Consider the following 72089-nt stretch of genomic DNA (forward strand, 5'->3'; position numbering starts at 1 on the left):
CCTATATTTTCTTTTACCAGTTTTAGAATTTCAAGTGTTATGTTTGATTTTTTAAATCATTTTTTTTTTTGGTCTTTTTGCCTTTTCTAGCACTGCTTCCATGGCATATGGAGATTCCCAGGCTAGGGGTTGAATTGGAGCCGTAGCCACAGGCCTACGCCAGAGCCACAGCAATGCAGGATCCGAGCCACGTCTGCAACCTATACCACAGCTCACAGCAACGCCAGATCCTTAACCCATTGAGCAAGGCCAGGGATCGAACCCTCAACCTCATGGTTGCTAGTCAGATTCGTTAACCACTGTGACACGATGGGATCTCCTAAATCAATTTTGAGTTAATTTCTGTGCATGGTGTAAAATAGTGATTTGCTTTCACTCTTTTGCACTTGGCTTTCCAGTTTTCCCAAGACCATTTTTTGGGAAAGACTATCCTTTCCCCATTATTTATTTTTGGATAAATCTGTTGTAAATTAATTGATGATATATGCATGGGTTTGTTTCTGGACCCTCTTTTCTATTCCACTGATCTTTGTATTTGCTTTTATACCATTTCCGTAGTCTTTTATTATTTTGGCTTTTTCACATAACTTGTAATTAAAAGCACAATGGATTCACTTCTGTTTTTTCTTGATATTGCCTTGGGAGTTCCTGCCATGGTTCAGTGGGTTAAGAATTTTGAATGCTGTGACTTAGGTCACTGTGGAGGTGTGGGTTTGATCCCTGGCCTGGAAGAATGGATTAAAGGATCTGGCATTTCTGCAGCTGTGGAATAGCTTCCACCTGTGGAGTAGCCCAGACCCGTGGCTCAGATTCATGCCCTAGCCCAGGAACTTCCATATGTCATGAGTGCAGCCATAAAATAAAATTAAAGGAAAAGATTGCCTTGGATGTTTGGGATCATTTGTAGTGTCACACATATTTTAGGATTGTGTGTATACTTCTGTGAGAAATGCCATTGGTATTTTTATAGGTGTTGCTTTGAATCTGTAGATTGCTTTGAGAAGCATGGCCTTTATAATGGTTATAAGAATAATTCCAATTCATGAGCCCAGAGCATCTTTCCATTTATTTATGTTTTCTTTAGCCTTTTTCATCAACCTCTTATAGTTTTCCATTTACAGATCATTGACCACTTTCTTTAATTTATTCCAAGGTATTTTACTTTGTGTTTTGCAGTTATATGTGATATATACATTTTTTTTGTAATCAGATTTCTCTTTCTGGTAATACTTTTTATTAGTTGCTAGAAACAAAGCTGATTTTTGTTTATTGATTTTGTATCCTACAACTTTTCTCAGTTAGCTTATTAGTTCTAACTGTTTTTAGGTGGGATTTCTTAATTTTCCTGTCTATAATTTCATTTCATCTGCAAATGTTGTTTTTACTACTTCCTGTTAGATTTCGAGGTCTGTGTTTCTTTTTCTCGTTTAATTACTGTGGTTAGGAATACTGTGTTTATTGAAAGTTAGCAAGGGTGCACATCCTTATCTTGGTCCTGAAGTCAGAGGCAGAGGTTTAATAGTTTTACTGTTCTGTATCCCTTAACTATAGGTCTGTCATATTTGACTTTCATCATGTTGAGGGGCAGCCCCTATTTGCCACCTTTGTTTAGATATTTTATTACAAATGGATATTGGATTTTTCTTTTTTCTGCATTTATTGAGATGATTATTATTGTTAATGTTGTGTATCACATTGATTAATTTGTGGGTGTTGAATCATATTTGCATCTGTAGAATAAATCCCATTCTTATATGATATACTATCTTTTTATTGTATTGTTGAATACAGTTTGCTAATATTTTGTTGCTGATTTTGCATCCGTGTTTATCAGACATACTGGCTTGTTACTATCATTTCTTGTGCTGTCCTTATCTAGTTTAAGTTTCAGAGTAATGACACCAAAAGTGTTCTTGGAAAATGAGTTTGGAAGTATTCCCTTGTCTTCTGTTTTTGTGAGAGTTTAAGAAAAGTTGATATTAACTATTTTTTAAAAGTTTGGAAGAATTTACCAGTGTATCCATGCTGTGCTGGATTTTGTTTTTTTGGGGGGTTTTGATTACTGATTTAATCTCTTTTCTAGTAATCAATCATCCTATTAAGGTTTTCTATTTCTTCATGATTCAATATGGGTAGGTTATATATTTCTAGAAATTTTGCAATTTCTTTTAGATTGTCCAGTGTGTATAGAAATTTCTCATTATAGTCTCTTATAATAATTTGTTTCTCTGTGGTATCACCTGTAATATCTTTTCATTCATTTCTTTTTTTTTAATGTGGTTTTCTTTTTTGTTTATTTTCCCACTGTACAGAAAGGGGATCAAGTTATCCTTACATGTATACATTACAATTACATTTTTTCCCCACCCTTTGTTCTGTTGCAACATGAGTATCTAGACAAAGTTCTCAATGCTACTCAGCAGGATCTCCTTGTAAGTCTATTCTAAATTGTGTCTGATAAACCCAATCTCCTGATCCCTCCCACTCCCTCCCCCTCCCATCAGGCAGCCACAAGTCTTTTCTCCAAGTCCATGATTTTCTTTTCTGAGGAGATGTTCATTTGTGCTGGATATTAGATTCCAGTTATAAGTGATATCATATGGTATTTGTCTTTGTCTTTCTGGCTGATTTCACTCAGTATGAGATTCTCTAGTTCCATCCATGTTGCTGCAATAGCATTATGTCATTCTTTTTATGGCTGAGTAGTATTCCATTGTGTATTTGGTTCCTGTCTCTTTTTCTCTTGTTCAGTCTAGCTAAAAGATTGTCTGTTTTATTTATCTTTATTTTTAAATCACCTCTTAGCCACATTGATAGTTTCTATTACCTTTCATTTATTTAAAGTATAGCTGACTTACAGTGTTGTGGAAATTTCTGCTATAAAGAATAATGACCTAGTTGTACATATATATATATACATATATATATATATACATACATACATACATATATATATATATATACACATACATACATACATATATATATGTATATATATATTTCCTTTCTTATGTTATCTTCCATCTTGGTCTATCACAAAGGCTGGATATTGTTCTCTGTAGGACCTCATTGATTATCCAATCTAAATGTAATAGTTTGCATAGTTTGCAATAGTCATACCTATATAGGATATATAATTCATATTATATGTATCAAATTCCTTTTCACATGTTATCTTCCATCAAGGTCTATCCCAAAATAATGCATATAGTTCCTTGTGCTATACAGTATTATCTATTCTAAATGTAATAGTTGGCATCTACCAGCCCCCAAATTCCCATCAATGCCATTTTTCCCCTCTCCCCTTGCCAAGCATAAATCTGTTCTCTATGTCCATGAGTCTATTTTTGTTTTGTATATAGCCTCATTTGTGCCATATTTTGGATTCCACATATAAGTGATATTGTATAGTATCTGTCTTTCTCATTCTGAGTTACTTCCCTTAGTATGAGAAGCTCTAGTTCCATCCATGTTACTACAAATGACATTGTTTTGTTATTTTTTAATGGATGATTAGTATTCCACTATATGTATGTACCATATCTTCTTAATCCATTCATCTGTTGATGGACATTTAGTTTTCTTCCATGTCCATCAACAGATGAAGATCCTGTGGCTGTCATGAATAGTGCTGCTATGAACATATTGGTATGTGTATCTTTTTGAATTGTAATTTTTCCCAGCTACATGCCCAAGAGTGGTATTGTTGGATCATATGATAGTTCTATTTTCAGTTTTCTGAGGAACCCTCATAGTGTTTTCCATAGTGGTTATACCAATTTACATATCCCCAAACAGTGTATTAGGGTTCTCTTTTCTCCACTCCCTTTTTAGCATTTGTTGTTTGTAGACTTATTAATGATGTCCATTCTGACTGATGTGTGTGGTACCTCACTGTAGTTTTGGTTTACATTTCTCTAATAATTAGTGATGTTGAGCATTTTCTCATGTGCCTATTGGCCCTCTGTGTGTCCTCTTTGGAGAAATGTCGATTTAGCTCTTCTGACCACTTTTTCATGAGACTGTGGTTTGTTTGTTTGTTTGTTTTTTGTCATTGAGTTGTATGTGTTGTTTGTATATTTGGGCCCTTATTTGTTGTCTCATTTGAAACCTTTTTCTCTCATTACTCATTTTCTCTCATTTCTCTCATTCATAGGTTGTATTTTAATTTTTTAAAATGGTTTCCTTTGCTGTGCAAAATGTTGTATGCTTAAGTCCCACTTGTTTATGTTTGTTTTTATTTCTATTGACTTGGGAGACTGACCCAAGAGAACATTTGTATGACTTAATGTCAGAGAATGTTTTGATGATATTCTCTTGTGGGAGTTTATTGTGTGATGTCTTATGTTTAATATTTAAGCCATTTTGGATTTATTTTTGTGCATGGTATGTGGTTGTGTTCTAGTTTCATTGATTTACATGCATCTGTCCAGTTTTGCCTGCACCTCTGGCCGAGGAAACTGTCTATACAATTTGATTTATTTTTCTTTTCTATTTAAGACCACATGTGTAGCTTATGGAAGTTCTCAGGGCATTATTATTTATGGTTTAATTCAGGACTGGATATAGTTCCCTGCACTATACAGTAGGACCTTGTGGTTTATCTATTCTAAATGTAGTAATTTGTATCTACTTACCCCAAATTCCTCATCCATCTCACTCTTTTCACTCCCCCTTGGCAAAAACAATTCTGTTCTCTATGTCTGTGAGTATGTTTCTTTTTTACAAATATGTTCATTGGTGCCATATTTTAGATTCCACATCTAAATGATATCATATGGTAATTGTCATTCTCTTTTTGACTTATTTAATTTAGTATAATTTCTAGTTGCATTCATGTTGCTGAAAATAGCACTAAATGGTTCTTATATTTAAAATTCCTTTAGATACTCTACATCATATAAAAACATTTATTGGTATACAGTTGATTGACAGTGTTGTATTAGCTTCAGGTTTACAGTAAAGTGAATCCACTTAAGCATGTATCCATTATTTTTCCAAATAGTTTATTACAGAACATTCTCCCTGTGCTGTACAGTAGGTCCAAGTTAGTTTTCTAGTATATATATAGTAGTGTGTTTGTGTTAATCCTGTTGTCCCTATATTTCACCCCCTCATGTTTTTGCCTTTGGTAACCCCAACTTTTATTTTGAAACCTTTGAGTTTGTCCTGTTTTATAAATAAGTTCTTTTGTATCATTCTATTAATGCCACATATAAGTGGTATCATATTTTTGTCTTTGTCTGACTTACTTCAGTTAAATAAGGTCCTTCCACACTGCTGCAAATGGCATCATTTCATTCTTTCTTATGGCTGAGTATATTCCATTGCATATATGTACCTCATCTTTATCCATTCCTCTGTTGATAGTCACCCAATAAAACTGCAGGATACAAAATTAATAAACAGAATTTTTTTGCATTCCTATATACTAACAATGAAGGATAAGAGAGAAATTAAGGAGATAATCACATTTACCATCATGCCAAAAAAAAAACAAAACTTAGGAATAAGCCTTCCTAAAGAGGCAAAAGACCTGTACCCTGAAAACTACTAGACTCTGATGAAAGAAAATAAAGATGACATAACAGATGGAAGAATACACCATGATCTTGGATTGGAAGAATCAGTATTACCAAAATGACTGTACTACACAATGCAATCAAATTATAAATGGCATTTTTCCCAGACCTGTAATAAATATTTTTTTAAATTTGTATAGAAACACAAGAGACCTCAAATAGCTAAAGTAATATTGAGAAAGAAAACCAGGACTGAAAGAATCAGGCTCCCAGACTTCAGACTATACTAGAAAGCTATAGTAATCAAAACATTCTTTGCCTAGCACAGAAAAAGATATATAGATCAGTGGAACACGATAGAAAACTCTGAGATTAACCCAAGCACCTACGGCCAACTAATCTTGACATTGGAATCAAGAATAGGCAATGGAGAAAAGAAAGTTTTTTCAATAATTGGTGCTGGGAAAACTAGACAGCTACCTGAAAAAATTATTCTCTAACATCATACATGAAAATAAACTCAGAATGGATTAAAGACCTAAACCGAAGGCCAGATACTATAAAACTCCTATAGGAAAACCTAAGCATAACACGCCCTGATAGAAATAGCAGTCAATATCTTTTTTGATCCACCTCCAAGAGTAATGGAAATAAAAACAAAAACTCTACAATTTTTTGTTTAGACAATTTCATCTATTTACATTAAAGTAATTATTGAAAGCTAAAGACTTAAAAATATAGTCATATTTTTCCTGAATGTTGTATTTCCTTTGTTCCTTGTTCTTCTATTGCTCTCTTCATTTGCGATTGATGATTTTCTGTAGTGACATGCTTTGATTCCTGTGCCTGTATTATTTCTAGATTTTTGTTTTTTGTTTGCCTTGAAACTTTATGCATCATTTTAAACTCCCTTCTTTTTTGATGAATATTTTGCTTAATACCATTTTTAAAAATCATGGACAAACTACTAAATATTACCTATTTAAAGATATTCTTGATCTCTGGTCCATTACAAAAGGGCAATAGGGATCAAGGTGCAGGAGAATTAGGAAGGGTTTTAATTTATTTTGTTAAATTGTCCTCCTCAAAGATTACAGCAATCTTGAATTTCTCTGTGCTCCATTATTCTCCCAACAAAGTGGCTATCATCTTTTTAATATTTGCCAAATGAATAGCTCTTCTTTCCTATCACCCACTAAAAGTAAAATAAATAAAACTGCAATGTTTTAATTTTCTTAATTTAAACTGAAATAAGTACAGATTTTTAAATTTATTGGACATTGAATTGTTTGAATGTCTGCTGGTCCTTCTTCTATCAGATGTTTGCTTTATGAGAACTCCTTATGCAGTTAAGATGGTAAGGTGTTTCTTTCCACAATAAGTATCTTAATATCTCATATTTTTAATTTGGGTGTTAACTCTGCTGTTTTGTTTGTTTCATTATTATGTAAAAGTATTAACCTTTTACATAGTAATTGTAAGAGGATCAACTCAGGACAACAGGCTTTGTATGCTAGTTAAAAAGAAAGTTTAGTTTAGTGAACTGTTCCAAGGGGTTGTAAAAGCAAAAAGTAAAAATAGGACTTATTCATGATGGAGTTTCTGACAGGTATCAGTTTTGATTTGCATTTCTCTAATAATCAGGGATGTTGAGCATTTTTTCATGTGCTTGTTGGCCATCTGTGTATCTTCTTTGGAGAAATGCCTATTCAGGTCTTTTGTCCATTTTTCCATTGGGTTGGTGGCTTTTTTGCTGTTGAGTTGTATAAATTGTTTGTATATTCTACAGATTAAGCTCTTGACAGTTGCATCATTTGAAATTGTTTCCTCCCATTCTGTAAGTTGTCTTTTTGGTTTCATTTTGGTTTCCTTTGCTGTACAAAAGCATGCCAGTTTGATTAGATCCCATTGGTTTATTTTTGCTCTTATTTCTGTTGCTTTGGCACACTGACCTGAGAAAACATTTATGAGGTTGATGTCAGAGAATGTTCTCTTCCAGGAGTTTGATGGTGTTTTGTCTTATACTTAAGTCTGTAAAGCCATTTTGAGTTTATTTTGGGTATGGCATGAGGGTGTTTTCTAGTTTCATTGATTTGTATGCAGCTGTCCAGGATTCCCAGCCATACTTGCTTATAAGATTATCTTTTTCCCATTTTATGTTCTTGCCTCCTTTGTCAAAGATTAATTGACTATAGGTTTCTGGTTTATTTCTGGGTTCCCTATTCTGTTCCATTGGTCTGTCTGTCTGTTTTGGTACCAGTACCACACTGTCCTGATGACTGTGGCTTTGTAATATTTCTTGAAGTCTGGGAGAGTTATGCCCCCTGCTTGGTTTTTGTTTCTCAGGATTGGTTTGGCAATTCTGGCTCTTTTGTGGTTCCATATAAATTTTGGGATGATTTGTTCTATTTCTGTGAAAAATATCATGGGTAATTTGATAGGGATTGCATAGAATCTGTGGATTGCTTTGGGTAGTATGGCCATTTTTACAATATTGATTTTCCCAATCCAGGAACATGGAATATCTTTCCATTTATTTACATATTCTTTAATTTCCTTCATTAATGTTTTATAATTTCTCAGCATATAGTTTTTTCACCTTCTCGTTAGGTGTATTCCCCAGTATTTGATTTTTGGGGGTACAATTTTAAAAGGTATTGTATTTTTGTATTCCTTTTCTCATATTTCATTGTTAGTATACAGAAATGTGATTAATTTCTGAATGTTAATACTATATGATTTTACTTTCCTGAATTTGTTGATCAGTTCAAGTAGTTTTTGTGTTGAGTCCTTAGGGTTTTCTATATATAGTATCATGTCATCTGCATATAGTGAGTGTTTACCTCTTCTCTTCCTATTTGGATGCCTTTTATTTCATTTGTTTGTCTGATTGCTGTGGCTAGGACTTGCAATACTATGTTGCATAACAGTGGTGAGAGTGGGCATCCTTGACTTGTTCCAGATTTTAGTGGGAAGGCTTTCAGCTTTTCTCCATTGAGTGTTATATTTGCTGTGTGTTTGTCATAAATGGCTTTGATTATGTTAAGAAATGTTCTCTCTATACCCACTTTGGTAAGAGTTTTTATTGTGAATGGATGTTAGACTTTCTCAAAGGATTTCTCTGCATCTATTGAGGTGACCACGTGGTTTTTGTCTTTTCTTTGTTAATGTGGTGTATGATGTTGATTGATTTGCATATGTTGACCCTCCTTGTGAACCTGGGATGAATCTCACCTGGTCACAGTGTACGATCTTTTTGATATGTTGTTGGATTATGGTGGCTAACATTTTGTTGAGAATTTTTGTGTCTGTATTCATTGAAGATATTGGCCTATAATTTTCTTTTTTGGTGGTATCTTTGTCTGATTTTGGAATTAAGGTGATTGTGGCATCATAGAATGTCTTTGGGAGTGTTCCATATTCTTTAACTTTTTGAAACATTTTAAGGAGGATGGGTATAATTTCCTTTTGAATGTTTGGTAGAATTCACTTGTGAAGCCATCTGGTCCTGGACTTGAATTTGTAGGGACTGTTTTTATGACATATCAATTTCATTTCTAGTGATCAGTCTGTTCAGTTGATCTATTTCTTCTTGATTCAGCTTTGGCAGGCTGTAAGTCTCTAGAAAATTGTCCATATCTTCTAGGTTGTCAAATTTGTTAGCATACAATTTTTCGTAGTATTTCTCATGTTTTTTTTTTTTTGTATTTCTGTAATATCTGTTGTGACTTCTCCTTTTTAATTTCTTATTTTTTTTTGTTGGGTTTTTTTCTCTCCTCTTCATGTTGATTCTAGCCAGATGTTTGTTGACTATGTTTACTTTTCTAAGAACAAGCTCTTGGTTTTATTGATTTTTTTTCTATTTCTTTTTGAATTTCTATTTTTTTGATTTCCTCTCTTATCTTTTTATTTCCTTCCTTCTGCTGATTTTATTTTTTTTGTTCATCTTTTTATAATTCATTTAGGTGCTAGGTTAAGTTGTCAATTTGAGATTTTTTCCTCTTTTTTGAGGAAGGCCTATATTGCTATGAATTTCCTTCTGAGCACAGCTTTTGCAGCATCCCATAAATTTTGAGGGGTTATATCTTCATTATCATTTGTCTTGAGGTATTTTTTAATTTCATTTGGAACCATTGGTTTTTTAGTGGCATGTTGTTTAGTCTCCATGAGAATGGCCATAATTAATAAGTTCACAAATAACAAATGCTGGAGGGGGTGTTGAGAAAAGGGAACCATGCTGCACTGTTGATGGGAATGCAAGCTTGTACAACTACTGTGAAGAACCGTACAGAGGTATCTTAGAAAGCTATACACAGAACTACAATATGACCCAGCAATCTTGGGCATATATCCAGCAAAACATTCCTTGAAAAAGACACATTCACCCTCATGTTCATTGCAGCACTATTCACAATAGCCAAGACATGGAAACAACCCAAATGTCCACTGACAGAGGATTGGATTAGGAAGATGTGGTATATATACACAATGGAATGATACTCAGCCATAAAAAAGAACAAAATAGTGCCATTTGTAGCAACATGGATGGAAATAGAGACTCTCATACTATGTGAAGTAAGTCCGAAAGAGAAAGGCGAATACCATATGATATCACATATATCTGGAATCTAATATATGGCACAAATGAACCTTTCTACAGAAAATAAATTCATGGATTTAGAGAAAAGTTTTGTGGTTGCCAAGGGGGAGTGAGAGAGAGTGGAATGGGTGGGGTGCTTGGGGTTAATAGGTGCAGACTGTTGCCTTTGGAATAGATTAGAAATGTGATCCTGCTGTGTAGCACTGGGAACTATGTCTGGTCACTTATGATGGAGCATGATAATGTGAGAAAAAAGAATGTGTACATGTATCTGTAATTGGGTCACCATGCTGTACAGTCAAATATTGACAGTATACTGTAAACCAGCTATAATTGAAGAAAAAAATCATTATTAAAAAAGTCAAATAGGGAATCATCTGCAACCAAGAGATTACTCAGGGTAGGAAGCTTCTACAGACATATGTGGTGTTCACAGAACCACATGAACAACCATATTAACAGTTTTCCTGCAGAAGCTGGGAGATGCAGCCTATACTGGAGATACCACCTATACCAGAGAAAGAGGGGAGAAATATTGTGGTTTATTTACCACTCACTCTCAAGTTAAATATAAATGCCCCATATTGTGAAAATATTGCCAGAAGCCATTTGAATAGGATTCTGGTAAATAGAGTTTACATTGTTCACTAATTGTAAAACAAAAGTGAGGAAGTTGGGAAATGAGTTGAGGTCAAATGGGTGATGGTCAGGAGAAGTGAGGGAGTTGGGAAATGAGTTGAGGTCAAACAAGTGATGGTCAGGAAAATCATATATATCAGTTATTATGTTTATGATATTGAGACTTGGTGTTTTGATAATAAATTTTTCTTTTCTCAAGAGTATTTATTCTACTATTTGTATTTAATATTGATTATTACATTTTTAGGTCACATTAAATATATTCTGAGATTACATGGGAATTAGGATCATTTTTTCTCAATAAAAGGATACTTGTCCGAACATCATCATATGCATATTGACTTGAAACTACATATTTATTACATTCTGAAATTTTAAGCAGTTTGGGTTTATTCCTATCTATTTATTTAGTTTCTTAAATCTCCTTGCATATTTTGACCACCTATTATTTTGCTTGGGTTTCACTCATTCTACAATATTTTTAAAAGTTCAGAGAGAATTCATTGTTCTAGATGATTCTTAGAATTTTTTTTCAACCATGAAAATATGAGAAATAAAAGAATTGGAAATTCTTGAAGTGTATGTTTAATAGATATACCTAACTGAAACTCTACCCTTTCTACTTACTCTATTTGAATTGACTACAGAGAGGCAAAAATACACTTCACAAATATAGGATAAAGAAGCCACCTTTGATTATATCAAATGATCATAGAAAATCATAGCATTTCAAGAGTTCCAACATCCATTTGTAATAGAAACTATTCAAAAATCAGAGAAGCTCGTAAATATGTGGAGATTACAGAGTGTACTCCTAAATAATCAATGGTTCTTAGAAGAAATCATAGGAAATGTAGAAAATACTCTGAGATACTGGAAATAAACACAGAATAAACCTAAATTTATTGAATGGAACTAAAGCAAAGCTTAGAAGGAAATTTATAGTGTAATTGTCTCTGTTATGAAGAGAGTACAAAATTTGAAATTAATTATGTACTCTTCCCATTAAAGGAATATAGGAGCAAACTAAGACCAAAGCAAAAATGAGGAAGAAATAGAGATACTATAGAATAAGTTAATGGAACAGAGAATAGAAAAGCCATAGGGAATAATGATGTATCCAAGTTGGTTCTTTGAAAAGATTAACAAAATTGGCAAGCCCTTATTTAGCTAACTGATGAAAGACAGAACTTAAATTACCAAATTCAGAAATGAAAGAGAGGTCATTTATTATGTCAAGTTTATAGAAATGAAATGGTTTATGAGAAATACTATGGATAATTCTATACAACGAAGTAGAAAACTATGATAAAATGTACAGATTCCTTGAAAGACAGGAATTACCAAAATTGATTCAAGAAGAAAAATAAAATTGTAATATTCTCATACCAAGATATTTAATTCATATTTTATAAATATACCCAAATATAACTGCCCAGGCCTAAAGGGCTTTGCTGTTGAATTCTATAAACCTTTAAGACTTGTTAGCATCAATACTTCACAAAATCTTGAAATACTAAGTAGAAGAAACATTGCCCACTTAATTCATTGAGGCCAAAATTATTCTGATACCCAAACTGGACATATATCATAAGAAAAATATTGATCAATCTGTGTTCCAAATACTTTTACAAAATGCTTAATAAAATACTAGTAAACCAGAAACATAAAAACAGATATATGTTATAATCAGGTGAGATTTATTCTAGGGATAAAATTTGAATTTACTTTCCAAAAGCTATTAATATAACACACCAAATCAGTAGATTAAAGACAAAAAATAGTGCACCATTGCAAAAGAGGTAGAAAAAGTGTTCAACAAAAGTCAACACCTTTTTTTTATTAAAAAAAAAAAAACACTGAAGAAGATAGAAATAGAAGGGAACTCCCTCAATGTGACAAATGGACGTTAGGCAAAATTCACAGCTAACATAATATTCAATAGTGGAAAACAAATCTTTCTCCTAAGATTAGGAACAAGATGAGGAAATCTGTTCCTGCCACTTCAGCTCAGTATTAAACTGAAGCCAGGGCAACTAGGCAAAATATGGCATAAAAGCCATCCAATTTGAAAGGAAGAAGTGAAAATTTACCTCTTTTTTTTTTCAGATGACATAATCCTGTTTATTGAAAATCCTAAGGAGGCAACTAAAAAACTGTTAGAACTAGGAAGCCGGTAAGCTTATAGGGAAACAGGATTGATACATTCATATTTATTGTGTTTTATACTTTTACAAAGGCAAGCCCCAAAAAGAAATTTTGAAGTTTCAATCCCATTTTCAGTAGCATTGAAAAGAAGAAAATATTTAGGAACAAATCTAACCAAAGAAGCATAAAAATTATACTGAAATTATAACACATTGTTGAAAGAAATTAATTTATAAAGATGGTATAAATAAATGGTAGCAAATCTTAGGTCCGTGGATCAAAGACTTCATACTGTTAAAATGGCAGAATACCCCACATTGATCTACAAATTCAAGGGTAATACCTATTAAAATCTCAGCTTGTTTTTTTCGCAGAAACTGAAAACCTGATCTTAAAATTCATATGGGCTCAAAATATCCATAACAATCTTGAATAAGAAGAATAAAGAGAAAAAAAAAAGGAATCTTGTTGTAGCATAGTGGTAATGAAATTGACTAGATCCAAGAGGACATGGGTTTGATACCTGGCCTTACTCAGTGGGTTAATGATCTGGCATATTCGAGAGCTGTGCTGTATGTCACAGACACAGCTTGGATCTGGTAGTGGTGTGGCTGTTGTGCAGACCAGCACCTGCAGCTCCAATTTGACCCCTAATCTGGGAACTTCCATGTGTTGTGGGTACATCCCTAAAAATAAAAAACAGATAAATAAATATAAAAGTAAAGGAGAGGAACTCACACATTCTGTTTTTAAAACCTACTAAAAAACTACAGTAATTAGAAGAGATTTATACTGGCATAAGGATCAACTTCATAAAATAGGTATGAGTCCTAAAATGAACTTTCCAACTATGGTCTGTTGATTTTTCGACAAGGAAGCTAAGGTTTTAAGTACAGAAAAAATATCTCTCCAACACATGCTGCTGGGCAGTGAAATATCCACAGGTAAAGGAATAAAGTTGGCTCTATTTCCAAACCTAAATGCAAATTCATGGAATTTGATAAATATCAAAATAGTAAAAGCTAAAAGTATAAAACTCTTAGGAAACACATAGATGTAAATGTTTGTGACATTGTTTTAACAGTTCCTTAAATATGATCGCAAAAGCATAGAAATATATTTATCAAATTAGATTTCATCAAAATTGAACTTTTTTGCCTTGGAGGACACCATCAAAAAAGTGAAAGAGGACCAGTAAAATGAGAGAAAAATATATGGACATCATAAATTTGAAAGTGAATTTGTATATGTAAAATATAAAGAACTGTTACTAATCAATAATAATAAAATCACAACACCATTATAAAAATGGCAAAGGATTCTTAATAGTCATTTCTCCAAAGAAGTTACCACTAGTATGTGACAATATGCTCAACATTATTCCCATCAAGGGAATCAATCAGGACCACAGTGAGATATCACTTTACCCAAAATGTAAAGCTGTAATAAGACAAAGAGCCATGAACAAGTGCAGCTGCAAATGTGCAAAATTTTGAAACTTCATGACTTGATGTTTTGAATATGAAATTGTAGAGCTCCTTTGGAAAATAGTATAGCAGTTCCTCAAAAGGATAAATGTAGATGACACAGCACTTTGACTCCAAGTTATATACAGAAGAAAAATGAAAACATATATCCACACACAAACTTACATGAATCTTCTAAGCACTATTATTCAGAATTACAAAATTGACTGTAAAGTTTGTATGGAAAGGCAAAGGATAGAAATTTCCCACACAACACTGAAGAAAAAGTTGGAGGGCTCACACTACCCAAGTGCAAGACTTACTATAGAAACTATGAGTTACTGTGCCACTTGTGAGGCTTAGAAGCAATGACATTGCAGAAACAGTCAACATATATATTGCCCTAATCATGGTTTCTAATACTGTGACCCAATAGGAGGAACTAGAGATTTTTAGAGGAATTACTGATTTTGAGACTATGACACAAAAAATGTTAACATAAGCCTGGAGCATCTTGTAATACAAGAAAGTTAAAAAAAAAAAACAGCAAAAAACATGAAACAGAAAACCAGGAGTTTCCATTGTGGCTCAGAGGGTTAAGAGCCCAATTAGTATCCATGAGGATTCATGTTCTATCCCTGGTCTCACTCAATGGGTCAAGGATCTGTCATTGCCATGAGCTGTCTCATAGTCCATAGATGTGGCTTGGTCCTGGCACTGCTGTGGCTGTAGCATATAGGGTGGCACTTACATCTCTGATTCAAATCCAAGCCTGGGAACTTCCATATGTGACAGGTGGGGCCCTACAAAAACAAAACAGAAACAAAAACTAAAACAACAAAAAAAGGAAAAAAAAAAGGAAAAAAAAAAAAAGGGAAAAGAACCTCCCAAAATGAAATAGAAAAAAAGGATGCTACACAAACAAAAAAAACTATGCCATATAGAGAATGATAGGTGTACAACAAAGGGATACAGAAACTAAAAGAACCATCTCACAATGGGCAAATCTGAAATGATATGAGCAAGAAAATTAATAAAGTAGTGCTTGGTTATATGTCAAAGTAAGAAATAAGTATCTGTGAATCCCTACTAACATAAGTAAATGATTAAATGTTTAAATATATATAAATATGTATTTATGAATAAATAAAAATATCAAGTGTCTAGACAAATCTCCTATGCATAATTCTATATACCTTAAGTACATGTTTATCTTTCCCTGATTTCATTTATTATTTGAAGATTTTTATTTTAATTTATTTTATTTTATTCTCTTCTATTTTATTTTATTTTTTGTCTTTTTAGGGCTGCACCTGCAGCACATGGAGGTTCATAGGCTAGGGGTCAAATTGGAGCTGGAGCTGCTGGCCTACACCATAGCCACAGCAACAAGGGATCCAAGCTGCATCTGTGACCTGTATCAAAGCTCACAGCAAGTGAGGCCAAGGATCGAACCTGAGTCTTCATGGAGGCTAGTCAGATTCAGTACCATTGAGTCACTACAGGGACTCCTATTTTTTTATTTTTTATTTTTTAGAGTTTATTGAATTGTAGTTGATCTACAATGTTATGAAAATTTCTGCTGTACAAGAAAGTGTTTCATTTCTACTTGTACACATATTCATATAGGTTATCATAGAATATTTGGTGGAGTTCCAGGTTCTATACAGTAGGTCCGCATTGGCCAGTCATTCCATCTACCACAGTGTGTATATGCCAATTCCAAACCCCCAGTCCATCCCTCCTCCCATCCCACCTATTCTCTTTGGTAACCATAAGTTTATTTTCAAAGGGTATGTGTCTGTTTCTCTTCTGCAAGTAAGTTTGTTTTTTATCCTTTTTTAACATTCTACATGTAAGTGATAGCATGTGTTGTTTTCCTTCACCTTCTGACTAACTTCACTTTGTATGATAATCTCCAGGTCTATCCATGTTGAAGCAAATGGCATTATTTCATTATTTTTTATGGCAGAGTAATATCCCATTGTGTATGTATATCACATCCTCTTTATCCATTGCTCCGTCACTGGACATTTAATCTGCTTTCATGTCCTGGCTATTGTAAATAGTGCTGTAGTGAACATTGGGGTGCTTGTATCTTTTCAAATTTTGGTTTTGCCTGGATATACGCCTAGGAGTGGGATTGCTGGATCTAATGGTAGTTCTATTTTTAATCGTTTGAGGAACCTGCATACTGTTTTTCATAGTGGTTGTACCTATATACATTTCCAACAACAGTATAAGAGGGTTCCTTTTTATCCTCACCCCTCTGGCATTTATTATTTGCAGACTTCCTGATAATGGCCATTTTGGCTGGTGTAAGGTAGTACCTAAGAGTAGTTTTGATTTGCATTTCTTTAACAATTACCAAAGTTGATCATCTTTTCATGTGCCTTTTGGCCATCTGTATGTCTTTTTTTTTTTTTTGGAGAGATGTCTATTTAGAACTTTTGCCCATTTTTTGATTGTTTCTATTTCTGATATTGAGCTCTATGAGCTGTCTGTATGTTTTGGAGATTAACCTCATTTAGTCACATAATTTACAAATATTTTCTTGCATTCTGTTGGTTGTCTTTTCATTTTGTTTATGGTTTTCTTTGCTGTGTAAAATGTTTTAAGTTTACTTAGGTCCCATTTGTTTATTTTTATTTCCATTACTCTAGGAGACAGATCTAAAAATGTTGCTGTGATTTATGTCAAAGAGTGTTCTGCCTGTTTTTTCCTCTAGGTGTTTTATAGTATCTGGTCTTAACATTTAGGTCTTTAATCCACTTTGCACTTATTTTTGCATGTGGTGTTAGAGAATCTTGAAGATTATCCTCTCATACTACTTTTACTTCTTTATGCCACGTATAGTATGACTTAGTGGTTAAGAACATGGATTATGGCGCCAGATAGCCTGGATTTGATTATTGAACTCTACCTTAGTTTTCTGTGGGTAAATTACGGAATAATTCTGCCGCTCATATTTTTAAAGTGTAGTTATATAAAATTAAATTGTGTACTGGATGTGAAACCAAATAATTGTCTGAATAGTTGAACAAATATCTGTATAGTTGTATAGGTGAAAAGTTATTTGTAAACAAAGGAATGTCTAGGGATTAAATTAAAACAGAGTATAAAAATAAGAGATAAAGCAAGAGCCATGAATATTTCTCTTAATATTTATTCATTTGCAAATAAAACATCCTTTCCACACAGGCTTAAACAGTAAGAATATCTGTGGATGATAAAATCATAAGAATGTTTTATTGCCAATTTATCTGAATCTGTTTCTCTGTGATTCATTCCACTATGCCCTCTATTGTTTATCGAGTTCATCTCCCTGGTTTTTCTCTTGATGGCTAAATGGACATAGACTGTGGCAAATTTAATATTTACTCACCATGACAGTCAGAGGGACAAACACTAACTTTTTCAGGGATCTCTTTTAAAAGATACAGTTTTTCCCAGAAACTTCCAGAAAAATCTCACGTTTTTTCTCATTGGCCCCAACTAAGTCACATACTCTTCCCTTAACAGACCCCTGGAATTCTCTGTTGCTAAAGGTTGGGGTTGGTGCTGCAGAAATACAGAACAAAAATCAGGATTCCTTTACTAATGGGAAACAAATCAATTGATTTGTTTTACCCTCTATTTGTCTGGTAAAATAGAGGGTGATACAGGAGGTACAGTATCCATCAAATTCAGTGCTCCCCCAAATTTTTGGTATCTAGATTCCCTTTGGTTTGCCAAATGTCTTAGGATGTAAAGAACTTTGTTTATGTGGATTACATCTATCAATATCTACCATATTGAAAATGTAAACAAGTTGAAATGTATTTATTAAACATTGAAAAGTAAAAATAATAAGATTATGATCTATTACCTTACACAATTAAATTAAAAATATCTTGAAGGAAATAATTTATTGAATGACTAAATGTGTCAGGCACTTTATTGAGCATTCATGGCATGAAATCAGTTATGTGATGTTTGATATTCAGGAAGAAGATAGGCCTTACTTTTGTTATCTAACAGTTACAATTTACCATTTTTTTTCTTTAAAGTTTTGCCCATATATGTGCACTCCTCTCCTTTTAGGGTATCTCCAGCCTCAGGTCTCCTCATCTAATACATGGTTTGTTGAAGTTAGTCTCCTTGTTTCAGAGCTGTAAGTCAATTGCAAGTTCAGGTTTCTGAAAGGTACCATTACATTAGTCTGTTCCCTGAAGACTTTAGTGACTGATGGTTGTAAGATAAATTCAGATTCTTAGAGTGGCATTTAAGATACTCAGTAACCTGACCTGCTTCCCAGCTTTTCCCCTACATTCACAGACAGTTCTCACCAATATTCTGTCAGCTTTCTAATTCAATTCCATGGTTCACCTCCCTCATCCCCTTTCCCAGTGCCACACTCCTTTCCATAGACATGGACTCTAGTCATACTCATTCCTTTTTTTCCCCCAAATATATTTTTTTTCTATTTTTAAGGCACATTTTCCTTCTAATACTACTTATGAGCTAAATATTCCAGGCTAAAAAAATCTTCCTTCCTTCCTTCCTTCCTTCCTTCCTTTCTTAAATTTTTCTTTATTTCTTTTGTCTTTTTTAGGGCTGCACCCAAGGAATATGTAATTCACTCTAGTGGTCGAATCAGAGCTGTAGGTGTCTGGCTACATTACAGCCACAGCAATGCAGGATAGGAGCTATGTCTGCAACCTACACCACAGCTCACTGCAATGCTGGATCCTTAATTCACTGAGTGAAGCCAGGGATTGTACCTGCATCCTCATGGATACTAGTTGGGTTTGTTACCAGTGAACTATACTGGCGACTCCAAGAATTTCCATTTTCTCAACTGCAAGGATGTGGGGGGGAAGGCAGCATTAACTCAAATTCCAGCTCATTTCCATGATATAGATGAAATTGGACAGGCTTCTTAGTATTTCAAATTATGAGATATTAACTGAGGAAAACATGAAAATTCATATCTGATACATTGGTAGGCAATGTAGTGAAATGTCTAGCTTTGCACTTAATAGTATATTCACAATACATTTTCCTTTATTTTTTGCACATCAAATTATTGTTTAGATATTTTAAATTTTAATGTTTCCTGCATCATTTGTGTTTGAGCAGCACCTCTGGATTTTTATTAATGCTATGCATATATTAATCCTTACCTTGGAATCAGTCCAGTTTCATGGTATCCCTAACAACAAGCAAAGCAAGTAATAATATTCCTACCATTCTTTGGGTTGTCTTTTTGTTTTTTTTAATGGTTTCCTTTCCTGTGCAAAAGTTTTTACCATGACTGAACCAGGAATATATTCAAAATGTGAACAGACCAATCGCCAGTACTGAAATTGAAAATGTGATTTAAAAACTTCCAAAAACCAAAAGTCTGAGACCTGATGGCTATGCAGGCAAATTCTACCAAACATTCAGAGAAGAGATAACACCTATACTTCTGAGATTCTTCTAAAAATCAGCAGAAGGAAAACTGCCAAGCTTCTTCTATAGGGCCACCATCACCCAGACGTTTTAGTAATTTAATATTTTATATACAGTGGCCATTTTCCACTTTTCCAGTATTCCTTGATGTTGAAAGTAAAGTTTCATCAAACTAAAATCAATTATTCATAGGGGATGCTATTCATTTCAGAATATTATGACATCTTTACAATTTTTTTCATAGCATTTATTACTTCCCTATTTCTTAGAGTGTAAATGAAAGGATTTAACAAGGGAATGACTAGAGTATAAAAAATAGCAAGGGGTATATCTTTATCTCCTTTCTTAACTGAATTTGGTCGAATATACGTGAAGAAAAGAGAACCATAGAATATTGAGACAGAAAGAAAGTGGGATGCACAGGTAGATAAGGCTTTGCCTCTTCCCTTGTTGGATTTCATTGTGAAAATTGTGAAGAGGATGAAAAGGTAAGAGATTATTACTATAGTAATAGAGAGGATTGAAATTGACCCTGCAAAGATAAATAACATCAACTCATTGGTATAAGGGTCAACACAGGAGAGTCTGAACAATGGAAGAACATCACAAAAGAAGTGGTTGATTTGATGAGACCTACAGAAAGTTAGCCTAAACAGAAAACCTATATGAATTATAGGATGCAGGTTTCCAGCTATGTAGACACCCATAGTCATCTGAATGCAGAGTTCCTTTGACATTAAGGTGTGGTACTGCAGTGGGTTGCAGATGGCCACGTAGCGATCATAAGCCATTGCTGCCAGGAGGAAGCAGTCTGCAGTTTCAGCTAGGCAGAGGAAATACCATTGTGCCATGCACTCATAGAGGGAAATTATTCCTTCCTTAGAAAAGAAATTCTGTAGCATCTTTGGGGTAATGGCACAGGAACAACAGGAATCCATCAGAGCGAGGTTGCCCAGAAAGATGTACATTGGGGTGTGAAGACGAGGCTCTGTAAATATCACTGCCACCAATCCAAGGTTTCCCACCATGGTGATCAGATAGATGGTAAGGAACACGAGAAACAGAATGGTCCTCAGCTCTGGGAGATCTTTAAATCCTGTGAGGATAAACTCAGTTGTCAGGGATTGATTATCCTCTGTCATCTCTGTGTTGTCTGTTGAGACAGAAATTATGGAGATATAAGATTTAATTTAAAATGTGTATAATTTTTCCCTTTAAATTTTGCTTTTTACCACAAGGAGAAGAGCTTCTCCTTCAATTTCCTCCTCTTATCTCCTGTAATACAGGCACACAAACTCCAGGGAATGTTCATTCCTCTAACATGTTAGATTTAATGACGGTACACCTGTAACTCAGTACTCACAAGGCTATTTTGATAATTACAGGGAGGGTGCTTACATTGGGAGAGTTTTGTCTTTATGAATTTATGGAAGTATGGTATATAAATCTATGGAACTCATGTTTGTTTTAGTCATCTCAAATAAGGTCTGTGTTAGTTTTTACAAGTTAAGTTCCTTAAGATGGATTTAAAATCAACTTTCCTGTATAGATAAACATTTTCATTGAGGAAAAAGTTTTCATATGCTCTCCCAGTGCTGTGAATGTTTTAAATGAGCAAAGATCAGATATGTTATATTTACCCCTTAGGATTTCCTGAATGTCATGAAGGATTAAAGAAAGGACATTCAGTTTTAAAAACATATGACTCATTCACTTTGCTATACACCTGAATCCAACACAACGTTGTAAATCAACTATATTCCAATGAAATTAAATTTTAAAAATAAAGAAGGTAAACTAAGATAGCTACAGAATAAAATGTGCGTTGTTTATCACCTCTTTCATCCTTCTGGCAAGGGCCATACCCATCTTTATGAACACTGACCCTGTCTATGTCATTGTTCTTGTTGATTTTTGCCCTTATATATGCATCCTTTCTTCCTTTATGTAAAGCTTAGTTTACGGAGAATGGTAAATTAATAAAGTTTTAACTAAATGATCCAGATGATGCTAACTATCAATTTCTGTACTCTTAACCTAGTCTTATATACCCAATAGTTTACAATAGCTCTTGTACAGTCTATGGTGTTTTTTTTTTTTCATACATGTAAACGCAATTTCCTTATGATTCTGGAGGCATTTTGAGGTTAAGTGTGACTTATATTTCTTATAAGAGCTGTACCATGCTCTGTGGAAAATTTGATTTTGATTCCAGTCTCACTGTCACTACAGCAACTTGTGATACATAAACTGTTTTCAGTATCCTACTAGTGATACTCAGGGACTTGATTGGTTGTCCTTACAGTGAAACTTATTGACCTCTTCTGCAGTTTGCATCTTTTAATTTTGAATGAGAGTCTACTAAGATGGGAGTTCCTGTCATGGCTCAGCTCTAACAAACCCAACCAGTATCCATGAGGACGCAGGTTTAATCTCTGGCCTCACTCAGTGGGTTAAATGATTGCTGGCATTGCTGGGAGCTGTGGTGAAGTTCACAGGCATGGCTTGGATCTGGCATTGCTATGGCTGTGGTGTAGGCTGGTGGCTACAGCTCCAATTCAAGCCCTAGCCTGGGAACCTCCATAAACCATAGGTGTGGACCTGAAAAAAAAAAGAAAGAAAGGAAGGAAGAAAGAATGAAAGAAAATTACTCATGGCATGTATATATATATATATATATATATATATATATATATATATATATATATATATGTATTTTTTTTTAATAAAGAGGGAGTTCCTCAGCACAGTGGAGATGAATCTGACTATCATCCATGAGGACCCAGGTTTGATCCCTGGACTTGCTCAGAGGGTTAAGAATCTGGTGTTGCCATGAGCTGTAGAGTAGGTCGCAGATGCAGCTTGGACCTGACATTGCCATGCCTGTGGCATAGGCTGGCAGCTACAGCACTGATTTGACCCCCAGCCTGGAAACTTTCATATGCCGTACTGTTGCCCTAAAAAGACATAAACAAACAAAACATTAAATAAATAAATAAAACATTAATTATAAGCCACATAATTATTCATCCTAGCTAGAAAAAAAATTCTGCGTAAGTGCCTGAATTATTTAACAGAGTTACTTTGTGTCCTTACCTGTATATTTGAGATTCTGCCTTAATCAGAAAAGGTCAGAGAGTTGAAGTGTCAATCTCATCTTGGTTTTTCTGCCACCTTCAGTTGGGAAAGATAACTGAGTCATTGAAATATAACAGAGATAACAACAAAAATACTTAATACTTCAGATAAATAAATATTAAGTATTAACAAATACTAAAAAATACATTTGAATACTTTCATTAGCTACATTTCATTGGAAAAAATCTTGTAATATCTCTTGTTTGGTTTGCAGTGTTCGGTTGCCCAGAATTTCAGAATATAAACCTTGGTCCCTAAAACATTTGGGATTAAAATAATGAGAATATTGGTGACTATAAATAGGTTAGATTCAATAATGAGGTCCTTAAAATGCTAATGTAAAAGTTTCTGTCAAATCCTGAGGGATTTTCCTGCACTGACATCAGTGTATTTCTGTTGGGAAATTCATAGCCAACACACATAAAGATGCCCTCTGAGACAGTGAGTTTAAAGCAAATTATTATGTGGAATCTAAAAAAATAAAACAAATTAAGGAATATTAACAAACAGAAACAAAGTCTCTGATATAGAGAACAAACTAGCAGTTACCAGTGGGAGAGGAAATGGGCATGCCTATAAGAGGGTTAGAGGATGGAGAAGTACACAGTACTACGTGTAAAACACATAAGCTACAAGGGTATACATCTAATATTTTGTATTAACTTTATATGTATAATGATTTATATAAATATTGAATGTTGCACACCTGATAGTAATATAATATTGTACATCAGCTGTACTTCCAAAAAAATGTCTTTGAGTTATGTTGGCATGGAAAATTCAGAAGAGTGATATGTCACCAAAATATTGGATTCCTTAAAGGAAAATAACGATATAATAGAAGCTATATTAAAAATTATAATCCAAGAAATTTTGAAAAGTAGCAGAACTTCAATACATAGTTTGAAACACACTTGTGATACTTGATCCAGATAAGGGAGCTCTAAAATATGTCCTGGTATAGGTGAAAAAATGAAAAAATGTCTTCAATTTATAGAAAAATGACCTGCTCCTGCACGTAGAAAGGCAATTTCCTTACCAGAGAAAGGAGATCAAGGCACAAAATGTGTGCGTGTATGTGTTTATGTGTGTGTTTGTCTATGGAATGCTATGTATGCTACAATTCAAATAAGAAATATTTTCTATCTTTTTTTTTTGTCTTTTGCCTTTCCTAGGGCTGCTCCCACAGCATATGAAGGTTCCCAGGCTAGGGGTCTAATTGGAGCTGTAGCCACTGGCCTACACAGAGCCACAGCAATGTGGGATCCAAGCCGCATCTGTGACCTACACCATAGCTCACGGCAATACCGGATCCTTAACACACTGAGCAAGGTCAGGGAATGAACCCGCAATCTCATGGCTCCTAGTCAGATTCGTTAACCACTACACCATGATGGGAACTCTGAAATATTTTCTCATATTTGAAAAGAATTGGAAGGTATCCAGACCAGAATCTAGTGAACAAGTTTTATAGGGTCCCTCTGGAACAATGTCTGATTTTCTTTATGAGGCAAGAAATGCACAAGATTAGCCTAGACATAAAAGAGAACAACAACGACAACAACAAACCTATCTGAAAGTTCAGTGGTCATTTCAGAAGGATTCAGGAAGCATCTTGAGGTTTTTGAGTTGAGTTCCTACTATATAAGTTGAGACAATTTTGTCATCAAAGGGAATAGTAATTGCAATGGATTTAAGCTGATAAAACACATTTATGTCTATGAGTTCATAATGATAGTTTTTAATATGTTAATGTTCTTCATAGGCTATTAGGAAAACAACTTATTATTCTGAACTCTGGTAATTAGCTTTACTTATTCTGCTTTTTCTATGTGAATGGTGCCTGTTTTTTAAACACAGTGTGACATTTTATAAGAAAGTAAAACTTTAAATCTGTTATTTTTCATTTTTTAAAAGTTTATTGACCTATGGTTAATTTACAATGTTGTGATCATTTCTCATGTGCAACAAAGTGAATCAGTTCTACGTGTCATACACATCCATTCTTTCAGATGCTTTTCACACATAGATCATCACAGAACATTGTATAGATTTCTCTGTGCCATACAGTAGGTTCCCTTTGACCAGTCATTCCATCTACCACAGTGTGAATATGCTAAGCACAAACCCGCAGTCTCTTTCTCCCCCTCTGCATATTGCCTTTGGTAAACATAGGTTTGTTTTCAAAGTCTGTGAGTTTGTTTCTGTTTTACAAATAAGTTTATTTGTATCTTTTTTTTTTAATTTCACGTACAACAGATATGATGTTTTTCTTTCACTGTCTCACTTCACTTAGTAAGCCCATCTATGTTATTGTAATTCACATTATTTTTTTTCTTTTTAACGGCCAGATAATATACCGTTTATTCTTTTTAATAGCCTGGTAATATTACCAGGTAATATACTTCTTTTTAATCCATTCTTCTGTCAGTGGACGTTTAGGTTGTTTTCACGTCTTGGCTATTGTAAGTAGTGCTGCAATGAACACTAGGGTTGAGGCATCTTTTTGAAATATAATTTTCTCCAGGTAGATGGGGTTGCTGGATCAAATTTTCGGTTTTCAATTTTTTGAGGAAACTCCATGCAGTTTTTCATAGTGGTTGTACCAACTTGCATTTCTACCAGTGCTGTAAGAAGTTTCCTTTTAGTCCATACCCTCTCCAGCATCTATTGTTTATAGACTTTTGATGATGGCCATTTTGGTTGGTGTAAGGTCATAGCTCAGAGTAGTTTTGATTTGCATTTTTTAGTAATTAGTGCTGCTGAGTATCTTTTCAGGTTTTTTTGCTCATCTATGTCTTCTTTGTTTTTCTGTTTTGTTTGTTTGTTTGTTTGTTTGTTTGTTTTCCGATATTGAGCTTTTTGGGCTGTTTGTACTGATTTGGAAATGCATCCCTTGTCAGTAGCTTCATTTGAAAATATATTCTCTGAGTCTATGGATTGTCTTTTCCTTTTGTTTGTGGTTTACTTTTCTGTGCAAAAGCTTTTAAGTTTGATTAGCTCCCAGTTGTTTATTTTTGTTTTTATTTTCATTACTCAAGGAGGTGGGTCTGAGAAGGTATAACTGTGGTTTCTTCCTTTCTAATTTGAATTCCTTTTATTTCTTTTTCTCCTCTCACTGCTGTGGCTAGGACTTCCAAATCTATGTTGAATGAAAGTCACAAGAGTGGACATCTTTCTCTTGTTCCTGATGTTAGCAGGAATTTTTTAGGTTTTCACCATTGATAATGATATCAGCTATGGGTTTGTCATATATGGCCTATATTATATTGAGGCATGTTGCCTCTAGGCCCAATCTCTGGAGGTTTTTTGTTAAAAGAAATGGGTGTTGGATTTTGTCAAAAGCTTTTTCCGTATCTGTTGTGATGATCCTATGGTTTTTATTCTTCAGTTTGTTAATGCGGTGTATCATAATGACTGATGTTGGGATACTGAAAGATCTTTGCATCCCTGGGGTAAATCACTCTTGACCATGGTGTATGATCTTTTCAATGTATTGCTGGATTGAGTTGGCTAGTATTTTGTTGAGGATTTTTCATCTTTGTTCATCAGTGACATTGGCCTGTAATTTTCTTTTTATGTGGATTTTTTTTCTGGTCTTGGTAGCAGGGTGATCGTGGCCTCATAGAATGAGTTTGGGAGTATTCCTTCCTCTCCAAGTTTTTAGGAAAAGCTTCAGAAAGATAGGTGTGAACTCTTCTTTAAATGTTGCATAGAATTTGCCTGTGAGTCCCGCTGGTCCCGAACTTTTGTTTTTTTGGACATTTTTATTTTTTCTAATTTTTGAATTTTTTTGTCTTTTTTTTTTTGTCTTTTTTTTTTTTTTTTTTTTTAAAGGGCTGCAACTGCAGCATATGGAGGTTCCCAGGCTCAGGGTCAAATATGAGCTGTAGCTGCTGGCCTATGCCACAGCTATAGCCTTTGGGTTCCAAGCCGTGTCTCTGACCTACACCACAACTCACAGCAACTCACAGGATCCTTAACCACTGAGTGAGGCCTGGAATTGAACTCACGTCCTCATGGATGCTAGTCGGGTTTGTTAACTGCTGAGCCACGATAGCAAATTCTTTTGGACATTTTTAAATCACAGTTTCAATTTCAGTAGTTGTGATCAGGACGTTCACCTCTTCTCTTTCTTACTGGTTTAGTCTTGGAAGATTGTATCTTTGTAAGTTTCTGTCCATTTCTTCTAAGTTGTCCAATTTATTGGCATATAGTTATTGTAGTAGTCTCTTATGATCCTTTATATTTCTTGGGTTTCCATTATAGCATCTCACTTTTCATTTCTAATTTTATTGATTTAAGTCCTCTTTTTTTTTCTTGATATCTGCCTAAGGGTTTATCAATTGTGTTGATCTCTTCAAAGAACCAGCTTTTGGTGTCATTGATATTTTCTGCTGTATTCTTTGTTTCATTAGTTTATTTATGCTTTGATCTTTATGATTTCTTTCCTTCTACTAACTTTGAGATTTACTTGTTCTTCTTTCTCTGGTCGCTTTAGGTTTAAGGTTAGATTGTTTGAGATTTTCCTTGTTTCCTGAGGTAGAATTATTTTGCTATAAACTTCCCTCTTAGAAGTTTTTTTTTTTTTTTGCTGCATCCCATATGTTTTGTATCATTGTGTGTTCATTGTATTTTGTCTTTAGATATTGTTTGATTTTTCTTTGATTTCTTCAGTGATCCATTGGTTGTGTAAGAGCATGTAGTTTAGTCTCCACAATTATTTTTTTGCAGTTTTTTTCCTGTTGTTGATTTCTAGTCTTACAGCATTTTGGTTGGAAAAGAGGCTTCGATTTTCTTAAATTTACCAAGGCCTTCTTTGTGGCACAGAACGTGATCTATCCTAGAGAATGTTCCATATGCACTTGAGAAGAATGTATATTCAGCTGCTTTCTGATGAATTGTTCTATAAATATCTATTAGTTCCATCTGGCACAATGCATCGTTTAAAGCCTGTGTTTCGTTGTTGATGTTCTGTCTGGATAATCTGTTCATTGCTGTAAGCGGGGTGTTAAAATCCTCCAGTATTTTTGTGTTATTGTTGATGTCTCCTTTTATGGCGGTTAGCAGTTGCCATATATATTGAGGTGCTCCTATGTTGGATACATACATATTTACAATTGTTACATATTTTTCTTGAATTGATCCTTTGATCATTATGTAATGTCTTCCTCTGTCTCTTATAACCATATTTATTTTAAAAAATTGATCTTTTTTGCTATGAGTATTGCTACTTCTGCTTTCTTTTGATTTAAGTGTCATGGAATATCTTCTTCCATCCTGTCACTTTCACTTTGTATGTGTCCCTAGAACCAAAGTGCTTGTCTTGTAGACAGGATATATATGAGTCTTGTTTTTGTATCCATGCAGCCAGTTGATGTCTTGTAGTCCATTTCCATTTAAGGTAATTATTGATGTGTATGTTTTTATGGCCATTTTGTTAATCGTTTTGGATTTGTTTTTGGTTTGTCATTTTTTTCTTGTCGTGTTTTCTCATGGTTTGATGGCTATCTTTAACGTTGTGTTTGGGTTGCTTTTTCTTATTTATGTGTGTCTCTACTGCAGATTTTTTGTTTGTAGTTACCATGAGTTTTTGATTTAGGAATTTATCTCTCTCTCTCTCTCTCTCTCTATATATATATATATATACAAAATTTTTAAAGTTGGTACTCTCTTAATTACAAATTTGTCTCCAGTATTCTGCATTTGTACCCTCCTATGCTCAAGACTGCTGGATTCTGTATCATATCTGTGTGTGGATGATTTCCTACTTTTTCTCTATGTTTGCCTTTACTGTTGAATACACTCATTAGTAAATTTCCTTTTTTCTGGTTGTGGCCATTTCATTTCAACCTAGAATATTCCTTTAGTATTTGTTGTAAATCTGGTTTGATGATGCTGAAATATCTTAGCTTTTGCCTGTCTATAAGCCTTAGATCTTTTCATTAAATCTGAATGAGAGCCTCACTGGTTAGGGTATTCTTGGTTGAAGACTTTTTTTCTCTTCATCACTTTAAGTATATAGTGCCATTCCCTTCTGGCCTGCAGAGTTTCTGCTGAAAAATCAGCTGATCACCTTATTGGGATTCACTTGTATGCTATTTGCTGCTTTTCCCTAGCTGATTTCAGTATTTTTACTTTGTCTTTACTTTTGATCAGTTTCATACGTGTGTGTCCCAGTGTATTCCTTCTCAGATCATTCTGGATTCATTGCACTTCCTGTATTTAAGTGAGTGTTTCTTTTCTTATGTTGGGGAAGTTTTCAGTTATTATCTTTTCAAATATTTTCTCCAGGGCTTTCTCTGTCTATTTTCCTTCTCACACCCCTATAATGCTTATGCCATTGGTGCATATAAAGTTGTTACAGAGTTCTCTTAAGCTGTCCTTATTTCTTTTCATTCTTTTTTTTTAATTTTTTCTTTTCTGTGTCAGTGATTTCCACCAGTCTATCTTTCACCTTATCTATTCATTCTACATCTTCTATTCTGCTATTGGTTCCTTTGAGTGAATGTTCTATTTCAATTATTTTTTTTTCATCTCTTTTTCTTTAAACTTTAGATCTTCTTTTCCTTTAAACTTTAGATCTTCATTTTCTTTGTTCACCTTTTCTTGTAATTAATTGACCTTGGTCTCCAGGGTTTTCTCTGAGATCTTGGATCAGATTTACTACCATTACTCTAAAGTCTTTTTCATGGTGGTTGCTGATCTAGAGTACATTTAATTTTTTTTAAAATTGGTTTTCGCCTTGTTCCTTCATCTGGCTCATATTCCTCTGCCTTTTAATTTGGTGTATTTTTTTGTGTGTGGTCTCCTTTTGCATGCTAGAGGGTTGCAGCCTCTACACTTCTTGTGTCTAGCCCCTTGCAGGTGACATTAATACAGGCATCTGTGTGGGGTTCCCTCACAAAAGAGCGGCTTGTGCCAGCACACTGGTAGGTGAAAATGAGCCTTGTCCCTGGTGGGTGAAGATTTTTCTCTGAGTGTTATTAGAGGCAACTGTGTGCCTGGGAGGGCTTTAGGCAGCCTGTTTGCTGATGGGATTGCTCTGTTCTCATCTTGTTTTTATTTGGCCTGGGGCTTCTCAGCCCTAATGGATTGAGCTGGATTTTTCCAAAAGAGCAGCCTCCAGGGGCCCTCACACCAATGATAATGATTATTCCCAGGACTTCAGCCTCCCATGTCATGTCCTGTACCCATAGCAAGCTATGTCCACATCCTGCTCTCCCACAAGACACTCAGTAGCCCACAGCTAGGACAACCTGAGATTTTTATGGCGTCTCTTCCTGTTAACTGGGGTCCAGGGCACATGAAACTCTGTATGCACTCTCTAGGAGTAGAGTCTCTCTTTCCCACAGTCTTGTGGAGCTCTTTATCAGAAGCCCTGTTGTTTTTCCATGCCAAATGCTCTGGGGGTTACTCCTGCCAATGCCAGACCCCTGGGCTGGGAAACCTGATATGGGGTTCAGAACTCTCACTCCTAAGGGAGAGTGTCTGTAATATTCTTATTTTCCATTTTGTGTGTTGCTCATCTGGCATGTATAGGATTTCTTAGATCATGAAAGTACCTCTCCTGCCATCTCAGTGTGAGTTATTCTTTGTATTTGGCTATAAGATATCTTTTCTGGAAGTTTTGAGCCTATTTTGTTGGTGGTTGTTCAGCAGTTACCTGAAATTTAGGTGATGTAATGAGAGGAGGTGAGCTTGAGTCCTAATCCAACATCTTGTCTATGCCAAATCCAAGCTTTAAATATTTAGAGTGAAAGAAAAAAGAAGAGTGCAGGGGGAGGAGAGGGAACTAGAGGTGAAGGGAAGGGAGAAGAGCAGAGGAGATTGGAGCAAAGATAAAAAAGGAAGGGAAGAAATGGAAATGAAATGGAATGAAATGGATAAGGAAAATGATAGAAAGGGAAAGATACAGAATAGTGAAGGAAAAATAAATATCTTTTTTTTTAAATAAAGGAAAGAGAGGCAAGCAGGCTAGGAAGTTTCCAGGCTAGGAGTTGAAACAGAGCTACAGTTCTGGCCTATGCCACAGCCGCAGCAATGACAGGATATGAACCACGTTGTGACTACACCATGGCTTGCAACAACACCTGATCCTTTAACACCCTGAGCAAGGTAGGGATCAGACTTGCATGCTTATGGATTCTAGTTGAGTTTGTAACTGCTGAGCCATGAAGGGAACTCTGGGGAGAACATTTTTGATGGAACATTTGAGTGTTTATTTTTGACTACATTAAATGAGGTGTCTTTGAAGCATTCAAATAAATGTCCTTCCTGGTGGTTGGATTTATGAATCTGGAGATTAGGGGAGTTGTAAGAGCTGAAAACACATGTGCTGGGTCATCTTCATAGCGATGCCATTGAAAGTCATAAACATAAATGAAATCTCCTAAAAAGAAAGATTTGGAAGCATAGACTAGGGACTGTTAAATCTTGGTTGTTTAAAACATTTAGATTGGGTAGAGGCATAAGAGCCATTGTCTATCATAATACTTTCTACCTTTTTACAATTTTTACCAACAATTACAATTTCTCTTTTCACTACTGGAATAGAAGAGTATAGTTTGGGATACTCGAGTTAAAAATTATTAAAAATTATTGAGGATGAGTTGACATGTATAACTGAGTTGTATTCTTGTGCAGCAGAAATTACCACAATACAGTATTGGAACTATGCTTCAATAAAACTTTAGAAAATGAAAACAATTTTGAAAAGGAAGGTTTATTGAATGGCCAAATATGTCAGTCTTCATATTAAGTACTGATGATATCAAAACAGTTATGACATGTTTGATATGAAAAGAAGATAGGTCTTCAGTATATTATCTAACAGGTTCAATTTGCTATGTAGTATATTCTCTCCTTTTAGAGTTTCAGGTCTCTTCATCTAATGTATGAATGACTGAAGTTGCTCTCCTTGCTTCAGGTCTCTTTACAATCAACTGCAAGATCAGGTTCCTAAAGTGTACACTCGTATTACTCTGCTCCAGAAAGATGCTAATGTTTGATGCTTCTAAGCTAGATTCAGATTTCTTAGGGAAGCACTTAAGATTCTCAATAATCTGACCCTCTTCTCCTTTTTTTTCCTCTCACATTCACCACCATCTCTCACCAATATTTTGTCAGCTCTCTGACTCTGTCCCACAGTTCACCTCCCTGATCCCCATTCCCAGTGCCACACTCATTTCCATACCCATTGATTCTGGTCATACCCATTCCTGTTTTTCTCCAAATCTTAAACTTTTTCCCATGTCAAAGGCACAATTTCTTCTAATGCTACTCAAGAACTAAATGTCCCATGTGACAAAGATCTCCACTTTTTGAATGCCTAGGCATGTGGGGGAAAATGCAATATCGATTCAAATTCTAGCTCACTCCAGTGACCTGGATGAGCTTGGCCAAACTCCAAAATATTTCAAAGTATGAGATTTTTCTAAGGCAAATCATGAAAAGTCATTTCTAACCACTTGATAGGTTTAGTGTTTAAAAAGTTTAGCTTAGTTACAGGCAGACCGTAGGTTCTCAGTGAATGAACTTTTTTCTTCTTTCACATTTGCACCTGTGAGGATCAATACATATGTTTTGTTTAGCTCTTTCAATTTTTGCTGTTTTCTACCTCATTAATGCTTGAACAGCACCACCAGCTCTTTGTTAATCCTATGCATGTGTCAATACTTTACATTGGACTCAATCCAGGTTCATGGTATTCCCAATGACAAGATATGCATGTAATACTATCACAGGGAAAAAAAAAGTCTTTTAAAAAATAGCTATGTTCATAAATTATAGTGTCAGACATAATGGACAATGACTCAAACTCCATGAAAATTTAACACGCATACAGGTATCTGTACAAATAGCATCATTTTCAATCGCAGATTGATAAATCACTAATGTATTCACATATTCTCTTTAGGAGAACTTGAGAGAAAATGGGCTAATGTAAATAGGAAAACATGCCTGATTAGAGAATGCATGCTCTGCTTGATTTCATAGTCAAATGCAATCTCTTGAACAAACTCAAAAACAAGAACCAATTTTAAACATAGAGCATACTCTTGTCACACACTGTTGTTTAAGAAGGGATTAATTTAAGAACTTGGAATATGGCTGAGTTTGTGTGATTATGCCTTGAGATTCCAGAATATGGCCAATAGCATTAAATGGAGGTAATCTCCTATGTAGTGAATTCTATTCAAAGCATTTGTTCAATTTGTTGAAAATTACAACTCATAGTCTGAAACTAATAGCTACTGCTGTAACTGAATACATCTTGACACAGTTTGTGACTCAGGAGTGATTTTTGTCTTTTTAGGCCATGCCACAGCATATGGAGGTTTCCAGGCTAGGGTTCTAATCAGAGCTACAGATGCCAGCCTCTACCCCAGCCCCAGCGATGTGGAATCTGATCCATGTCTGAAACCTACACCACAGCTCACAACGACACCAGATCCTTAACTCACTCAGCAAGGCCAGGGATTGAAACCACAGCCTCATGGATACTAGTCAGGTTCATTAACAACTGAGTCGTAATGGGAACTCCAGCAGTAATTTTTTAGTTCGCCCCTGATGGAATCTATTAAGTAAAAATTTTTTATACATTCTGGCAGAATCTCTCCTGCTGATCTGATTTATTTGAGTCATAGACTATCATGTTTTAGTCATATAATATTTTATAAAAATTGGCCATTTTCTACATTGTCAGTATTCCTTAACTTTGAAAATAATGTTTTATCAAGTTAAAATCAGTTGTCCATATGGGTGTTTGTTTCAGTTTGTTATGATATCTTCCTAAATATTTTTTCATGACATTTATTACTTCTTTATTTTTGAGACTTTAAATGTAAGGATTTAATAAGGGAATAAGTAGAGTATAAAAAATAGCCAGGGGTAAATCTTTGTCTTCTTCATTAACTGAATTTTGTCAAATGTTCATGAAGAGAAGAGATCCATAGAATACTGAGACAGAGAGAAAGTGGGATGCACAAGTAGATAAGTTTTTGCCTCTTCCCTTGTTGGATTTCATTGTGAAAAATTGTGAAGAGGATGAAAAGGTAAGCGATTATTACTATTGTAATAGTGAAGGTTTGAATCAACCCAGAAAATATAAATATCATCAATTCATTGATATAAGGGTCACCACAGGAGAGTCTGTATAATAGAAGGATATCACAAAAGAAGTGGTTGATTTGATGAGACCTGCAGAAAGTTAACCTAAACAGAAATCCGACATGAATCATGGAGTGCAGGTTACGAGCTATGAAGGCACCTGTGGTCATCTTAACACAGTGTTTCTTTGACATCGTGGTGTGGTACAGTAGTGGGTTGCAGATGGCCACATAGCGATCATAGGCCATTGCTGCCAGGAGGAAGCAGTCTGCAGTTTCAGCTAGGCAGAGGAAATACCACTGTACTATGCATTCGCAGAGGGAAATTATTCTGTCCTTAGAGAAGAAATTCTCTAGCATCTTGGGGGTAATGGCACAGGAACAACAGGAATCCATCAGAGCGAGGTTGCCCAGAAAGATGTACATTGGTGTGTGAAGATGATGCTCTGTAAATATCAATGCCACCAGACCAAGGTTTCCCACCATGGCGATCAGATAGATGGTAAGGAACACCAGAAACAGGATGATCCTCAGCTCTGGGTGATTTTTTAATCCTGTAAGGATAAACACTACTCTCAATGATTGGTTATCCCCAGTCATCTCTACATTCATTTTCTGTTAAGACGGGAATTATGGTTATATAAGATGGACAGGAAAGTTTTGATGGATAAAAACTGTAACACTTGGAATGTTGGGAACAGGGTCCTATTTTATAGCACAGGGAACTGTGTATAACTGGGTGACCTTACTATGCAAAAGAATTTGAAGAAACATTGTACACCAACTTTACTTTAATGAAAAAAAAGATTTTAATTTGAATATATATAACTTTTCCTGTTAAAAGTTTCTTCTTTTACCAAGGAGTAAACTTCTTCAAGCTTCTGCCATCTTGTGATACAAGCACACAGTCTTCTTGGGGACATTTGTTAGCCTAACATGTCAGTTCCTATGACTTCAACTCTGAAACTCAAAATTCACAAGAGTGTTTTGATAATTACAGGGGCAGTGGTCAGAGTTACAAATGTTTATCTTTATGAATTTATGCAAGTATAATGTATAAAGTTAGGTAATGATATTTACTTCACTGTGCCTATCCAATTTCAGTTTTAATTTTTGTATTAGAGATCCTTGAATGGCATTTAACATCACTTTTTCTATATGTATACATTTGCTTTGAGCAAAAATATTTCCATATACTCCCCCAGTGGGGGAAATATTTTAATATCATCCTACAATAGATATGTTAAACTATATTTTTAGAATTGCTAGAAGATTACTAGGGATTAATGAGAGTAATGTTTCTTCAGTTTTGAGGAAAGTCCACTCACAGAGCTAAGGAATAAAAATATGCATTGATGCCCACCTCTTTATCCCTTTCCTAATGTCATACTCATTTACAGAAACATTGACTCTCCACATGCCATTATTCCTACTGAATTTTGCCCAGATAGCTACACCTTTTTTTTCCCTTTATCTAGAGCATAGGTTATATATAATCATACTTAATAAAGCTAACTAAATGCTTCACACCATACTAATTTCCACTTTCTAGACTCTCCCGCACACCTCCTATACCCAATACAAACTATGATGGCTTATGTATAATCTGCATTACATTTTGTCTGTAGGTGCACACATTTTCCTGACTGTGTGTAGGCATTTTTGAGTTTAGGTGTAACTCATACAGCTGTACAGTGCTCTGGGGTTAAGCAGTATTGATTTCAGGCCTACTTCCATCTCAGTGACATGGGATGGGTGAACTTGTGTTCAGGGTCCTACTAATGATCCTTAATGACTTTTTTGGTTGTCCTCCTAGTGATCCTAAGTGACCACTTCCACAAAATGAATCTGTTAATTTTTTAATTTTGTTTTAATTTTTAATAACAATTTTTATTTTTTTCCATTATAGCTGTTTGGCAGTGTTCTGTCAATTTTCTACTATATAGCAAAGTGATCCAGTCACACATACCTGCATACATTATTATTTCTTACATTATCATGCTCCATTATATGTGAGCACATATATTTCCCAGTGCTATACAGCAGGATCTTATTGCTTACCAATGCCAAAGGAAATGGTTTGCATCTTTTAACCCCAAATTTCCAGGGCATCTATTAATTTTGAAGGAGATTCTGCAAAGAGAATTATTAAAAACTTGTCATTAAAAATAATATTAATATGCAAAATAGGTAAAAACACATACAACTCAAATTTAAAAAAGGAACTAAAAAGTTATCTTTCTTTCTTCTCTCTTTCTTTTTTTCTTTCTTTCTTTCTTTCTTCCTTTCTTTCTTTCTCTTTCTTTCTCTTTCTTTCTTTCCTTCTAGTGGTTAGCAATTTTTATTTTATTTTATTTTATTTTATTTTATTATTTTATTTTTTGGTCCTTGTCTTTCTTTTTAGGGCTACACCTGTGGCATATGGAGATTCTCAGGTTAGGGGTCGAATTGAAGCTACAGCTGCTGGCCTACACCACAGCCACAGCAATGCATAATATGAGCTGTGTCTGTGACCTACACCACAGCTCACAGCAATGCTGGATCCTTAACCCACTGAGTGAGGCCAGGGATCGAACCCACAACCTCATGGTTACTAGTCAGGTTCGTTAACCACTGAGCCACGATGGGAACTCCTAAAAAGTTATTTTTAGAAAAGACATCCAGATGACCAAGAAGCACATGAAAAGATATCCAACACCATTGAACATTAGCAAAATGGAAGTCAAAATCATTAGGTATCACCTCACACAGGTCAGAATGCCTGTCATCAAGAAGACAAGAGAAAACATGTACTACCTAGAATGTGGAGCATGCAGAATGTAGAGAAAACTCTTGTTGGGAATGCAAATTGCTTCAGCCACTAGGGATGCCAATATTGATTTTCCTCAAATAATTAAAAATAGAAATATCATGCAATCCTGCAATTCCACTTCTGTGTATATACTAAAAGGAAATGAAAACAAATTATCCAAGAGAGAGATGCACTCTTGCTATAGCAGCATTATGTACAGTAGCCAAGATATAGAATGACCAAAGTGCTACCAAAGGCTGAATGGATAAAAGTGGAAGAAAGAAGTGTATCTTATTTGCAACAACATGGGCATATCATGCTGGGATAAGTCAGAGGAAGACAAAAACTGTGTATCTGAACAAGCCAAACTCATAAAATAGATTAAATAGTGGTTGCCAGGGGCTCTGGGTTTGGGTAAATAGGAGAGATAGTGTTTATGAGTACAAGCTTGAGTCTACTAGAGAAACAAGTCAGGAAGATCTAGTGAACACTATAGTGAATATATTAGCATAATCATCAAAACTGTTCAGAGACTAGATCTCAGTTATTGCCACCATCAGAAAGAAACGGCAATTACATGGCTTGATGGAGTGCTAAGTAATGCTGCAATTGGCAATCATATAATTATTTAACACTGTATCAAATCGACATGGTATAAACTTTAAAATTATGCAATGTTATATGTCAAGTATATTTCAGCAAAGTATGTATCATAAAAATTTAGGTATCTCATATGATTTGACTGATTATTATATTTTTCTAAGAAAACTATGTAAGAATTTTCTTAGTATAACACAGTAGATTAAAGCTAATAAGAGTGGGTTATCATTACAGTTAATTTTTCTAACATAGAAAAAGAGAAAACCCTTTAAGTCCTAATACATTTTTGGGAACAAGTTTTAATTTTCTTTAAGTGGTTATCTTCTATCATTATTTAGTGATCTCCTAGGAATATTTGGTGATTTGTCTAATGATAGGAATTCCAATATTGAATATGTTTTATTTTTTCGTTACCAAATTTTATTTATATATTTATTTATTTAAGCAAGAAATAGGTTGGATGTTTGCGAGAGATGCAAGTGGACCAGCAAAGAGGCTCTGCTCCCAGGATTACAAGGACTACAGTTTTATTTTTATTTTTTATATTTTATTTATATATTTTTTTCTACTGTACAGCACGGTAACCAAGTTTCACTTAGAGGTATACATTATTTTTTCTCACATTATATGTTCCATCATAAGTGACTCAAGGGAGTTCCCAGTGCTACACAGCAGGATCCCATTGCTAATCCATCCTGAAGGCATCACTCTGCATCTATTTACTCCAAGCTCCCAATACTTCCCACTCCCTCCCCTCCTCTCTTGGCAACCACAAGTCTATTCTCCAAGTCCATGATTTTCTTTTCTGTGGAACGCTTCCTTTATGACATATATTAGATTCCAGATATAAGTGATATCATATGGTATTTGTCTTTCTCTTTCTGACTTACTTCACTCAAAATGAGAGTCTCTAGTTCCATCCATATTGCTGCAAATGGCATTATTTTGTTCTTTTTGTGGCTGAGTAGTTTTCCACTGGGTATATATACCACATCTTCCTAATCCAATAGTCTGTTGATGGACATTTGGGTTGTTTCCATGTCTTGGCTCTTGTGAATAGAGTGGCAATGAGCATGCGGGTGCATGTATCTTTTTCAAGGAAAGTTTTGTCCTGATATATGTCCAAGAGTGGGACTACTGGGTCATATGGTAGTTCTGTGCATAGACTTCTAAGGTACCTCCATACTGTTCTCCATAGTGGCTGTACTAGTTTACATTCCCACCAACAGTGCAATGGGGTTCCCTTTTCTCTACACCCCCTCCAGCATCTGTTATTTGTGGACTTATTAATGATGGCCATTCTGACTGGTGTGAGGTGGTATCTCATGGCAGTTTTGATTTGCATTTCTGTAATAATCAGGGGTGTTGAGCATTTTTTCATGTGTTGTTGGCCATCTGCATACTTTCCTTGGAGAAATGTCTATTCAGGTCTTTTGCCTATTTTTCAACTACGTTGTTGGCTTTTTTTGCTGTTGAGTTATGTAAGTTGTTTGTATATTTTGCAGATTAAGCCCTTGTCAGTTGCATCACTCAAAACTATTTTCTCCCATTCTGTAAGTTGTCTTTTTGTTTTTTCTTTTTGGTTTCCTTTGCTGTGTAAAAGCTTGTCAGTTTGTTTAGGTCCCACTGGTTTGTTTGTTTTCATATATACACACACACATATATATATACATGTGTGTGTGTATATATATATATAATATATTACATATATATATATATTACATATATATATATATATATATATATATTATATATATATATATTGCTTTTATTCTTGTTGTTTTGGGAGACTGACCTGAGAAAACATTTGAAAGGTTGATGTCAGAGAATGTTTTGCCTATGTTCTTTCCTAGGAGTTAGATGGTGTTTTGTCTTATATTTAAGTCTTTCAGCCATTTTGTGTTTATTTTGGTGCATGGTGTGAGGGTGTGTTCTAGTTTCATTGATTTGCATGCAGCTGTACAGGTTTCCCAGCAATGCTTGCTGAAAAGACTTTTTCCCATTTTATGTTCTTGCCTCCTTTGTCAAAGATTAATTGACCGTAGGTGTCAGAGTTTATTTCTGGGTTCTCTATTCTGTTCCATTGGTCTGTCTGTCTGTTTTGGTACCAGTACCACACTTTTTTGATGACTGTGGTTTGTAATAGTGCCTGAAGTCTGGGAGAGTTATATCTCCTGCTTGGTTATTGTTCCTCAGGATTCCTTTGGTGATTCTGGGTCTTTTGTGTTTCCATATAAATTTTTGGATTGTTTGTTCTAGTTCTGTGGAAAACATCATGGGTAATTTGATATGGATTGAATTGAAACTGTAGATTGCTTTGGGTAGTATGGCCATTTTTACAATATTAGTTTTTACAACCCAGGAGCATGGAATATCTTTCCTTGTCTTTACATATTCTTTAATTTCCTTGATTAATGTTTTATAGTTCTTGGCATATAAGTCCTTTACCTCCTTGGTCAGGTGTATTCCAAGGTATTTGATTTTGTGAGGTGCAATTTTAAAAGGTATTGTATTTTTGTATTCCTTTTCTAATATTTCATTTTTAGTGTATGGACATGTGACTGATTTCTGAATGTTAATCTTACATCCTGCTGCTTCGATCAGTTCAAGTATTTTTTGAGTTGAGTCCTTAGGATTTTCTATATATTGTATCATGTCATCTCAAAACAGTGACAGTGTTAGCTCTTCTTTTCCTAATTGGATTCCTTTAATTTCTTTTGTTGGTCTGATTGCTGTGGCTAGGACTTCCAGTAGTGTATTGAATAACAGTGGTGAGAATGGGCATTCTTGTCTTGTTCTAGATTTTAGTTGGAAAGCTTTCAGCTTTTCTACATTGAATAGTATATTTGTTGTGGGTTTGGTTTGTCATAATTGGATTTGATTATGTTAAGGAATGTTCCCTCTATACCCACTTTGGTAAGGATTTTTTTTTCTTTTTTTTTTTTTCCCACTGTACAGCAAGGGTAAGGATTTTTAATGTGAAGAGATGTTGAACTTTGTCAAATGCTTTTTATGCATCTATTAAGATGACCATGTGGTTTTTGACTTTTCTTTTGTTAATGTGGTGTATGACATTGATTGCTTTACATATGTTGAACCATCCTTGTGTACCTGGGATGAATCCTACCTGGTCGTGGTATACTCTCGTATTCTGTTCGCTAAAACTTTGTTGAGAATTTTTGTGTCTCCATTCATCAAAGATACTGGCCTACGGTTTACTTTTTTTTTTTTTTTTTTTTTTGGTCTTTTGTTGCTATTTCTTTGGCCGCTCCCGCGGCATATGGAGGTTCCCAGGCTAAGGGTCGAATCGGAGCTGTAGCCACCAGCCTACGCCAGAGCCACAGCAACGCGGGATCCCAGCCGCGTCTGCAACCTACACCACAGCTCACGGCAACGCCGGATCGTTAACCCACTGAGCAAGGGCAGGGACCGAACCCGCAACCTCATGGTTCCTAGTCGGATTCGTTAACCACTGCGCCACGACGGGAACTCCTGGTTTACTTTTTTGATGGTATCTTTGTCTGGTTTTGGAATTAGGGTGATGGTGGCAACATAGAATGTCTTTGGGAGTGTTCCTTATTCTTCAACATTTTGGAAAAGTTTAAGGAGAATGGGTTTAAGTTCCTCTTTGTATGTTTGAAAGAATTGACCTGTGAAGCCATCAGAGATTGTTCTTAGGACATATTCAATGTCATTTATAAAGATATATCTGTTCAGTTGATCTGTTTCTTCTTGATTCAGTTTTGACAGGCTGTAAGTCTCTAGAGAGTTGTCCACTTCTTCTAGGTTGTCGAATTTGGTGGCATAAAACTGTTGATAGTGTGTGTGTGTTTTTTTTTTTTTATTTCTGCATTATCCACTTGACTTCTTTTTAAATACTTCTTTTGTTTTTTGGGGAGTTTTATTTCTCTCCTCTTCTTGGTGAGTCTAGCCAGAGTTTTGTCAATTTTGTTTACCTTTTCAAAGAACCAGCTCTTGGTTTGATTGATTTTGTCTATTGTTTTTTTGAATATCTATTTTATTGATTTCCTCTTTAATCTTTATGATTTCCTTTCTTCTGCTGAGTTTGGTTTTTTTTTGTTATTCTTTTTCTATTTCATTTAGGTGGTGGGTTAAGTTGTCAATTTGAGATTTTTCTTCTTTTTTGAGGAAGGCCTGTATTGCTATGAACTTCCCTCTGAGCACTGCTTTTGCAGCACCCCATAGATTTTGAGTAGTGTGTTTTCATTATCATCTGTCTCAAGTTATTTTTTAATTTCCTTCTTGATTTCCTCATTGACCCATCGGTTTTTTAGTAGCATGTTTTTTAGTCTCCATGTAGTTTGTTTTTCTCATTTCTTTTCCTGTGGTTGATTTCTAGTTTCATGCCATTGTGCTCAGAGAAGATACCTGAAATAATTTCTGTCCTCCTAAATTCGTCAAAGTTAGCTTTGTGGCCCAATATGTGATCAATTAATGAGAATGTTCCATGTGTACTTGAGAAGAATGTTTATTCTGATTTTTTTTGCATGTAATGTCCTTAAGATGTCAATTAAGTCTAACTTTTCTATTGTTTCCTTTAGGCTATAGGATGCTTTATTGATTTTCTGTCTACAGGATCTGTCCATTGATGAGATTGTGGGTGATAGAATCTCCTACTATGATTGTTTTCCCATCAATTTCTCCAGATAAAGGGGTTTAATAAAAGAATCACTAAAGTATATTAAACAAACACAGGTATATCTTTATTTTCTTCTTTAACTGAATTTGGTCAAATGTACATGAAGAGAAGAGATCCATAGAATATTGAGGCAGAAAGTGGGATACATAAAAAGATAAGGCTTTGCCTCTGCCCTTGTTGGATTTCATTGTGAAAATTAAAAGGGTAAAAATGCAAGATATTATTACTATGGCAATAATGAAGATTAAAATTTTAATAATGAAGATACAGAGTTCCCTTCATGACTCAGTGGTTAAGGAATCTGACTAGGAACCATGAGGTTGTGGATTCAATCCCTGGCCTTGCTCAGTGGGTTAAGGATCTGGCATTGCCATGAGCTGTGGTGTAGGTGGTAAATGCAGCTTGGACCTGTCATTGCTGTGGCTCTGGCATAGGCTGGCGGCTTCAGCTCTGATTAGACCCCTAGGATGGGATCCTCCATATGCTGTGGTTGCAGCCCTAAAAAAAGACAAATGAAATAAAATAAAATAAAATAAAATAAAATAAAATTTTAGTAGTGAAGATAAATACCATCAATTCATTGATATAAAGGTCAACAAAGGAGGAGAAAAGAATCTGCAGCTTCAGCTAGGTAGAGAGAATAAATTTGTGCCATGCATTCATATTGGGAAATTATTCTGTTCTTAGAGAAGAAATTCTCAAGCATCTTGGGGGTAATGGAACAGGAACAAGAATCCATCAGAGGGAGGTTACCCAGAAAGATGTACATTGGTGTGTGAAGACAACACTTTATAAATATCAATGCCACCAGAGCAATGTTTCCCACTATGGTGATCAGATAGATGGTAAGGAACACTAGAAACAGAAGAGTCTTCAGCTCGGATGATCTGTAAATCATGTGAGGATAAACTCCATTGTCAAGTTTTGGTTATACCAAGTCATGTCTTCCTTGTTGAGACAGGAACTATGGAGACTAAGATTCTAATTTAGGGAGTTCCCAGCCTGGTGCTGTGGTTAACGAATCTGACTGGGAACCATGAGGTTGCAGGTTCGATCCCTGGCCTTGCTCAGTGGATTAAGGATCTGGTGTTGCCATGAGCTGTGGTGTAGGCTGCAGATGCGCTTGGATCCCGTGTTGCTATGGCTCTGGCATAGGCTGACATCTACAGCTCCAATTAGACCCTTAGCATGGGAACCTCCATATGCCATGGGAGTGGCCCTAGAAAAGGCAAAAAGACAGAAAAAAAAGACTTTAATTTAGAATATATATAGCTTTCCTGTTAACATTTTCTTTTCATAACAAAGTGTGAGTTTTTCTTTAAGCTCCTCCTAACATCCTGTGATACAAGCACACAGACTTCTAGGGGACATTCATTCCCATAACATGTCAATTCCTATGACCTCAAATCTGAAACTCAAAATTCCCTAAGACTGTTTTTGATAATTACAGAGTGGATGCTTACACTGGCAAGCGTTTGTCTTCATGAATATGCAATTATAGTTTATAAATCTAGGTACTCATATTTGCTTCATTGTGCTAATATAATTTTAGTTTCAATTTTTATATTAGAGATCCTTAAGTAAATTTAAAATCACATATATGTACATATACATATATATAGGTTTAATTTTTTCATTGATCAGAATCTTTTTATATATATCTCCCAACAGTGTAAATGTTTTAAAATATCATACAATAGATATGTTTATATCTTAAGAATTCTTCGATGGTTCCTATAGATAAGTGAAAGTACTGTTCGATTTTAGAGAAAATAAACTCAGAGAACTAAGGAATGAAATATTCATTTGATTATCACCTTTTTATGTCATATGCATTTCCATAAACATTGACTCTCTTCATGCCATTATTCTTGTTGAATTTTGCCAAAATATATTGAACATTTCTTCCTTTTCCTAAAGCATAGTTTATATATAATGCTACTCAATAAAGCTAAATAAATGCCCTTGGTCATATTAATTTCCACTTTATAGACTCTCCAGCATGTCTTACATATCCAACACAATCTACCATGGATTATATCTAATCTACACTGAGTTTTGTTCGTTTGTGCAAACAATTTCCTTGTTGTATAGTAAAAATTTTGTGGTTAGCTATAACTCATACTTCTTATAACAGCTGTACAGTGGTATGGGGAAAAATAATATTGATTCAAGTCCAGCTCCATCCCAGTGACCTGGGATGGGTGAACGTGTTTTCAGGGTCCTACCAATGATCCTTAATGACTTCTTTGGTGGTCCTTACAGTGATGCTTAGTGACCACTTCCATAAATTGAGTCTGTTAATCTGAAGAAGATTCTACAAAGAGAATTATCAAAACTCATAATTTTAAAAAATTAAGGTTAATACCCATAATACGTAAGTATTCAAACAACCGAATGAGTTGCCATGAGCTATGGGGGAAGTCATATATGTGGCTTGGATCCTATGTTGCTATGGCTGTGGCATAGGCCAGCAAATGAAGCTCTGATTGGATCCCTAGCCTGGGAACATCCATATGCCACATGTGTGGCCCTAAAAAGATAAAACAAAAAAATTATACTAGAACCAGTTCAGGGGTAGTTCTATTCTTAATAACAAGCAGGACAAATAATAATATCATAGAGAAAAAGCTTTATTTAAGTATATGTTCAGGAATTGCACCATCATATATGGTGGTCAACCGTTCGAACTACATGAAAATATCAAATCCATAGTGATGTCAATATAAGTAGCATCATCTTCAATAGAGATTTATGTGCCACGAATGTTCAGACAATGCAATTTAGAGAACTTGAGAGAAAATTCACTAATTCTAAAGAGGAAAATGTTCTTGATTATGGAATATATATTCTCTGTGATTTCATATTGAAACAATCTCTGGAACAATTAAAAATTGAGAATCAAATTGAAGTATATAGTTTAATTTTGTCAGATGGTGTTGCTGAAGCAGATTTGGGATATGAGGAATTTGTATGATTACGCCTTGGGATTCCAGAAATTATGCAAAAATATTAAATGGAGGTGACCTTTATATGTAGTGATTTTAATTCCTTGCATTTGTGGAATTTGTTGAAAATTGCAACTTACTATACACTGAAACATAGTAATGAAGTGTAACTAATTACACCCTGACACAATTTTGACCTGAAGGGTAATTTTTTAGCTCACTCCTGATGAAACCTTGCAGCTTAGATTTTGAAATACCATTTACACTTGGTTATTTGATTGATACACCATCATGTTTTAGTAATTTAATGTTATATATGAAACACCCATTTTCTACCTTCCCAGTACTGTTGATTTGGAAAAAAGTTTAATCAGATTTAAATCAGTTATCCATATGGGATAGCATTTGTTTCATAATGTTATGAAATCTTCTTCATAATTTTTTTGGTAACATTTATTACTTCCTTATTTCTTAGGCTATAAATAAAAGGGTTTAATAAAGGAATCACGAGAGTATAAAAAATAGCAACAGGTACATCTTTATCTCCTTCATTCCTGGAATTTGGTCGAACATACATGAAGAGAAGAGAACCATAGAATATTGAGACAGAGAGAAAGTGGGATGCACAGGTAGATAAGGCTTTGCCTCTTCCCTTGTTGGATTTCATTGTGAAAATTGTGAAAAGGATGAAAAGGTAAGAGATTATTACTACGGTAATAGTAAAGATTGAAACTGACCCAGCAAAGGTAAATAACATCAATTCATTGATGTAAGTGTCAACACAGGAGAGTCTGAACAATGGAATAAGATCACAAAAAAAGTGATTAATTTGATTAAACCTGCAGAAAGCTAACCTAAAGAGAAAGCCTGTATGAATCATGGGATGCACGTTTCCAGCTATGTAGGCCCCTGTGGTCATCTGAAGGCAGAGTTTCTTGGACATCCAGGTGTGGTACTGCAGTGGGTTGCAGATGGCCACATAGCGATCATAGGCCATTGCTGCCAGGAGAAAGCAGTCTGCAGTTTCAGCAAGGCAGAGAAAATAAAATTGTGCCATGCATTCATAGAGGGAAATGATTCTGTCCTTGGAAAAGAAGTTCTGTAGCATCTTGGGGGTGATGGCACTGGAACAACAGGAATCCATCAGAGCGAGGTTACCCAGAAAGATGTACATTGGTGTGTGAAGACGATGCTCTGTACATATCAGTGCCACCAGACCAAGGTTTCCCACCATGGTGATCAGGTAGATGGTAAGGAACACCAGAAACAGGATGATCCTCAACTCTGGGTGATTACTAAATCCTATGAGGATAAATTCAGTTGTCAAGGAGTTGTTATCCTCAGTCATATCCGCCTTCTTTGTTGACATGGGAATTGTGGAGATAAAAGTTTTGAAATTAGAGTGTGTATAATTTTCCCTTCCAGGTTTTCTTTTAATGAGGAGTGGAGCTCTTCTTCATATTTCTCCCATTTCCTCTGGTATACAGGAACACACACCTATAGGGGATATTTGTTTCTGTGTAATATAAGTTTTAAGATCTTGACTCTGAAGCTCAGGATTCCCAGAAATGTTTGTTAATTCTAGGGATGATGCTTACAGTGGAAAAGACTTGTCCTTATGAATTTATGGAGAATGCTCTACATATTTATGGTACTCATATTTGACTCAGTATTCCCCAGTAATGTGTGTCAGTTTTTCTATTAGAGTACCTTAAGATAAATATCAAATCACTTTTCATGTACATCTTGGTATATATGTGTATATATATTTTAACTGAGCAACATTTTAATATTTTTTCCTAGTAGTGTGAATGTTTTTATAGTGGAATTGTATGTCCTTGGAATTATATGGAAATTGCTAAGGATGAAGGGGACTGTTCATCTTTACAAAAAATTACTTTGGAATGCTATGAAAATAAATACCCATGGTTTATCACTTTGATTTCTTTTCTATTGTCGTGCTAGATCCATTATTCTTTTTGAATGTGCCCAGATATCTAAACCCTTTCCTGCATTTTGTAAAGCATAGTTTGTATATAACGATACTTTGAAGAGTTTGCTCAATGCCCCAAATTACACTAATCTCTATTTTTTTGAAGTATCCAGCGTATCTTATATGTGCACCACAATCTAGAATCACTTGTGTACAATCTATCATTGTTTTTTCATATTTGCATGCACAATTTCCTTTATATATTTTTGGTGTTTTGAGATTTTCTGTGACTTATTCTTCTTATAACAGATGTAAAATGCTATAGTGCAAAAATCATGGCTGATTTCAATCCTACCTCTAACCCAGTGACCTGGGATGTGGAATGTTTTCAGTATGCCACCAATGATCCATAATGAACTATTTGGTATCTGCAGATTGAGACAGTTTTGAAGAACAGTTTACAAATTAAATTGTTCAAAATTCATTGCTTAAAAAATCTGTTTCTTTTACCTGAATTAACTTACCTAATATTTTTCCATTTCTGAAAAAATTATGTAAGATTTTCTGAAATATGTCACAGTACTTTAAAAGCTAATAAATAAAAGCCATGTCTATATACTTGAGTTCAGTAGCACTTAAAACTGAATAGAGGAGTTCGCGTCGTGGCGCAGTGGTTAACGAATCCGACTAGGAACCGTGAGGTTGCGGGTTCGGTCCCTGCCCTTGCTCAGTGGGTTAACAATCCGGTGTTGCCGTGAGCTGTGGTGTAGGTTGCAGACACGGCTCGGATCCCGCGTTGCTGTGGCTCTGGTGTAGGCTGGTGGCTACAGCTCCAACTGGACCCCTAGCCTGGGAACCTCCATATGCCATGGGAGTGGCCCCAAAAAACAGCAAAAAGACAAAAAAAAAACCTGAATAGAGAAAATCGTTTACATCTCTTCATGATTTGTGAGAACATTTTTTTTCACAGTCTACCTTCTTACTATTAGTGTACCTCAAAATATATTGAAGTCTAATCATAAATTTTATGGTCAAAATTGTTTATATCAAGTTCAAATATAAGCACTGAGTAAAAGTTTTATTTTTGTTTTAAAATATTAAACATATGCCACATTATTATTAAGCTAAGATAGACATAACTTTGTATGTGCATGCCTGAATTATATAACAGAATTATATTTTGTCCTTACCTGTATAATTTGAAGATCAACCTTTGAATCAGAGGTCAGCATTAATTGCAACAAGTTTTTTCATCCTCATTTCCCATAGTCTTAGGTTTTGAGGATAGCTAGAATTATAACCAATGAGTTGAGATCTAACAACCAAAATGCTTAATCATTCAGAAAGAATAAATATTAATTGATGTTAATAGTAACAGTGAAAGTAAACTAGAATAGACCTCTTATCTAGATTTCACTGAGAAGTGTTTCATAACACCTTATTTGGTTTATGATGTTAAGGCTATTAGACTTTCAGAATATAAACCTTGGTCTCTAAGCATTTGGGATTGAAAGAGTATGTCTGGGAGACTGTTAATAGGTCAGTGACAATAATTACTTTCCTTACAATGCAAATTTAAATTTCCCATTGAAAGCTAAAGGGATTTCCTTATAATGAATTCAGTGTATTTTTATGGGGAGATTTGCTCATTAAGACGTACACTACCTGATGATAATTAACAATGACCTGTGGGGACTTCTGGTTGTGGTTCAGGGGGTTAAGAAATGGACGTAGTGTCTGTGAGGATGTGGGTTAAGGATCTGGTGATGCCTCAGGCTTCAGAGTAGGTCACAGATGCAGCTCAGATCCACTATTGACATGGCTGTGGCATTGGCTGGTGGCTGCAGCTCTGATTTGACCCCTCTCCAGGCAACTCCCATATGCTACATGTGTAGCCCAAAAAAGAAAAAGAAAAAGAAAATGAAATCACCTGTGAAAAAAATGGGGTTAAATTTAAAGACCTTTATTAATTCACTAAGACAATTTAAAATCATCTTTCTGAATCTTATTTAATTGACCACATTTTTACAGTCTTTTCATACTTTATGTAAAATGTAAAAAGAGCAGAATTGTCAGGTGGGTATCACCTCCTACAGGAAGAATTAATACGTTTATCAGATTAATATGTTTTATGAAAGATGTTTGAATTTGGAGAGGATACTAAAATGTATAGAAGATTCAGTGGTGTGGGATCAAGATGGCACAAGAGTAAGATGTGGCATCCACCTTATCTCACAACACATAAAAAACCCCCACATTTACATGTAGAAGGATTGGCACAGAGCATCTACTGAAAGCTGGCAGAAGACCCTAAACCTCCAAAAAGAGCACTAAACCCTCCACATAACTGGGTAGAATAAAAGGGGAAAAATAGAGAGAGAGAGAAAGGAATTGGGATATGAATTGCACTCTTTAGAGGGAGCTGTGAAAGAGGAAATGAACCCACACTCTTGCAAACATCCTTGTGGGCAGATCAGCTGAGACTGAGAGACCTCAAAACCTTAGAGAAAAGTGCAACAGCTGGACTGAGGAAGGCAAAGCAAAGAGAGAGCTATGCAGACCACGAGTACCACCTCCCAGGACATAACAGCCTGGGGCACTCCAGCAGGGAGTGGGAGATGAGACAGAGGCTCTGGAGGTCTGTTCTGGAGAGAGGCATAGGGTTGGCTGTGTGGAGACAGCCTTAGGGGCTAGGGAGACATGCACCAAGGGCTGAGAAGGAGTTCTGGGCCCACAGGAGAAGCAAGGTGCCATTTTTGCAGAGGACAAGAGGAAGATGGCTGGACTGCCATAGGAATATCTTTCTCTGTATATGTGTGGACTCTCTGAGGGTGGGTAATGAGTGTAGAGGCCAAGCCTCAGTGTTATCAATGGTGGAGTTTCCTGCATGCGCTCGCTATGTGTGATGGGGTGCCTCTTGTGTGGTATACAGGTCATGGGGGCAAAGTCAGTCATCTTAAACTTCAGAGGTGGGCTTAGCCTGCCAGCAGCAGGTATCCTTGAACAGGTATGACTTACTTCCCCAGTCGTCTAAGAAGTCAGTACACAGGAAGGCAGGGCAACTGAACACAACCCATTGTTGCTCTCGACCCCCTGGGAACACACATGTCCTCAGCTGCTACTGCCAAATGTTCTAGTTGCTGCCTAAATCTTCCTGAGAGTCACTGTCACTTTCCAGTTCCCTGCAACTAGGAGGAGACTTTTCCACCTTCTGGTGGTTACTAGACCTGCCCATTGCCTCTATCTCCCTGGTAGCATGTGTGGCACCCTAAAAATAAATAGTAAGAACTCATAAAATACCCATGGGTTCTTGCACTTTGAAATAGGCCTACAAGAATACAGTAGTTACTTTCCCTAATCTTACAGTATGAGAAAAGTATAAGCAAAATGAAGAATCTTGGGAACCATTCCCACTTAAAAGAGCAGGAGAATTCCCCTGAAGGAGAACACAATGAAACAAACCTCTGCAGTCTAAAAGACACTGAGTTCTAAAAGGAGACCATAAAAATACTGAAGGAATTAAGAGCAAATATGAAGGGATTAAAAGCAGATATGAACAGTTATGCAGATTACCTTAAAAAGGAACTAGAAAATATAAGGAGGATCCAAGAAAAGTTAGAAAGTTCATTCGCAGAGATGCAAGTTGTGTTAAAGGCACTGAAGAGCAGAATGAATAATGCAGAGGAATGAATTAGTGAGTTGGGAAATAGAATAATGGAAGTCACTCAGTCAGGACATCAGACTGAAAACCAAATGAAAAAGACATGAGAGCAAAATAAAAAAAAATTATGGGATAATATAAAGCAGGCCAATCTACACATAATAGGGATTCCAGAAGGAGAAGAAAAAAAAGGGGGGGGGTGAAATATATTTGAAGAGATTATGGCTGAAAACTTTCTAGATCTAAGGGAAATAGATATCAACATACAGGAAGAAAGGAAGTTTGGGCCCCAAGCAAGTTGAACCCAAACAGGCCCACACCAAAACATATTATATGAAAAATATAAGGAGTTAAAGATGAAGAGAGGATTCAAAAGACAGCAAGAGGAAAACAAAGATTTAATTATGAGGGAACCCTACATGGCTATCAGCTTATTTCTCTGCAGAAACTTACAGGCCAGAAGAGAGTGGCAATATATGTTCAGAGTTCTAAAAGGGAAAAATTTGCAGCCTAGAATACTTTACCCAGTAAGGCTATCAATTAAAATAGAAGGAGAAATAAAGAATTTCTCTGACAAACAAAAACTAAAAGAATACTACAACAGTAAACCCATTCTAAAAGAACTACTGAAAGGGCTTTTCTAAATAAAAAATATGTAACAAGAAACAGGATGGAGGAAATCAAAACTAGAAAGTTATCACTCAAACCAGTACTAAAAGGAAAAAAAAACACAACTATTGTAAAAGCAATGATAAACACAAGGAACTGCAAAAAGGATGTACATTAAGACGTTCAAAAAGGACATCAAAATCATAAAATTTGGGGAATAAAAGTGAGAAAATCTAGACTCTTTTTTAAAAAATGTGTTTGAGCATATATGACTACCATGCTAAAGCTAGCAGATATAGGAAGGGCTTGACATACTTGAAAAAAGGGCACCCACAAATCGAAATCAAAAATACATTCGAAAAAGCAAAAAAGAAGAGGACACAGTCATAAAATACAAGGAAATAATTCAATAGAAAAAGAAAAAAAAAAGGAAATACATCGAAATAACTGGAAAACAAGGTTTAAAATGGAAATAAATATATTTATTAATAATTACCTTAAGTGGCAATGCAGTGAGTGTTCCAATCAAAAGGTACAGAGTGGCGGACTGGATTAAAAAAAAGCGTATAACATGATGCCTATAAGAGACTCACCTTAGGGCAAAGGGCACATATAGATTGAAATTTAGTGGATGCAAAAACATATTTAATGAGAATGGAAAAGACAGAAAATAGGAGTTGCAATACACATACCAGACAAAACAGACTTTAAAACAAAGGCCATAAAGAAAGACAAAGAAGGACACTAATGATAAGATGATCCATTGGAGAAGAGAATATTAAACTCATCAATATATATGTCCCACATATAGGAGCACCCAAATACTTCAAAGAAATACTAACAGACATAAAAGGAGAAATTGATGGGAATACAATTATAGTGGGAGACTTTTACACCACACTCACATCAATGAACAGATCCTCTAGACAGAAAATCAATAAGGCAAGAGATCTTAAATGACACAATGGAAAAGTTAGATACAACTGTTATTTTCAGTACATTACATCCAAAAAAATGTGAATAGACATTCTTTTCAAGTGCACATGGCACATTCTCAAGGATTGACCACATACTGGGGCACAAAGCTAACCCAACAAATTTAAGAATACAGAAATTATTTCAAGTGTCTTCTCTGACCGCAATGGCATGAAACTAGACATTAACCACAGGAAAATAAATGAGAAAAAACCGAGTACATGGAGACAAAACAACATGTTACTAAAAATAACTAATGGGTCAATGAGGTGATCAAAAAAGAAATTAAGTAATACCTCAAGACAAATGATAATGAAAACACAACCATTCAAAATCTATGGGATGCCACAAAAGCAGTTCTTAGAGAGAGGTTCATAGTAATACAGGCCTTCCTCAGAAAAGAAGAAAAGTCTCAAATCAACAACTTAACCTACCCCAAAAGAAATAGAAAAAGAACAAACACAACCTAAAGTCAACAGAAGGATGGAACTCATAAATAGCAGGGAGGAAATGAATGAAATAGATATTCAAAAAACAATAGGAAACATCAATTAAAACCAAGAGATGATTCTTTGAAAGGGTAAACAAAATTGATGAACCACTGGACAGGCTCACCAAAAAGCAGAGAGAAAAACCTCAAAATAAGAAAGGCAGAAGGAGAAATATCTATGGATACTGCAGTAATACAAAAAAACATAAGAGAATACTATAGAGAATTATATGCCCCAAAAATTGGCAACCTAGTAAGAAATGGGCAAATTTCTAGATACATACATACATAAAACTGAATCATGAAAAAATCAATTGACCGATTGGACCCCTAGCCTGGGAACCTCCATATGCCATGGGTGCAGCCCTAAAAAGAAAAACAAAAGAAAACAAAAGACATTCTATGACACCACCATTGCCCTAATACCCTAATCAGACAAAGATACTACTAAAAAAGAAAATTGAAGGCCGTTATCTTTGATGAAAATAGATGCAATAATTCTCAATAAAAGTTTAGCCAACCAAAGCCAATAGCATATAAAAAGATCATACACCATGACCAAGTGGGATTCATCCCAATTTCAAGAGGCTGGTTCAACAGAGGCAAATCAATGTCATACACCACATTAACAAAAGTAAACCAAAAACCACATGATCATCTCAACAGATGCAGAAAAAGCATCCATTCATGATAAAAGCATCACTCATGATACAAAGCATCTTACCAAATGATAAAACTCTTACCAAATGCTTTAGAGGGAACAAAACCTAACATAATAAAATCCATTTTTGACAAACCCACAGCCAATATAATACTCAGTGGAGAAAAACTGAAAGTTTTCCTGCTAAAATCTGAAACAAGACAGGATGCCCATTCTCACTATGTTTAGTCAACATTGTATTGGAAGTTCTAGCCACAGCAAGAAGACAGAGAAAAGAAATAGAAGGTATCCAAATTAGAAAGGAAGAAGTAAAATTACCACTTTTGGTAGATGATGTGTTACTATACACTGAAAATCCTAAAGATGCCACTGGAAAACTACTAGAGCTTTTCAATGAACTTGGAAAAAGTTGCAGGGTATAAATTAGTAAGAAATCTTTTGTGTTTCTCTGCACTAACCACAAAGTATCAGAAAGGGATATTAAGGAAACAATTCCATTTACTATCACATCAGAAAGAATAAAATAATGAGGAACAAACATATATAAGGAGGTAAATGTCTTATATTTTTAGAATTATGAAACACTGATGAAAGAATCTGAAGACTCTACAAATGGAAAGATATACCATGTTCTTGTATGAGAATAATTAATATTGTTTTTTTATTTTTAAAAGTTTTACTGAAGTACAATTGATTTACAATGTTGTGATACTTTCTTCTGTATAAGAAAGTGATTCAATTATACATTCACACACATCCATTGTTTTTCAGAATTTTTTCCTATATAGACCATCACAAAATATTGGGTAGAGTTTCCTCTGCTACACAGCAGGTCCCTGTTAGCTGATCATTCCACGTGCCTCAGTGTGCGTATGTCAGTCCCAAGCCAGTTGTCCATCCCTCTCCACCCCAAACCTAGGCTCTTTGCAAACCATGTTTGTTTTCAAAGTCTGTGAGTCTGTTTCTGTTATGAAAATAAGTTCATTTGTATCCTTTGTTTTTTAGATTCCACATATGAGTGATATCAGATGATGTTTGTTGTCTTTCACTAATTTCACATAGTATGATAAACTCAAGGTCCACCCAATTTGCTGCAAATGGCATTGTTTCATTCTTTTTATGACTGAGTAATATTCCACTGTATGTATGTGCCACATCTCCTTTGTCCATTCCTCTGTCGATGGACATTTAGGTTTTCTCCATTGTCTTAACTATTGTGAAAAGTGCTGCAGTGAACATAGGGGTGCAAGTGTCTTTTTGAATTACAGTTTTTTCTTGTTACGTGCCCAGGAGTGGATTGCCAGATCATATGGTATTTCTATATTTAGTTTTTTTGAGGAACCTCCATACTGCTTCCACAGTGGTTGTATGAAGTTTCATTCCCAGCAACAGTGTAGCAGGGTTCTCTTTTCTTTACACCCTCTCCAACATTTATTGTTTGTAGACTTTTTGATGATGACCATTCTGACCAGTGTGAGGTGATAATGATAAGTGAAATAAGAATACAAATGCCCTATGATATCACTTATATTTGGCATATGAAAAATATCACAAAGTAGTGAATGTGACAAAAAAAGAAGCAGATTCACAGATTAAGAGAAAAAACTAGTGGCTACTGGTATGAGGGAGGGGCAATACAGGGGTAGGAGAGTACGAGTACAAACTATTTGTTGTAAGATAGGCTATTAGGATGTATGTATAACACGGGTAATATAGCCAACATTTGTAATAACTGTAAATGGAGAGTAAGATTGAAAATTACACAGAACACTTGTAGATGGCAATTTTGAGAGAAGTGGGAAAAAAAGTTCACTATGAATGACATACTTGTTAAATTACTTAGTGATTGTAAAATAATATGATAATATGTGAAATGACTGTGTTCTTTTGAGATGTTGAATTATCTGTGGGCAAACTGTCAATATCTTCATACACATACACACACATTTAGAGACATTTTACTAGTCAATGTCATTTAAAAATTAACTCTTGTTTAATCTTGACTTTAAAAATCCATTGGGCTGTGGGATGGAAATCCTGTGAAATTAGATTGTTATGATCATTATACAACTACAGATGTGATAAATTCATTTGAGTAATAAAAAAATAGATACATAAAATAAAATAAAATATAAGAATCTTAAAAAAAATCCATTGGGACTCATTTGAAATTTTTCAAATACATTTGGAAGAAAATATCATTAATTCCCATCAATCTTGAATCTCTTTGCTGTTTGCGCATCCACTGACAGTTTCACTTCTTGGAAGCTGTCTTCTCATGCTTTTACTTCTTTATGCTATGTACAGTATGACTTCATGGCTAAGAACATCGATTGCCTGTGTTTGGTTCCTGAACTGTACTTTTAGTAATTTCTGTGGATAGATTATGGAACATCCTTGTCCCTCATATTTTTCAAGTGCAGTTATACAAAATTAAAATAGTGTAAGGAAGGGAAAAGACAACAGATAATGATGAATAATTGAATGGGTACTACTGAAAAGTATCTTGTAAGCTAAAGGATGTCATGACATTTATTATAAACAGAATATAAAAATGGAAGATAGATATGAATGTATCACTTAACATTTATTCAGTTATGGATAATGCATCTCTTCCAAACAAGGTTAAACAGAATTTGTTGGTTTATATTAATTAAAGAGATGAATAATTGATTCCAGTGATGCTAGGTGTGTTTCTCTGGGATTGACTCAGTTATGCCCTTCATTGTGTATTGACTTCAACTCCAGGCCAGTTTCCTTCTTGATAGCAAAATGGACAGAGATGGTGCCAGATTTCATACATGCACACTATGATTTTTGGAGGGAGCAGCACTACCTTTTTGTGGATGTCTTTTCAAATAAATGATATCTATTTCCCAGAACTTCCAGAGAATCACATCTTTTGTGTCATTGGTCCCAAATAAGTCACTTATTCTTCCCTTAACAGACCTCTGGGATTCTGTGATGCTAGTGTTGTGTGTGGTGCAGAAAATTTTGGTACCCTTAGACAAGGGAAACTAAATCAGTGTTAGTCAGAAAACTAAAAATATCCCTTGAGGTAGACAGTGCATATAAGATGTACAGCTTACCTGTAATTCAGAGCTCCTCAAAATATTTGATACCCATATTTCTTGTTGCTCACAAAATGTCTTATGACCATAAATATCCTTGTTCATGTGGATTATATCTACCCATTTTTATAATATTAGAAATTAAAATCTAGAAATGAATTTTAATAATTAACTGAAAAAGTAAAAATAATAAGCCTGACACATATTTACTTACATAATTACATTACAACTTATTACAGGAAATGTTAATTGAATGGCCAAATATGTTAGGCACCTTATTAAGTATTGGGGATATGAAGTCAATTATATCATGTTGGCTGCTCACAGGAAGAAGATGGGCCTTAATTTTATTATTCAACAGTTAAAATTCGCTATGGTTTTTCTTTAAAACGTTGCTCCTGTCTGTGCACTCCTCTCCTTTCAGGGCATTCTCCAGGTGCAGTTCTCCCCATCTAATACATGATTTGTTGAAGTTAGTCTTCTTGCTTCAAGGCTTTCACTTTCACTCATTACAAGATCAGGTTTCTGAAATGTACAGTATTTCTCCCCTCCTGGAAGACTGAAGTGTCTGATAGTTCTGAGATAAACTGATGTTTTAGGGTGCTATTTAAGAGACAGGAAAATGACCTGCTTCCCCTCTTTTCCCATGTTCACCACCAGCGCTCACCAATAGTTGTGTCAGCTTTCTAACTCATGCCACTCTTTACCTTCCTCATCCCAATTCCCAGTGCTACACTCATTTCCATAAACATTGACTTCAGTCATCACCATTCCTGTTTTCCTAGAAATATCATTTATTCCTGTTTTTAAGGCACATTTTACTTCGGATGCTATTAAGAACTAAATAACGGAGACTACAAGAATCTCCATTTTCTGAACCCCTAAGCATGTGGGGAAAAGAGGCAGAACTGATTCAAATTCTAGTTCATTTCCATAACCTGGGTGAATTTGGGTAAGCTCCCCAATATTGAATAGCATGATTATTTTTTACTGAGGAAATCATGAAAATTCACGTCTAATAAATTGGTGGGTAATATATATGAAAGATCTAGCTTAGCAAGTACCAAGCAGAGAACAGATTCTCAGCAAATAGTCTTTTAATTTCATATTTGCACATGTAAGGGTCAATAAACATTATTATTTAGATGTTTAAATTTGTACTATTTTCTGCCTCCTTCATGCCTGATCAGAACCTCCATCTTTTATGTAATGCTACACATATATCAATAATTTATGATAGGGAGTTCATGTTTTGGCTCAGTCGTAATGAATCTGACTAGTATCCATGAGGATGCAGGTTCAAACCCGGCCTTGCTCAGTGGGCTGAGGATCCAGTGTTGCCATGAGCTGTGGGGTAGGTGACAGATGTGGCTGGGATCCTGCATTGCTGTGAGTGTGGTGTAGGTTGGCAAGTGTGGCTCTGATTGGATCCTAGCCTGGGAACATCCACATGCCACATGTATGGCCCTAAAAAAGAAACAAATTATATTGGCACCAGTTCATGTGTGGTGGTATGCTTAATAACAAGCAGGACAAGTAATAATATCAGACAGAAAGCTTTTTCTTAAGTATATGTTCAGGAATTACACTGTCATATATGGTGGTCAACCATTCAAACTACATGAAAATATCAACTCCATAGTGATGTCAATGTAAGTAGCATCATCTTCAATACAGATTTATATACTGCAAATGTTCAGCTATTGCAATTTACAAACATTGAGAGAAAATTCACTAATCCAAAAGAGGAAAGTGTTCCTGGTTAAAGAGGATACATTTTCTTGTGATTTCATATTCACACAATCTATTGAACAATTCAAAATTGAGAATCAAATTGAAATATATAGTTTACTTCCATCAGATGATGTTGTTGAAGAGGGGACCAATATATGAGAATTTTGGATATGGGGGAGTTTTAAGATAACATCTTGGGATTCCAGAAATTTTCCAAAAATATGTAATGACTTTAATTCCTTGAATATTTAGAATTTATTGAAAATTGTAACATTATTCTCTGAAAAATAGTTGCAAATTGTAACTAATTACACACTGACACAATAATGATCTCCAAAGGTATATTTTAGTTCATTTCAGATGAAGCCTAGCAACTTATATTTTGGAATACCATTTACATTTAGTTATTTGATTGACACACCATCATGTTTTAGTAATTTAATGTTATATATGAAACCCCCATTTTCTACCTTCTCAGTACTGTTGATATGGAAAAAAGTTTAATCAGATTCAAATCAGTTATCCATATGGGATAGTATTTGTTTCATAATGTTATGAAATATTCTTCATAATTTTTTTGGTAACATTTATTACTTCCTTATTTCTTAGGCTATAAATAAAAGGGTTTAATAAAGGAATCACGAGAGTATAAAAAATAGCAACAGGTACATTTATCTCCTTCATTCCTGGAATTTGGTCCAATGTACATGAAGAAAAGAGAACCATAGAATATTGAGACAGAGAGAAAGTGGGATGCACAGGTAGATAAGGCTTTGCCTCTTCCCTTGTTGGATTTCATTGTGAAAATTGTGAAAAGGATGAAAAGGTAAGAGATTATTACTACGGTAATAGTGAAGATGGAAACTGACCCAGCAAAGATAAATACCATCAATTCATTGATGTAAGTGTCAACACAGGAGAGTCTGAACAATGGAATAAGATCACAAAAAAAGTGATTAATTTGATTAAACCTGCAGAAAGCTAACCTAAAGAGAAAGCCTGTATGAATCATGGGATGCACGTTTCCAGCTATGTAGGCCCCTGTGGTCATCTGAAGGCAGAGTTTCTTGGACATCCAGGTGTGGTACTGCAGTGGGTTGCAGATGGCCACATAGCGATCATAGGCCATTGCTGCCAGGAGAAAGCAGTCTGCAGTTTCAGCAAGGCAGAGAAAATAAAATTGTGCCATGCATTCATAGAGGGAAATGATTCTGTCCTTGGAAAAGAAGTTCTGTAGCATCTTGGGGGTGATGGCACTGGAACAACAGGAATCCATCAGAGCGAGGTTACCCAGAAAGATGTACATTGGTGTGTGAAGACGATGCTCTGTACATATCAGTGCCACCAGACCAAGGTTTCCCACCATGGTGATCAGGTAGATGGTAAGGAACACCAGAAACAGGATGATCCTCAACTCTGGGTGATTACTAAATCCTATGAGGATAAATTCAGTTGTCAAGGAGTTGTTATCCTCAGTCATATCCGCCTTCTTTGTTGACATGGGAATTGTGGAGATAAAAGTTTTGAAATTAGAGTGTGTATAATTTTCCCTTCCAGGTTTTCTTTTAATGAGGAGTGGAGCTCTTCTTCATATTTCTCCCATTTCCTCTGGTATACAGGAACACACACCTATAGGGGATATTTGTTTCTGTGTAATATAAGTTTTAAGATCTTGACTCTGAAGCTCAGGATTCCCAGAAATGTTTGTTAATTCTAGGGATGATGCTTACAGTGGAAATGACTTGTCCTTATGAATTTATGGAGAATGCTATACATATTTATGGGACCCATATTTGACTCAGTATTCCCCAGTGATGTGTTTCAGTTTTTCTATTAGAGTACCTTAAAATAAATATCGTCACTTTTTGTGTGTATATATACATATGTACACACATATATATACACATTTTTTAATGGAGCAACATTTTAATATATTTTCCCAGGAGAGTGAAGGTTTTAATGGAGTAGATGGATAGGTTAAATTTATATCTTAGGAATTGCATGGAAATCACTAAGGATAAAGTGTGGACTGTTGATTTTTGAAGACAATTACTTTGGAATGCTAATAAAATATATTGCCTCAGGTTATCACTTCTTTGATTTCTTTTCCCAGTTTCATGTTAAATCCGTTATTGTTTTTGAATATGCACAGATACCTAAACCCTTTCCTCTATGCAAATCATGTTTTTATATAATGATACCTAATAACATTTACTCAGTGCCCCAGACTACACCAATATCTAGGCTTTGAAGTATCTAGTGTATCATATACACCCAACACAATCTAGAATCACTTGTGTGCAATCTAACATTGATTTTCCTCTTACATGCATGCACAATTTCCTTTTTATAGTATTGGTATAATGAGGTTTTCTGTGAACTCTACTTCTTATAACAGGTGTACAATGCTAGAGAGGGAAAAAAGAATGATTGATGCCAATCATACCTCTAGTCCAGTGACCTGGGATGAGTGAATTTGTTTTCAGTATGCCACCAATGATCCATCATGAACTATTTGCTATATGTAAATTGAGACAATTTTGAAGAACAGTTTACTAAGGAAATTATTCAAAATTCATTATTAAAAAAATCTGTATATCTTTCTTTTACCTGAATTAACGTACCTAATATTTTCCATTTCCTAAAAATATTATGTTAGATTTTCTGATGTCACAGTACAATAAAAGCTAATAAATAAAAGTCATGCCATTATACTTTGTTTTCTATCACTTTGAAATAGAGAATCCCCTTAAACCTTAATATGATTTGTGAGAATAATTTTTGTTTTCTTTTCAAAGTGTATCTTCTTACTACAAGTTACTTATCTACAAAATATATTGAGTGTCTAAGAACATGAATTTTATGGTCAAACTGGTTTATATCTATTTCAAAATATAAGCAAAGACTTATTTTTTGTTTTAAAACATTAAATATTGACATTTTATTATTCAAATATCTTTTGATGTGCATGCCTAAATTATGTAAGAGAATTATGTTCTGGAGTTCCCGTTGCGTTGCAGTGGTTGACAAATCCAACTAGGAACCATGAGGTTGCAGGTTTGACCCCTGGCCTTGATCAGTGGGTTAAGGACCCAGCGTTGCTGTGAGCTGTGGTGTAGGTCACAGATGCGGCTGGAATCCCGCATTGCTGTGGCTGTGGTGTAGGCTGGCAGCTACAGCTCTGATTAGACCTCTGGCCTGGGAACCTCCATATGCAGCAGGAACAGCCCCAGAAAAGGCAAAAAAAAAAAAAAAAAAAAAAGAAGAAGAAGAAGCATTATGTTCTGCCCTTACCTGTATAATTTGAAGTTCTACCTTTGAAGCAGAGGTCAGCATGAATCGCACTAAAGTTTTTCATCTTTGTTTCCCGTAGTCTTAGGTTTTGAGGATAGCCAGAAGAGTAACTAAATAGTTGAAACCTAACAATAAGAAAAATGCTTCATCATTCAGAAAAATAAATATTGATGTTAATAGTTAAAGTAAACTAGAATATTCCTCTTATTTAGATTTCACTGAGAAGTGTTTTGTAACACCTTATTTGGTTTATGGTGTTAAAGCGGTTAGACTTTCAGAATATAAACCTTGGTCTCTAAACATTTGGGATTAAAAGAGTGTATCTGTGAGACTACTAATAATAGGTCAGTGACAATAATTATTTTCCTTACAATGCAAATTTAAATTTTCCATCAGAAGCTAAAGGGATTTCCTCATGATGACTTCAGTGTGTTTCCGTGGGGAGATTTGGTCACTAAGACATACACTGCCTGATGATAATTAATGATGACTTGTGGGGAGTTCAGGTTGTGGTTCAGGGGGTTAAGAACTGGAAATAGTGAGGATGTGGATTCTATCCCTGGCCTCGCTCAGCGGGTTAAGGATCTGGTGTTGCCTCAGGCTGGAGTGTAGGTCACAGACACAGCTTATACCCAGCGTTGCTGTGGCTGTGACCTGGGCTGGCAGCTGCAGCTCTGATTTGACTCCTATCCATGCAGCTTCCATATGCCACATGTGTGGCCCTAAAAAGAAAAAAAAAAAAAAGACGACGTGAAAAAATGCATTTAAAGACCTTCATTAATTCACTAAATCTGCTTAAAAATCATCTTTCTGATTCTTATGTAATTGACCTCATTTTTACAGTTCTTTTCATTGTTTGTGTAGAATGTAAAAGCAGCAGAAGAATCAGGTGGGTATCACCTCCTACTGGAGGAATTAATGTGTTTATCAGATTAATATGTTTAATGAAAGATGCTTGAATATGGAGAGGATGCTAAAAGGTATAGAAATTCAGTAAGGGTATCAACTTTTTTCTTATTGGTCTTTGTCTTTTGAGGGCCTCACCTGTGGCATATGGAGATTCCCAGGCTATGGGTCTAATCAGAGCTGTAAGTGCCAGCCTATGCCAGAGCCACAGCAATGCCAGATCCACGCCTGTGACCTACACCACAGCTCATGGCAATGCTGGATCTTTAACCACTTCTTCACTCTGAGTTCAGTTTGGCTCCATGTCCTACATAACCCTTTTTGGAAACTTAGTATTATTATTTAGTCCCACATATGAATTATTGAGATTGTTCTTAATTTTAAGTCCACACCAGCTGCCTTTGTTTTTATTATGCTGATTCTTCCCTTTATTCTAGTAATTACTCTTCAATATGACATATTTTTAATTTTCAGAACATCTATAATCAGTTACTCCCTTCCCCGTCCACTCTTTGTTAAGAGGGAAGAAATGTCTCTGTTACATTCATTCCTGTATTTCTAACACTTGAATAATAGGAAGCACTTTGTAGTCCTCCACAAGTATTTGTCCAATGAATGAAAACAAGACTATACTCTCTTGCTCAAGTATTTATAATCACCTTTGATTAGTTTTTGAACAAGTTGTTTTTCCCTATTTTCTCATTTCAGATGCTGCAGTCTGTATCTTGCCTCTCACCTTGCTTTCTTCCTCTCACCTCAGGACACTTGGACATGCACATACCTTCACTGCTCCCTTGTGCATCTGCTTCAACATTTACTCATGTTTCTTCATCTAAAACACTGTCTTCTCCCTTTCATCCCAATCCTGTTTATCCTTGATCTCAAATGAGGTCTCCTGAAGAACTTCCCTAGGTCCTTTAAGTTGAATTGATTTTCCTTTTCCTGCTCTCCATGATAATTACCTGCTTTTATAATGCATTTGCCACTTTATCAAATGTGAATTGTGTATATCTTGACTGTAAAAGTCTTGGCTAAATATTTTTAAGTCACCAGTCACCTTATACATCTTTTGGGCTTCTAACAACAAACTGGGCTAGATTCTTAATACAGCCTGATTGCTGTAAAATATTTCAATTCTTGATTGCTTAAAAATATTTCAATTCTGTTGAATCTTCACCAACTATTTACAATATATGGGGTGTTGGGAGAGATCATGGGTAGAACAAGCACAGGATAAGGAGTGCTTAGGTTTTAGAAATGGCTCTTGACAAGAAGCTCATCATCTAATGGGGTGAAAGACACTTGTATTGCCAACTCATAGGTAGTTCAGGCTATGATATAATAATTGTAAATATTCTGTATGAAAATATGGCAGAGGAATTGAACAGAGACCTGGAGGAAGAAAGAAAGTTTCCTCATTGATAGTATCATTTCAGATGAACCTTCAGGATAAGGAGGATTATAATAGGTAAAGCACATGAGGAGAAGAAGCAACAGAATGCAAGCATATGATAAAATCCTGGAGGCTTGAAATAGTGAGACCTAATTAAAAAGTGGCTAGCAAATTATGTTACTTACTCATATGATATAAGAGAAACTTGCGGGTAATATAAAGGGGTTGGGAAAACTGTTTGGAAACTGTGCTATTTGGGTCCTTCCCTGCCCACTCCCTGGACCTTCCATCAGTAAGGTCATAACCAATACTAAATGCCAACTCCAAAGGACATCTACTTATCTTAAAAACACCAATCTGTGGTGTTGTATCCTATCAAACGTCTTCACTTCTGGTTCTGCGGTAACAGTCACTGCTTCTGTCTTCCTGACTGTTCCATCTCAGATTTTTCTGCTGGGTTAGGTTTCTCTCTTTGCCTTTAAAATGCTTGTGTTCCCCTAGGTTCTGTGCTTGACTAGCCTCTCCTTTCATTCTAGAGCTTCCCCCAGATTATCTTATCTACTTAGATATTTCAGCTACTTTCTATCTTCTGATGGCTTCACCAAATGAGAGTTCCAGACTATTTTTGTTATATATTCATATGGAAAAATCAATGGGAGTATGTTTTTATATATATAAAACATATATATATACCTATGAATAGGTGAATTTACTGCTATGCTAAAATATTATATATATTATAAAATATGAAAGTACAAATTAATAATGACTTAGTAGTGAAGTGGCATTAACTTTTGAACGTATTTATTAATACTACAAAATGTTATTCCTGCTAACAGTATTATTAACTAAATAAAATAACCTCGTATTCAGAAGAAGAAGTGTGGTGGTATATGGAATATTATTCAGATCTTAGCTTTGTGATGTGTTGGAGCATCTCTAGAACTTGTTTAAATTTGTTTGTAAATATTTCTAATGTCTGACACAGTGGAAAAGATGTAACACACAGCTACATATGTTCAAATGGAGAAGAATGCAAATTGTGATTGGGTTCCAAAACAGGAAAGAGCTCTCCAGCCATCCAAGCTGCAGGATAAACAGCCCTACTATTTGTTTTTGTTTGTTTTTTAACATATAGTTGAGTATTTTTAATCTTCTCATCACCTGTTGCAATCTGGTATCTAACCCATGTCCAAGACCTAGCCCAAATAAGGAAAAATATGTATGTGCCAAAGAATGAAATACCTGTTTGAACATTGCTCACATTCTGGTTACTGGCACGGGGAAATCAAGCTATAAGTACAATAAGCAATAGCAGTGATATAACACAAAAATGTTATCTTTGGATTTCTACATATATCCCTTCTTAACACAAAGAAATGACTTTTATGTGGTGCCATGGGAGGTTCTGGGAGATTACTGATATGATTTTCCATATATTAATTTTCCCTTAATAAACTCTAAGTTCCCAGTAGACAGAGACAATCATGTATCTTTACATTCCCATGTGGGACATATGGTAGGACCTCAAAATGTGATTGGTTCTTGGTTCTGTAGTATGAGGTACCTTGTATGCATGTATGTATGAATGTGTTTATTTTATATTGGAGTATATTTGATTTACAGTGTTGTATTTGTTTCAAGTGTATAGGAAAGTGATTCAGTTATACATATACAGATATTCATTCTTTTTCAGATTCTTTTCCCGTAGAGATTTTTACTGAATATTCTCTGTGCTAACAGTAGGTCATTTTTACTTATCTATTTTTTATGTAGTAGTGTATATATATTAAACTCCTAATTTATACATTCCCTCTATAACCCTTTGGTAACCATAAGATTGTTGTCTGTTCCATTGATCTATTTCTTCTTGATTCAGTTTTTGCAGGCTGGAAGTCTGTAAAACTTGTCCACTTCTGCTAGATTGTCAAATTTCTTGCAATATAATTGTGCACAGTATTCTCTCATGGTTTTTTGTCTTTCTGTGTATCCGTTGTGACTTCTCCCTTTTCATGTCTCAGAAGGATATTTGTAACAATACAGACCTTCCTCAAAGTAGAAGAAAAAGCTGAAATCGAGAGCTTATCCCAACACCTAAATGAATAGAAAAAGAAGAACAAACAAAACCTAAAGTCAGCAGAAGGAAGGAAGTTATAAAGATCAAAGAGGAAATCAATAAAATAAAAATTAATAAAACAATAGAAATAATCAATAAAACCATGAGCTGGTTCTTTCAACAGGTAATCAAAATTGACAAACATCTGGCTAGAGGCACCAGGAAGAGGAGAGAAAAAACTCAAATAAACAAAATAAAAATGAAAAAGGAGAAGTCCTTTGTCTCTTATCACCATCTTTATTTTAAAGTCTATATTGTCTGATATGAGTATTGCTACTTATGCTTTCTTTTGATTAATGTTTTCATGGAATATCTTCTTCCAGTTTATATGTGTCCCTAGAACTGAAGTGCATGTCTTATAGACAGCATATATATGAGTCTTGTTTTTGCATCCATGCAGCTATTCTATGTCTTTTAGTCCATATCCGCTTAAGGTAATTATTGATGTGTTGTTTTTATTGCCATTTTGTTTACTGTTTTGGATTTGTTTTTGGTTTGTCATTTTTCTTTCTTCTTTTGTTCTTTTCTCTTGTGGTTTGATGACTATCTTTAAATGGTGTGTTCGGATTCATTATTCTTATTTGTGTGTGTCTCTGTTGTAGTTTGTTGTTTGTAGTTACCGTGTGTTTTTGATATAGGAGTCATATATATATATATATATATATATATATATACACACACATACATACACACACACACATAATTGATTTAGGTTGGTTGTCTCATAATTGCAAATGCTTCTCCAGTATTCTGCATTTGTTCCCTCCTATGCTCAAGACTACTGGTTTTGGTATCATATTTGTGTGTGCATGATTTTTATTCCATGTTTGCCTTTACTGGTGAAACACTCATTAGTAGTTTTCTTTTTTCTGGTTGTGGCCATTAATTTTCAACCTAGTGTATTCCCTTAGAATTGTTGTAAAGCTGGTTTGGTGATGCTGAAATCTCCCAGCTTTTGCTTGTCTATAAAGCTTTGAAAATTTTCCTTCCAATATGAATGAGAGCCTTGCTGATTAGAGTATTCTTGGTTGAAGATTTTTTCCCTTCATCACTTTAAGTATATTATGCCATTCCCCTCTAGCCTGCAGAGTTTGTGATGAGAAATCAGCTGATAACTTTATTGGTATTCCCTTGTATGTTATATGTTGCTTTTACCTAGCTGATTTCAGTATTTTCTCTTTGGCTTTACTTTTGATCATATAAGTGTGTTCCTTCTCATATTATTCTTTTTTTAATTTTATTTTCCCACTGTACAGCAAGGGGATCAAATTATCCTTACATGTATACATTACATTTACATTTTTCCCCACCCTTTGTTCTGTTGCAACATGAGTATCTAGACATAGTTCTCAATGCTACTCGGCAGGATCTCCTTGTAAATCTATTCTAAATTGTGTCTGATAATCCCAAGCTCCGGATCCCTCCCACTCCCTTCCTCTCCCATCAGGCAGCCACAAGTCTGTTTTCCAAGTCCATGATTTTCTTTTCTGTGGCACAAATGAACATCTCCTCATATTATTCTATATTCATTGTGCTTCCTGTATTTAAGTGAATGTTCCTTTTTCCTTGGTAGGGAATTTTGGGACTATTATCTCTTCAAATATTTCCTTCAGCCTTTTCTCTCTCCCTTCTCCTTCTCACACCCCTTTTAATGCTATGCCATTTGTTGTTTAAAGACGTTCCAGTGTTCTCTTACACTGTCCTCATTTCTTTTCACTCTTTTATTTTTTATTTTTTAATTTTCTGCATCAGTGATTTCCACCAGTCTGTCTTTCACCTTGCTTACTTTTTCCTTGGCCTCCTCTATTCTGCTGTTGGCTCCTTGTAGAGAATTTTCTATTTCACTTATGGTATTTTGCATTTCTTTTTGTTTAACCATTAAATCTTCTATTTCTGTGTTCCCCTTTTTCTTGTAAGTTATTGATCTTTGACTCCAGGATTTTTTTCTGAGATCTTGGATCAGATTTACTGCCAGTACTCTAAAGTTTTTTCATGGTGTTTGCTTATGTACAGTTCATTTAGCTTATTTTTTTTAATCTGTCTTTTCCTTGTTCCTTCATCTGGCTATATTTCTCTGCCTTTTTTTTTCTTTTTGGGTCACACCTGTGGTATATACAGGTTCCCAGGTGAGGATCAAATCATAGCTACAGCTACTGACCTATACCACAGCCACAAACCCAGGATCCTTAACCCACTGAGAAAAGCCAGTGATCAAACCTGCAACCTCATGGTTCTTAGTTGGACTCATTTCCGCTTTGCCATGATGGGAATTCCTTCTCTGCTTTTTAATTTTGTGTTCCTCTGGTGGGTGAGGAATGTCTCTGGGTGTTATTAGAGGTGACTGTGTGCCTAGAAGCACTTTAGGCAGTCTGTTTGCTGATGGGTGTTGCTCTGTTCACACCCTGTTTTTTATTTGGCCTGGGGCTTCTCAGCCCTAATGGATTGAGCTGGATTTTTCAAAAAGAGCAGCCTCTAGGGGACCCCACAACAATAATTATGCCTAGGACCTCAACTTCCTGTGTGCTGTCCCCACAGTGAGCCACAACTACCTCCTGCTCTCCCTCAAGACCCTTAAAGACCCACAGTTAGGACTAACCCAGATTCTTATGGAATCCCTATTCTTCCCTGTGATCCAGTGAACATGAAACACTGTGTACACTCTTCAGGAGTAGAGACCCTGTTCCCACAGTCTTGTGGAAATTCTGCACAGAAGCCCTGCTGCCTTTCAATGCCAAATGCTCTGAGGGTTACTCCTCCCAATGCCAGACCCTTAGGCTGGGGAACCTGACGTGGGGTTCAGAACTCTCACTCCTAAGGAAGAGTGTCTGTGATATAGTTATTTTCTATTCTGTGTGTTGCCCATCTGGAAGGTATAGTATTCCTTAGATCATGAAAGTACCTCTTCTACCACCTCAGTGTGACTTATTCTTTGTCTTTGCGTAGAGGATATCTTTTTTGGTAGTTTCAAGTCTATTTTGTTGATGTTGTTCAGCAATTACTTGTAATTTAGGTGATGTAATGAAAGGAGGAGAGATTGAATCCTCCTAATCCAACATCTTGTCTATGCCAAATCCAAGCTTTAAATATTTAGAGTGAAAGAAAAAAGAAGAGTGATGGGGGAAGAGAGAGGGAACTAGAGATGAAGGGAAGGAAGAAGAGCAGAGGAGATTGGAGTGAAGAATAAAAAAGGAAGGGAAGAAATAGAAATGAAATGGAAATAAACGGATAAGGAAAAGGATAGAAAGGGAAAGATAGAGAATAGTGAAGGAAAAAGAAATACCCTTTTTTTAAATAAAGGAAAGAGAGGCAAATAGGAAGTTTCCAGGCTTGGGGTTGAATCAGAGCTACAGTTGCTGGCCTATGCCACAGCCTCAGCAACGTGGGATATGAGCCATGTTGTGACCTACACCATGGCTTGAAACAACACCAGATCCTTTAACCACTGAGCAAAAAGGCAAGGATCAGACTTGCATGCTTATGGATCCCAGATGGGTTTGGTACTGCTGAGCCATGAAGGGAACTCTGGTGAAAACATTTTTTGATGGAATATTTGAGAGTTGCTTTTTGACTATGTTGAATGAGGTGTCTTTGTAGTATTCAAATAACTGTCCTTGGTAGTTTGATTCATGAACCTGGAGATTATGGAAGTTGTCAGAGCTGGAAACATTTGTTCTGGGTCATCTTCATATTGATGCCAATAAAAGTCATTAAAAATAGATGAAATCACCTAAAAAGAAATATTTTGAAGACTAGAATAGAGACTTGGTTGAGATCTTCTGTCTCAACCCAATCTAAATGAAATATTTAATAAACAGGAGTTCCTTTTGTGACTCAGTGGTTAACAAATCCGACTAGGAACCATGAGGTTGTGGGTTCGATCCTTGGCTTTGCTCAGTGGGTTAAGGATCTGGCATTTCCATTAGCTGTGGTATAGTTTGCAGACATGGCTCGGATCCTGTGTTGCTGTGGCTGTGATATAGCCTGGCGGCCATAGCTCCGATTGGACCCCTAGCCTGGGAACTTCCATATGCTGTGGGAGTGGCCCAAGAAAATGGCAAAAAGACAACAAAAAAAAATGTATATATATATATGTAATAAACAAATAAATAATAAAATATTTAATAATAAGAAAATATTAATTATAAATAATAAATAAAAACAAACAAACAAATAATAATATAATATAATATAATAATTAAATAATGAATAATAAAAGAAATAATAAAATATAAATAATAATATAATAAGATAAATAATAAATAAAATAACATAAAATAATAAAATAAATAAATAAATAAAAATATTTAGGTTGGGTAGAGGCAGATAAGTCTTTCCCAACCATAACACCTATTATTATTTATATAACAACAATTAAAATTTCTGTTTTCCCTACCAAATACCAGTGTATGAATTGGGACTCTCAGCTTTTTATTGTGAAAAATAGAGAGAAGTGAAATAAGCCTCTCTGTGTATGTGCATATGAATCTCTGATCATGCATGAACAAAAAGAAGGCTTAAGAAATCAATGAATAAGGGAAGAGTTGGTTACATATGCTTTTCTGTAAATGTAATATATAAGAATGCTATAATTTGCACTTCACAACATTATAAAAAGAATCCAAGTTGAGTAAAATGCTGTGTAAAAAATTGAAATTATGAGAACAGAAAAGCACACAAATTATGTTTATGTAATAATTATGAATGGGGGGGGTCCAATGAATTTAACACAAATGAAAGAGGTAAATAATTAACCAGTTGACCTAGAAGTGGAATTTCTGGATGATATGGTAATTCTATTGTTAATTTTGAGGAATCATCATACTTCTTCCATAGTGGCTTCACCAATTTACATTCACAAAAACATGGTACAAGTGATACCTGTTCCCTCAGTCTCACGTATACTTGTCTTGGGATTTTGATAATAGGTGCAAGATGATATCTCATTTGGTCTTTAATTGCATTACCCTGATGATTGGTGATTTTGCACACCTTTTTACATATGTCTTCTTCAGCCATATGTTATGTCTTTGGGAAAACATCTGTTAAGTCCTTTGCCCATTTATAATCAGATTGTTTTTTCACTGTTGAGGTGTATGAGGTTTTATTTTTTTTATGTTTTGTATACAAACCTCTTATCAGATATATGATTTGCAAATATTTTCTCCCATTTGGGAGGTTGCCTTTTCATTTTTTGTTCATGGCTTCCTTGCTATGCAGAAGTTTTGTAGTTTAATGTAGTCCTACTTATTTATTTTTGCTTTTGTTGTCAAATCCAAAAAAAAATATCATGTCCAATATCAGGCAGGTGCTTACCACTGTTTTCTCTTGGAGTTTTATGGTTTCAAGTTTTGATTCTTTAAGCCATTTTTAGTTCTTTTTTGAGTGTGGTGTAAGATAGAGATCCCCTTTATTCTTTACTCTGTTGCTTTCTAATTTTCCCAGAACAACTTATTAAAGAGACCATGTTTTCCCTGTCTTAAAAATTTTTATGCTTTATTGTAAATTAATTGATCATGAATGCATGGGTTTGCTTCTGGACTCTGAATTCTTTTTCATTGATCTTTGTGGCTACTTTTATGCCATTATTGTGATTTTTTTTTTTTTTTTGCTATTTCTTGGACCGCTTCCGCAGCATGTGGAGATTCCCAGGCTAGGGGTCTAATCAGAGCCAGAGCCACCAGCCTATGCCAGAGCCACAGCAACTCGGGATCCGAGCCGCGTCTGCGACCTACACCACAGCTCATGGCAATGCCGGATCGTTAACCCACTGAGCAAGGGCAAGGATGGAACCCACAACCTCATGGTTCCTAGTCGGATTCGTTAACCACTGCACCACGACGGGAACTCCCATTATTGTGATTTTTTGATTACTCTAAGTTTGAATATAGTTTGTAATCAGGAAGCGTGATATATCCACCTTTGTTCTTTGTCAAGATTGCTTTGGATACTTGGTGTCCATTTGGTGCCATGCACATTTTATTATTGTCTATTTAAAAAAAAAATGCTGTTGGAATTTTGATGGTGATTGCGTTAGTCTGAAGATTGCTATGGGTCATGGATATTTCAACAATATTACTACTTCTGATCCATAACTATGGGCATTTTCCATTCATTTTTGTCTTCTTTAACACTTCTCATCATTTTTTTTTTTTATAGTTTCCAGTTCACAAGCCGTTCACCTACTTGC

At 35.2% G+C, this 72089-nt stretch overlaps 2 protein-coding genes and 1 pseudogene across 2 annotated transcripts; all 3 read right to left on the minus strand.

Moving 5' to 3' along the window:
• Positions 1-20026: 20026 nt before the first annotated feature.
• Positions 20027-20953, minus strand: LOC146397777 (olfactory receptor 5K3-like). The gene has a single exon (XM_084992460.1). The coding sequence runs from the start codon at positions 20951-20953 to the stop codon at positions 20027-20029; it is 927 nt and encodes a 308-aa protein (XP_084848586.1).
• Positions 20954-43344: 22391 nt separating this feature from the next.
• Positions 43345-47896, minus strand: LOC146397778 (olfactory receptor 5K3-like). The gene has a single exon (XM_084992461.1). The coding sequence runs from the start codon at positions 46426-46428 to the stop codon at positions 45478-45480; it is 951 nt and encodes a 316-aa protein (XP_084848587.1). The 5' UTR covers positions 46429-47896; the 3' UTR covers positions 43345-45477.
• Positions 47897-58745: 10849 nt separating this feature from the next.
• On the minus strand, positions 58746-59673 carry LOC146397779 (olfactory receptor 5K3-like; annotated as a pseudogene).
• Between the last annotated feature and the right edge of the window lie 12416 nt (positions 59674-72089).

Source organism: Sus scrofa, chromosome 13 (genome assembly GCF_054392235.1).
Source record: "Sus scrofa isolate SSC_HxYL_T2T_F1_AM1 chromosome 13, Sscrofa_HxYL_maternal_Yorkshire_Landrace_v2.0, whole genome shotgun sequence".
Lineage (NCBI taxonomy): Eukaryota > Metazoa > Chordata > Mammalia > Artiodactyla > Suidae > Sus > Sus scrofa.

What these genes read in the sequence shown, in the direction of transcription:
- LOC146397777 (XM_084992460.1), bottom strand. Translation starts at nt 20,953, where the DNA reads ATGACAGAGGATAATCAATCCCTGACAACTGAGTTTATCCTCACAGGA.
- LOC146397778 (XM_084992461.1), bottom strand. Translation starts at nt 46,428, where the DNA reads ATGTCAACAAAGAAGGCGGATATGACTGAGGATAACAACTCCTTGACA.